The sequence below is a fragment of the Pyrgilauda ruficollis genome, unplaced genomic scaffold, assembly GCF_017590135.1.
Source record: "Pyrgilauda ruficollis isolate IOZ18807 unplaced genomic scaffold, ASM1759013v1 scaffold2, whole genome shotgun sequence".
Classification (NCBI taxonomy): Eukaryota; Metazoa; Chordata; class Aves; order Passeriformes; family Passeridae; genus Pyrgilauda; species Pyrgilauda ruficollis.
Genome location: NW_024519206.1, coordinates 52,699 through 122,394, shown reverse-complemented (window position 1 = coordinate 122,394; position 69,696 = coordinate 52,699). Strand labels below are relative to the sequence as shown.

Here is a 69,696-nt window from a genome sequence, read left to right as displayed (position 1 = left end):
CGGGGGTGGCGGGCGCTCCCCAGGGGCGCGCGCCTCGCGCCGGGGGCCGCGCCTGAGGCGGCCGCGGGGCCGGCGGGGCCGGCGTTCGGTCGGAGCCCCGAGAGAGCCCTGCGGCTCTCCCAGCGTCTGTAAAATTGTGGTCTTCCTTCAGTTGTTATCAGTTCTCACCCTTCATTAGCCCGTTGGCGTCTAGAATGCGAGAACTTCCCTGGCTGTAGCTTTTAGAGTTTGAAACGCTGTCAGTCGTTAATTAGGATCACAGAATCACAAAGCTGGAAAAAACCCCTCCGAGATCGCGGAGTCCGACCTTTGAGTGAACACCACCGTATCAACTAGATGCCACTAAGTGCCACATCGGTTCTTGAACTCCTCCAGGACGTGACTCCATCACCTCCCTGGGCAGTCTGTTACCGTGCTGGACAATGCTTTATGAAATATATCAGCTTTACCGGCCATGCTTGTGGGAATACGGGAATGAAGTGGGAATACACTTTGCCGCCAAACTACAGCTGGCCCAGCTCTGATCTAAGGCGTGCTCGGAAGAACTCTGGCAATAGAGCTTTGCCTTGGCATCAAGACGCAGAATTGCGTGAAGTTCGTGTCTCTGGAAGACAGGAAGACAAAGCACTGCAGAAAAAAGCCTAGCAGTAAACTAATTATGGTTTGTGGCTGTGAAGGAGTAGATTTGGCTGGTTAGTTGGGGATTGCTTCCTTTATGGGAGAAAGTTCCCTTTCAGCCTAAAAAAATAATTTTGTTTGATTTACAAACTTTATTTGTTTGCAATGAGGGTGAATGGTGAAATAATTTTGGCACAACTCTTCCTTCTACTGAGTTACATACATAATACTCATAAATATGTCTGTTAAATTCCAACCTACCCATTCCTATAAATGAAACATAAAAATTTCTTTTTACTGACATGCAAATCCTCATTGGATTTTAGTTTCTTTGGATAATATCCCTTGTGGATATGAAGCTATTTGTGACAGCTTCTGTCAAACTAGAAGTGTGTCCAGCACAATTGTGTTACATGAAGAGGAATTATGTTGACATAAGCAAGTTTGAAAAGTAGATTACCATATAGATGCCTATTTTTTTTTCAAATGTAGTAGCATATAACCTTTTTTTCATCAGAAGATATCTCATAAATTGATTCAAGTATTACTGCTTACCAAAACTTCCAAGGTCATAACATATTACTTGATATGCTATGTTCTCACCTCACTCAACATGTAACTGAGTAAATTTGACCTAATCTTTTTCTTCATTGAACTTGATAGGTAATGGTAAGTAAACTGTTCTGCCTTCTCTAAAGTAAAGCTTCTTCTTCACTTGAGTGTTTTTTTCCCCAAGCATATTACCATTCAAATTCATTGCAAGGTAATTCATAATTTTGTTTCTGCCTCTCTTCCTCTCTGCTCCAGAAACATAATAAAGAAGTAGAGGCACAGGTGAATCTGAAGGAGGATATCCTTTCTACATTGGAACAAAGAATAATACTTTTTTTTTAATTTTAAGTGGCTATACTAGTAAAAGATTGAAGCAAGCTGTTGTTCTTTACTTTTTCTTTCAAGCTCTCAAGGGGAAATGCTGCATGTGTTAATTGTTGCTTCTCAGAAATTAAAAGCCTGTCTTCTGGTTTCTTCTCAGACTTTTTTAAGGCCCATTGTTTCTGTAGCTTCTGTTAAGAGATTTATCTCTTCTGTTAAGAGATTTATGCAGATTGAATAAACTTTCAATTAAATTCAAGCTAAGGCTGAAGTAAATTTAGTCTCTGCAGATGAGCAACTTCAGCTGCCAGGTTTGTTGTTCTTGAACTAATGATAAACATACTGGATAGTTACTAATATTTAACCAAAAAAAACACAAAAAAACAAAAAAAAAACCAGGAGAACTTTGTACATATATCAAAACCAGAAGTATCTTCTCTCTTTACCCTTTTCCCAGAAACTGCAAGTTTTTATTTTTATACTTGAAATAGATTTAAGACTAAATCAGACTTATCTGCTTTACCAAGTCCTATGTTCTAATATTAATAAGTTTTAGTCCTCAAGTAAGTGGACTTCCTTAAAAATTGTTGCTTTCTTTCAAATATAGTTTGTCTTCAACTGCTGTCTTATCAAAGTAGACAATATAAAAAGGTTCTAGAAGACTTCAAAAGAATAAAAAATAGTAATTTGAATATCATCAGCTGCTTTGGAAAGCTCAATAAATTTATCAGGAAATGTGTAAGTCTGTGGTAAGTCTTGAATTTTTAAAGCCCCTCTGTAAGAAAAATAGACTAAGGGAAAATCTTACTGCCTTCGATTAGCCAGTGGGAGGAAGAGATTTTTCTGAGGAGTGCAGAGCAAACAGACAAGGGGCAATTGCCAGAAGCTGCAACAAATGACAGATATTGGAAAAAATTCCTGATGCAAAGATGTTTAAGCACTGGGGATGTGCAAGAAGATGTTAGGGGGCACATCCAGGACAACGGATTCCAACTGATAAAAAGAGCCATACCATATGGCATTGTGTCCAGTGGTAAAAACTCAGGAAGAGAAAGAAGAGGCAGGGACATTTGAGTTACACCATTTATGTTCCCAAGTAACTGTTCCCTGTTTTCCTGGAAATGGCTAAAGATTTTCCTGTTGATGGGAAGCAGTAAATGTATTCCTTATTTTACTTTGCTTGCATATACTGCTTTACTTCACTTATTAAACTGTCTTTAACTCAGCCCACAAGTTTTGCTCCTTTTCCAGTACAATTCTGTCCCTCCCATCCCACTAAGCAGACGTGAATAAGTGGCTGTGTGGGCCTTAGCTGCTGACCAGGATTAATCCACAAGTTGACACTATATTGTCATTTATAGTAGGAGAAAATTATCTCAAGCTATCACATAGGACTCCCTCAGTTAGGAGCAAAACACAAATTGATATGAGATGTGATATATTTTACTATTGCACTTAGGGTGATTTTGAGTATACTGGTAGTACAGAACACATCCCATGGATTCTAGTCAGCTACCTGGCTTTGCATATGAACCATAACTAAACCAAAAGATGTTTCACCTCAACATAAAGGAAGAACCTTCTCTATGTTGAGGGCAGCAGAGCACTGCCACAGGCTGCCCAGGGAGGTCAAGGAGTGTTCTCTCCAGAGACATTCAAAACTCACCTGGGCGTGTTCCTGTGTCTCTTGCTCCAGGTGACCCTTTCCTGGCAGGGGTCCGGACAAGATGATCTCCAGAGACCCTTTCCAATCCAAGCAATTCTCTGATTCTATATATGCAGGAGGCATACACACTTTACACACTTGCTCTTTTTAATTTCATGATTTGAAATCTTTTGGGCTCATTTTTTACTTTGCTCAGCTTTTTTTTTTTTTTTTTTTTTTTTTTTTTTTTTTTTTTTTTTTTTTTTTTTTTGTTTTTTTTTTTTATTATTGGCAGCATATCTGGGTATCTACAAATATCTGATTTACCACATCTTTGTAGTGAAACATGATAGGTATAATTTGAAGTTGTAGTTGTATTTTTCCAAATTGCTCTATCCTACAAGAATTCTCAGAATGGGTCAATTTTTCAGATTATTTGTAGATCTTGCACCTTTGAATTATTCCTTACCTTTATGTCTCAGAAAATCTGTACAGGAGCCTTTAAAAGAAAGGTTTGAGGGCATGTTAGAACACGGAATTCAACCCACCTTCTTTTTTTGGCATACTGCTGATACTTAGTTCTGTGGAAGGAGTGACAGGAATTGAGGAAAGCAGAGTACCATATGTCTTTTAGAGCATACTTGGGTGACAGTCATGAACAGAAGGAGAATAAGAGCAAACCTGAATTTTACAAAATTATATCATCATAGTAGAGATGGCCAAGGAAAAGTAATATGAAATATGAAATATGTTTGTGATTTAGGATTGGAAGGATGTAAATTTCAATCTGAGTTTTAAATCTTGTTGCAAGTTGGTTTACGGTTGCTTGCCTGAAATGAGTAAGACAGCAACATTTGAAGACATCATGACTTAAATATTGTAGCTTTTGAAAGTTATGCTTGGGAGATTACTTGTGAGATAAAAGAGATTACTGCTTTATGCTCTGGCACATAACGTTTGATCTGTGTTAATTTCTCTTGATTATTCTTTTTATATATTCTAAAGTTACGTTATTCAAAGTTATTACACTTTTCCTTTGTGACTTAAAATATTTACATTGCCACTTGGTGGCCTCATTTGATCAGTAATAGAAGATAAAAAATGTAAGTTAATTGCACACTTCACGAGTATGCAATTCAAACCTTGACATGATTTTCCTACACATCCAAGAGTAATATATCCCTTTTTGCAATGAATATATGGATGCTGTGGTGATTGCTGTTGTAGTTCTCAAGAGTCTGAATCACTGATGTTGGGGTGGTCAGATTTAAGAGCTCTTCAGTAAGAGTAGAACTTGAGTGAATGATTTTTCTCCCCATTCTTCCTCTCCCATCCTTGAAGTTTTAATGTTCCGTATCCCTTCTCAATCAAAACAAGCAGAGGATCGTGTCTGCTACCAATAATTTTGATTTTGCCAGGCTTCTTTCCTGCTTGTTCTGCATCCTTAGTTCTTATTTTTCAGATTTTATTACTTGAAAATGTTTTTCTGTATCACTTTTGTGAAACTGTACGCCAAGTCTCTGTCCCTCTATGGTTCCATATTATTTGTATTATTAGCTATGTCACAAAATACTAGTTTGTTGTTACTGGGTTTGCTGGTTTAGTGTACTCCTGTCTGAGTTCAAGGCAAGCAAATATTTATTATATCATGCTTAGGACACCTACTCATGAAAATCTTCTGCCTTGGCAAGATTCTTGCCAATTCCCCATGCCTTGCAAGCTCAGGAAGAGTGGGCTGGATGAGTGGATGGTGAGGTGGATTGAGAACTGGCTGGATGGCAGGTCTCAGAGGGTTTTGAGCAGTGGTACAGGGTATAGCTGGACTGTTACTAGTGATGTCCCCCAAGGTTCAGTACTGGAATTGTTTAACTTGTTCATCCTTGGATGAAGGACCAGATGCCTCCTCAGCAAGTTCACTGATGACACAAAGCTGAGAGGAGTGGCCGATGCCCTGGAGTGCTGTGCAGCCCTTCAGAGGGACCTCGACAGGCTGGAGGGATTGGCAGAGCAGAACTTTTGAAATTCAACAAAGACAAATGCAGGGACCTGTACGTGGGTAAGAATAACCCCACACACCAGTACAGGCCAGGAGCTGACCTGCTGGGAGGTAGCTCTGAGGAGAAGGACCTGGGGGTCCTGGTGGACAACAAGCTGTCCATGAGCCAGCAGTGCCCTTGTGGCCTTGCAGGCCAATGGTATCCTGAGGTGCATTAGGCAGGTCAAGGGAGGTGATTCTGCCCCTCTACTCAGCCCTGGTAAGGCCACATCTGGAGTGCTGTGTCCAGTTTTGAGATCATCAGTACATGGGAGAAATGGAGCTCCTGGGGTGGGTCTAGCAGAGGAGAATGAGGATGACTGGGGGACAGGAGCATCTCTTTTACAAGGAAAGGCTGGGAGAGCTCGGCCTGTTCAGCCTTGAAAAGAAGCAGCTGAGACAGGACCTCACCAATGTTTATGAGTATCTGAAGGGAGAAGGTCAAGAGGATGGACCAGGCTCTTTTGATGGCTCCAAGCAATAGGACAAGAGGCAATGGGGAGAAACCAATGCATGGGAAATTGCGCCTTAAATATGAGGAAGAACTTCTTTACTGTGGTGGTAAATGAGCATTGGAGCAACTTTCCCAGAATGGTTGTGGAGTCTCCTTCCCTGGTAGGGAAACGACCTATTCAGAAGCCATCTGGATGCAATACTGAGTAATAAATAGACTGTAGGGGACCCTCTGTAAGCAGAGAGGTTGGACCAAATGGCCTTCCAGCCTCAACCATTCTGTGATTCTGAACCCACAGTCTCACACTCTACTGGCTCAAGGCTAGGTACTGCCTCAGAGCAAGTAAGTGCACTGTCACCCTGCTTCAGTCTTGTGATTTTCTTGCAAAATCTATGTAGGTCTTTTTGCAATTGTATAGCTCCAGATAGCCCCAGGTCTTCTGTCACACGCTACAAGACATACTGCAAGCTGGAACAAAAAGACATCTAGTTAACACACAGGCAATGATTTATGGCTAAAATATTGGATTCTTTTAACAGTGCTTGACTGTCCTCTTAAATTACCATAGTAGATTCAAGGTTTCTTTATTCTTTCCTGATCTTAGTGGTTGTTGATTCTCTGAAGCAATATGTCCTTTCACTGCTTGGTGCTTATTTGTGACAGGGTTTTTTTAGCTATTTGCTCAGTTTTCCGTGATTCCATAATGTTTTTATTATAAAGATGCCAGCTATCCCCAGGGTGCTGATGTTCTGGATATTATAATTCTGCTGGTGTAAGTGAACATTGCAAACGTTTACCCAAAATTATATAGATGAGAAGCATGGCATACTTATTTCTCTACACAAAGCACAGTCTTCTGACAATTTCTACTGAAATACAAAGAAACAATTATGTTTATCTGTATCAGGTATCATAGGTCCTGGAATCATTAACTATTTGGGTCCACACTCAAGTAGCTACTGCTACTGTAGGAGTAATACTCTGTTTCCATTGTGGAGCCTTCTTCAGACTGCGTTTCTCTGGGACAGGAGCAGTGACTATAACCCTGTTTCTTACATTCCTTCCTGAATCTGTTAATAGCCCATCAGTAAAGCCCCTTACCTTCCACACAGTGACTGATAACACCTCTTCAGGCAATAGCAATGTGGGTTGTGCGTGCGCTGTTTTACAATCATCTCTATGCCTTCTTCAGTACGGGATCTGGCCTTCATCTCTCCTAAAATTACATCTCTATTCCATTTCAATAGTTGATGCTATTTGGTCATCCTACAGTCTGATTGCCCATAAGATGTGTGTTGGTGATTACTGCTTAAAGAGTCTACTGATGGTTTAATAATGTTAATAGCACTTTCTACTTTCAGTGCCTTTTTTTCTCTAAAACTATTATTTTTGCTACTTCTATCCATATTTTTATTCCTTTGTAACATTGTTACATCTCAGATAAATAATATTCAATTATTTACTTATATGTATTTTTATTTCCTGGGGTTTGAATGTTGCTTATAATATGCTTCAGTTTTGATAACTCACAAGTCAAAGTTTCTATATAATTGTGTTCAAAATTCCAGTCACCATTTCTGCTCCCTCTAAAATGGTATCCATAAAAACTCTTGGTTTGTTGTACTCAGTCACACAAAATTCATTTCTGGGTCAGTGACCCTTTAATAAAAGCAGTATATCTGTTCTGCCTTAGAAAAGTTGGAGTAAATGCTTTGTTCACAGCAACATGCACTCTAATTAATTCGTTGCAACTGTATAGTATTTGTATATATAAAATTTTGAATTTTCTCTCAACTGGAATCTTTAGTTAAAAAAGTTAACCACACCAAGAACAAAATGCTGTGAAGTAAGCATTTGACTTTTTTTTTTTTTTTTTTTTAATTTTGATTTCTATTTCACTTCTGGTTTTCACGCTTTCTTCACTTCTGGTTTTCTTAGTCTAACTGTCTCTGGTTATGAGTTTTCCACTCATATTTCAGGTTGTCCAGGTTCCATCACAATTGTTGTGCATTACTTTGATTTTTATCCAAGTAAATAGATATAAAATATGCAAGTTAAATTTGTATGCTGCTTCAAGTGCCCATAATACATTCCCTTAAAATCCGAGACATTCATTAAAATCACAATATAATTTTTGGCATCATGGAACATAGATGTTTCTGTTTAACCCTCACATTTTTTTCCCACAGTTTTAAAGTAGTGAGGACACGTATCTAATGTTTTCATTGTCTTTGGTCCAAAGAGTTTTCCACTGTCACTACAGATAAGGTCTATTATCAATAAAGAGCAGGGTTCTTACTACTTCCCTTGTTATGCAAGCAAATATTCACAATTTTGAACCTAACATAGTTAATAATAAAAATAAGAGCAGACAAACTTCACTCGGACAAAACTTAATAATTAATTTATGCTGCTTCTTTTAAAAGCCTTTCTGCTGTCTATAATTCTGGTGCGACTTCCCTTATGTACTCTTAAATTTTAATAGCAACATTTATAACATAACACTCTTGTTGTTGTTAGCTTATTTACCTTGTCATAATTAAAATTTAAACTGCAACTATTTAGGCTATTTTCCGCTTATGAGTTTATCTTGATCCTGCTTATGAGTTTATCTTATCCTACGTAAGATCCTGCTTTGTTTATAATTGGAGCTAGTTCATCCCATTTATGGTTTAGACTGTAAACTTGCGTGGAAAATATGCAACATTACTCACCACCCTGCTTACCATTCTGCAAAGTAGTAGTTCATTCTTGCTTGTTTATTAGTGCATTGAGCATTCCTTCCCATCTGAGTTGCTATAGCAACATTAATCTCTTTCCATGTGTTTAGATAGGGTCAGTAGCTATTCTTCAGTTAAAACATTGGGCAGACTTTTTTTCTCCTAGGCATAGCTCTAAATCACATGAAATTGGGAGAAGCTGTGGCTCACAGGTCATTACAATGACAAGATGATGCAATATCCCAAACCTTTCTGTAATTTTTCACTTTTTGGCTTAGTGCTATTTTTATAGTTCCATTGGACCGTTCAGTTTACCTTGAACTGCAAGTTCACAACAACACGGAGCCTTTCTTTTCTTCACAGGCTTCCACATAATTCCTTGATGATTTTCCCTGGAATATATGTTCCTTGTGTCAAATAAATTTATTGGTTTAAATTGCATCGGGAAAATGCCTGCATGGTGGTACACTTGCTATAGCTTTCTTTACTGAACTACCTCAACCACCTTTGTCAGTGATTCTAGAATTAGGAAACTGTGCTTAGTCCCACTTTGCACGGTATGTGGGACTAAGGTGGAACTGCACATATTCTGGTGCAGTCTGTTTGTATCCTAGCCCGTTGTCCTGGTTTGGCTAGGATAGAGTTCATTTTCTTCTGATGTTTCTCACTGATGTTTTGGCTCTTGCTAAGTAGTGCTTACCCTAAGTCAAGGACTTCTTAGTGTCTCATGTTCTGCCAGTGAAGAGCTGCACAAGAAGCTGGGAGCAGGGGGAGCACAGTCAGGATGGCTGACCTGAGATGGCCAAAGGAATATTTCCTACCACAGAACATCCTGTAAGGTGGGGGAGCTGCCTGGGAGGAGCCCATTGCAGCACAGGGACAGGCTGAACATCAGTTACCGAGTGGGGAGCAATTGTCTTGTGCATCACTTATTTCTCCCGGGTTTTACCTCCCTCTCTCTCTCTCTCTTTCATTATTGTTGCTACTACTATTATTATTGTTGTTGTTGTTGTTTTATTTTACTTTGCTCCAGTTATTAAACTTTTCCTACATTAACCCTCATTTCCATGTTGTAAAGTTGTTCTATCTTTGTATACCTTACTTTCTATGACTTTCTTCAGTTTGTTTGCCAGCTGGGTGTTTCTTCCAATGTCAAATCTACTGGGACTACCACAACCTTGGCAAAGGTGTGTGCTTGACTATAATTCCAATATTGCTACCTCTGTATGTTTCTTTTTGGTAGACTTTTACATGACCTGCTTTTTTTTTTTTTTTTTTTTCCACTCTGTGTTTATTATCCTATGTTCAGGATTTCCTTTCCATGATGGAGAGGCTACTAGATTTACATTCTGTGTTTGTAGGTGATTTTTATTCTACTTTGGTAGCCAAATAGTTAAAGCTTGATGTATCCGGTCTGAAACTAAGTATGAAGCTAGGTCATTTCCTTTGGGTTTCTCTTTTAAAATCATTAGCAGAGGTTGTGGCTCTGTTGCTTGCGCAAAGTGAAGGCAGACAGTCCTTTTTATTTTTCCCAGCATATCTAATAGAGGATTTTCCATACTTTTGATAAAAACTGGAGCCGTTTGTGAACCACACTGAATAACCTGTGGTACGAAGTCAATAACGGAGCTTATATGCGGTGAGAGACACATAAAAAGGTAAAGTGCACTTCTGTTCTTTCCAGTGGTTAAAAACCCTGTAGAGCTAGTGATAAAGTCTTGCCCTATTCTACAGAAAGCACTTATTTATAAAAGCCAGTGTGCATCAGCTGGCCTGGGTTTTTACTTTTCCACTGATTATGTACTTCAGTGAAGCTGTAATATGTACTTTATTGGAGCATGTGCGATATGGACTGCTGCAAAGCAGCCTCTAGTGATGTCTATCCAAAGCTAGTTACCTACACTAATGCTAAACATGTTTTTTAATAAGGAATACAGGGGTTTTTTTCCCACAAATCTTAAGAATCTCAAAGCAAAATAGTTTCATTTCTGTGTTCTTTAAATAGCACCATGTAGATCAGTAGTGGCTGCTGAACAGTAATGTGAAACAGCTTACAGTAATGTGCATCTAAAGGCCAGCATTTGAACGATTGCAGTTTTACTTCTTTTTATTCTTTCCATTCTTATTTGTGAGATTTCTTCACTAATTTGATTAGTGGTTTACTCATTTCTGCAAATATGATTCTCACAAAAATGTAAGCCGCTGCAAAAGTGAAACAAATACAATTTTTTCATGCATGGACTCTCATAGTCAGTTCTACCCTTTGCTGATGCCAGCATCACCATTCCTTTGACCTAAAACTGAGTATTTCACTTTAGATTGTATCTGAGTTTTGTCATTATTAGCTTTGAAGCCTATGTACTTGAGTTTTGTAATGATTAGCTTTGAAACCTATGTTTTCAGTAATGCTGGCTACTTCTTGAGTATATTCCCAAACTTTCATTGTTTATGTGTACTGGCATATCATTCATGCATGGTATGACATAACACATTCTGATGGTAATTCCATGCATATGTGTTGTATTTGATTGGAAAGTCTGAAGGAACATGGATAAAACAACCTTACTTTCTCTCACAGCTAAGTGTTTGTTGTTACCAGCTCTGCTCTGTCAGTGGAATTGCAAAGGAAGCACTGGCTAAATCAGTAACAAAATAGTCAAATAATCTGCTTAGTGTTACACAAATTTCATGCATACAAAGAACCTGAGAGATAGCTACATTATTTAAGTGTTAAAAATCTCACTTTTAGCTTTTTTTCTTTGCTTTTAACCCTGGACAAATAGGATGTTAAAATAATAGCTTTCTGTACTAAAATTTTGCCTACCAGTAAACTTGTTGATGGTGGATTGGAGTCCTTCCTTTGCCATTAAAACACAATTTCTATTTTTTCACATTTTAAATTACAGACACACAAAACTTGAGGAAATTCTGTTACCCAAATATCCACTGTTTTTGCTTCCTCCGGATTCTTGATAACAAAGCATCAATGACTTGCAGGAATCACTCCACCCTCACCTCCCACTGGCCAGGCCCAATTTCACAAACATCCGTAGCAAAATCTGCAGCTAATCCATTTTGTTTTTACAAGGCTGTGCCAATAATTCCCTGGTGTTCCTAAAAGGGATCCTCCCATTCCTGAAGAAACAGGAGAAGGAGACTCTTGAACTTGGCAGCTATTTAACTTCAGGCAGAGATCTTAATACAGGTACTTGAACATCCATTCATGCATATAATGCAGTAAGTTTTATCATTTTCCCTCTTTCTTGGGCTACAGCTGGAACAAATATTTGTTGAGGAGAGTGGTTATTGACACTACAGTATCAATTAACATCATGGCACTAGTGGTAGCAACATTCTTACCTTGACCACCCAGTACTGATATGGTTATTGGCCATTTCCATTGGTTATATTGTAATTTTACCACTTGACCAGGGGCAAATAGACAGCAGAGTCTCCCCAGTCTTTGTTACTGAGAGGAAGAGATGATGTCTGAGGGCTTCGTTGACAGGGACCTATTATTTTCTGTAGTTTTCATTCTTCATGATTTTTTATTTTCTTGACAAAATGAGCCAGCAAGGAATTTATGTATTCTATTCCATTTTCTAAAATCTATTCCTCTTTTTCTCAAATTTACCATGTTTTCTTCCTGCATTTTCATCGGTGTCTGCTAAAGGATGTTTTTACCATATTGTCCAATAATATTTTGCAGTTACCATTACCACCACTTTTTACATAAAGAGCTTAACCCACACTGAAGACTGTTTTTCCTTTTCTGTCCCTTTTTATTGTTATCTTAAATGGAGACTGTGGGTAATTTAAGGCTGTATTTCTGAAAATTACAGTCTGTAATGTCTACAGTTTGTAGACCTTTTAGGAGATCCACAGAACTGGGATTTCCTTGTATTTTTTCTTACCTATGTTACCTTGTCCATTTTCCTTGTCCATGCCTGCTGAAGCTCAATTTGCAGCTCTTTCCATTGTAGCTCTGCTTGATTCCCAGGTATGATAATTGATCTTGTCAGCTTAAGTCTTGTACCACTGCTACATGAAAGACAGTGGCTCTATTTGATCAGATACATTCCCAGTTGACAATACCAACAATTATCCCAGGATTCACAGTATTTTACAATCTCACAGCATTCTAAGTGGAATAACCTATTAGCCAAGTCTCCTGTCATTGTTTAGATAACTGTTCTGAGATAGCTACCTCCTGAATTTCTTACAGAAATTTAGATATTGTACCTGCAGTAGAGCTGATAATCATACTCCATTCTGAGGCTGTGCCATCTTTAGTAGTTAAGGAAAGCTTTAGTCCCAAAAGCCCCATTTTAAAAGTTTCTGAATTCAGTGGCCTCAAGTTTTAAGCAAATACTCTTGCTTGCTCTGCAGTCAGGTCAGCTGCTATTGTTATAATAATCTCTCACATTTTAGGAGCAGCACAACCCAAGCAGGAGTAACCAGCGAGGTGTATTCTTTTTGTACCACTGTTTTGGTTAGAACAACATAACTAGATCATAAAAGCCTATTTTGTTGCCACTTTAACCTGAATTTTCAGTATAGCTGTGGTCTGAGTTTCCCTTATATCTCTGTATGTATAGTTGACAGTTGTGTTCTGGGTGACTGGGGATGAAGTAGAATGGCTTTCTGAGTGTGCAAAAATCCATCTGTGCGGTAGAGGTTTCAGGGTGTGTCTTCAAGTTAGTAAATGGTTCACTGGAAAAACTATAAGGTAAACCTAGCAATCAGAGGCTGAGAATCTACTTTTAAACACCATTGGACTAGTATTATACACCCAGATCTGGAGAGAGACAAAAGCCTGAATATTCTGATTATCAGCTAGATCAAAACTGATGCACAACAGAGGTAAGATTTTTGTAAGATTTGCCATTTTTTCCACTCATATTTTGCTGATATAGAAGATATACATATATATTTCCCCTTTTCTGTTGTTCACCCCTCTTTTTTTATATATTCATCTAAATATTATGAAGAAGAAGGGGATTTTTCAGAGTTGAACAATGTAATTATTCTTTTCTTCTATTTCCTATCATGGTTTAACATTAATATGAGTCATCTGATATGGCATGACAATCAGGTCTTTATGTATCCATGTGATCTGTTGGGAGGAGATCAGTTTGCTTAGTTTACGATTATCAGAATAGCCACTACTATGAATATTGAGGTAGCACAAAGGATGTTTTAATGACAGCCATAGTGGTGGCACATAAAAAAGGAGCAAGATAACTTTTACTGTTCTTGGGGTTAAAATATTTATGGGGAATATCTTGCTATGAAATTTGATGTAAGCATTATTCTGCTTGCCCAACTTCACCCTTTTGTGAAACAGAGGAAATTGTCAGTTCTAGTGATAGATAATGGAGCAAGGTGAACTCTGGAAAAAATTTAATGCAATAACACAATCCAACCCCCAGTGCATGAAAAGACCATGCACTCACGATGACTTAGGCTTAGCTTCATTTTTAGGCCTTAAGAAAACATGTACACATGCTTTCCCTAAGACACCTACCACTCTTAAATAGTTCCATTTATTTGATATATGAATATAGGTGGACATCTATTAGGAAAGTAGGTCGTAAGTCTGTTCTGTGGAACAATGCATCACACCAGTATTCAGAAAGAGATTTTGTCATTTATATATTTGGAACAAAATAAAGTAGTGTATTTAAATAATTTTTGTTCTTGAAAACATACCATTTCATATACATGTTAGATTATGCCATTAGTGTGTGAGAAATTTTTCTAGTCCTGTCACATACAGTAATAAGCATCTTTCTTTGCTAATGTGTTGCTGAGGTGTTCCATAAATAACCTAGGCCAATACATTCTCCTCCCTCTTGTGCACCATACCATGGAATCATTTTCATTACAGGACTTGGCCTGGTTCTGCTCACACCTGCTTATAACTTCCAGCTCAGTGGATGTCTTCATGGACTGATTGTCAGCCATGCGTGATCACTGCAGAAATCATTTGTCTTCTTTATGGTGTGGGATAATTTAGCAATATATCCATCTTCAGACACCATGAAAAGTCCTATAATTTGTCTTTTGCAAATGGCCCATGACATGGAGTCACTGCCAGGCTTTTTCTTCTATTGGTTAGATAAAAAGATCTTTTTGCATGCCAAGTCCCATAGATACTCACGAGAGGTAGTGTAAAAAAGATCAGTTTTCTAAATTTGGTTCTGCTTCATAGTACTGACTATTCAGAGAACCCCAGAGGATGCTCCCATTGAGGAATCTCAGTAGCATTTAATAAGCATACCTTGCCCACAGGGAATCTCTGAATCCTTAGGATATTTGCCTTAGGTTCCCTAATTTCTGCTGGAACAGCATTCCTTGTGTGCGAGGTGCAGACGATGAATGCAAGGAGAGTAGATTTGTTCTTACAGTAGGGGGTATCTTTGTTTGACTAGGTGCTTGAATGAGATGCTGAGAGTTGTTTTCTTGGATGTTTTCCAGACTGACAAACTCATGTGCTCTCAGTGAGTGGCGTTATAGAAACAGGACTGCTCTGAACACCTTACTTAATCAGGGTGAGCTGTTAATCATTTGCTATTTATTGTTGACTATAAAAACAAATCAAGGAATTAAATTTACTATTGTGACACTCACACAGGGTCACGTGTCATTGCATGAAAGCAGAATGTAAACTGCACAGAGGTCATGACAGGGCTGAGTCAGAAAGGAGGATGTCTAGAGTGCAAAGAGAGAGGAGGTTGGAATATGAGCAGAGATCACTTTGTTCCTTCAATTATAATTTTGTGGTGCTGCAACACTGTCCAAAGACTTGTGATTCAAGGGTCCCCATGAATATCAACATCTGGGGAGCCACCTGCTAGTCTGTCTGGTTCTGACCTGCAGCCTTTATCTTCCATTCTGTCTGGGAAGTAGGAAGATATGTTGTGATTTCACTGTCCCCACAGGGAAGGGAAGGAACATTGAGGAAGACCTCTGAGGCTTGCTGATTAGTTAGATATCTTATATGGGTGCTTTCTTCTGTTTCTTGGGAGGAAGGTCTGAATTTCCTATTATTAATATGAGTTTGGCCATGATTAGCACTTCTTAAGTTTCATTGATTGCATTACTGTTTAATATGTTATGTCACTTTTATACAAAGTTTATACTTAGACATCAGTAAAAAATGAATAAGAAAAATGCCCTGAAATCTGGATTTGCTATGCAAAGTCTAATAAATTCAAGTTTCAGTGGGAAGCGTATGGGAAAATGTTGGTTTTCCCTTAAGAAGGGTAATATCTGCGGATAGAACTATAAACTTTGTTGCAATCAAAATACATTTTAATGATGTTATGATGAATTTATGGAAATTAAGATTAAAGATCCTGTATGGAATTAAGGAAATGGGGACTTAGAGAAGATGCAGGTAGATGAATCAGACATGAGAGTATCTAATCTGAGTCACTAGAAAGACTAATTGCCTTTTCAATTACTGTAGCCACAATGTAGCTGGTCACAAAAGAGAGAAATCTGATTTTGTAATTGCTGAAGTCCTGCATGGTGAAGAGCTATTACCTCCAGTCTCTTTAGGACTGGTTCTTGCAAAAGGATCACATGCAGACATATCTTGATGTCATAACTGGAATCTTCCTGGTGAGTCTCCCTGGATTGCTGTCAGGCATCATTGGTGTTGACATGTAAAGTAGAGGTGTGGCATGTGGAAGATGTTTCTGGAAGCAGAAATTATATGAGGGAGCATTACCTCTATTGTCTGTGGTTATGGCTGTTTGAAAGGTTTGGAGCCTGTGAATGTGTGTCTGTGTATCCAATTGCCTGTAGAAACACATTTACCATAGAGTGCACTATCATTTGTTTCACAGTAAACATCAAAAAGGAACAAGGTAATTTGATTGTGGTTAAAGATAGCATGCAGAATGTGGTCACAGTGACATAAGCAATGTCTTATGAGAGGATTATTTTTGGTCATTTCACCACAGCTACAAAATCCAATGTCTAAGATCAAATAAAATAGGTAAGTATACTTCCATGCTGCCACAGAAAATGGAAGTCAAATTACTTACAGAAATTAGAAATATTTACCCATTCTTGAAATAACCCCTAGTTTGGGGCTACTTTCCTGAAAAAAACCAAATCTTTGGCATAGTTTGTGTCCAGAGGATAGTAATGTCAAAGATCAATAGAACCAATTCTGCCCAGAGGGGTTATAGGAACTGGGGGATGGGGGGAGGGGAGATGAGGGCGCAGGGAGGTTTGTTTCTTTTGGTTTGGGCTTTGGTTTTCTTGTTTTTGTTGGTTTTTTTTTTTTTTTTTTTTTTGTTGAGAGACAACAGGCAACACTTGTGAAAGCGACATTAAAATTTTGAAAGTACTGTGAAGTGGAAGAAGTTTTTCCTATTTGTTGTGGACAGGGAAGGGGTAACAGGTCTAACTTGTCTCAAGGACAATTCATTTTTGACATCCAAAAAACCTCCAAGTAGTTCAGTGTAGGAGCGGCAGGGGGTAGGACAGTCGGGACAGACGGAGACGAGAGATCTCTGAAGCCAGGTCTTGGAACTTGCGGTTTATTGCAGAGGGCGTGGGCACAGGGGCCCTGCTTGGAGCTGCCAGCCACAGCTCGGAGCAGACCCAAGAGAGAGAGGTAAAGAGAGTGGTAGAGAGAGAGAATGAGAGAGGAGCAAGAGAAAAGAGAATGAATGCAAGAGCGTGGTAAAGAGAGAAAGAACAAATGGTTCCTGTTACAATACAGTAAGTCTTCTTCTGTGTTGAATATTCTAATTCTTATTAACCAATCTAATACAAGATACAAATCCTATAGCATTTACATACAGCCTATAAGAATTATTACATTGCCATACCGTGTTACATTTTAAACCCTAAAAACTACTCTTTGGACCCCTTCTGCCAAGCTAGTATGGTCTGCTCTGACCCTTGGACCTGTCTGCAAGCAGAGGGTATTGTTTCATCAAAAGGAGATTACCTTCAGCCAGCCATACCATTGTTTTCCAGTTGTTCAGTAACTAAGGTATCTCAAAGCTTGCTTTCATTTCAATCTTGCTTATAGTTTCCATATTCTCAAAATCTTTTGCCAGGCAATCATATTTATAAGGCTTTCCTGTTTCATCTTCTCCAACAGTTCAGATAGTCTGAAGTTTTTCCTCTTTGCTTTTGGAAACTAACAGTGGAGGTACAGAATTCAAACACCTGTTAAGAATTTAATATGTAATATTTGATGTGATCTGAAGGAGGGAGGATGGACAGGATGGCATTTTGACTTTATACGTCTTCCACATACAATGAACTGTAGCTATAGAAATAAAAACTTGAAATTCAGTATTACTGGGAAGAAGCTGAATGAGAGGTTTTTCAGTCTCATAAATTCCTGTGTGATCTAGACATTTCACAGATAGTATGGAATAGAATGCAAGCATTTAGCAAATATGGCTTTGAATAGTATTGTACAAGGGAATAAGTCAATAGCTTTGATTTCTGTATAAAATATAATATCAATGCTCTTATATATTTCATTTGTAGTGAGTTTGTAAACTCCTTTCCTTGTTTTTCAGGTGTTCAGCTGTCTGTGATCCAAGACAGAAGTGTAACCATCTTTCAGACTTTTGAGAAAATTTGGAGCAAGAGCTGCAAAGAAGTTGATAAAACCAGGGTTCTGCAAGGTAAGAAAGGTTGCAGACAGGGGTAAGTCTCTTGAAATGGGAGTTAAGCAGCAGTTTAGGGATTCAAGAGAAAAAAAATATCATCATGAAAAGAAATAAAATCCTAAGGGAAAAGAAGGGCTTTGGAAGTCAGTAATTCAGTCCCAATGAGGATCCATGCCAGGGGCAGTAGAAACCAGCTCTACCTTACCTCCTTGAGCACTTCTTAGCCCACAAAGATTTTCCCTGTTTCTTGCTTCAGAGCATTGGATATATATTGGATACCAACACTCAGTTTAATATTTCATTAATTCAAGTTATCAAAAAATGGTGAAGTATGGTAACTAATCAGTAACTGCTGAATACTTTTAAGCTGTGCGTATTCAGTTTACAAAGGGCTCTTTGTGCATGGCAAACAGTGGCTGTCCAATCAAAGCCACTCTGCGAGGGAAGGATTACTTGTACTGTTACAATGTCACCAGACATATCCTTGCCTAGAAAAGTTATATGGACAAAAAATTGGACATGTCATATTTATTATATATTTTATTCAGATTGAAGTGGGAAAAATGTTTTCCACCTGCACAAAAAGTAATTTTGTTTATTGTTTCCCATCAGTTTTCATTTGTAAAATAAAGTCCTGAATTTTTAAAGTCCTAATGTTCTGTATTATATTTCTTTAAATTCATTTTTTTAACTGTAGTAATAATATTACTTTAAATGCAGCTATCCAGCAAGTAATGATTATGTTTTCAGAAACAAGGCTGAGTTTGTAAAGCTGAAAACTAGCACATTAGTGGTAGAAATCCAGTGACATTGGTTTGTGGCAGTCCTCCTTATAAGAATAAAAAATTAACTCCAAATCAAATCACAGAGAGTAAGAGTGAAGTTTTGTAATTTTAAAACACGCTTTTCAGAGCAGAACATTTCCTTTTAAATACAAATAGAAGCTTAATGTTTACATTAACTTGATTTGTTCTCATGCTTCATCCAGGAAAAATAAAAGGTCCAGCAACTACAATAGGAATTATCCTGTAGCTGAGCATGCAGTATAGTTAAAGGAAAGCAAAATTGTCTGTTTCTGACAGTATAATAATTCCCTTCATATAGGACATTCTCACTGATAGAATGGTATTCAAGATGGCAAAATCCCTTTACAGATTATGATTATTTTCCAGCCCTGATTAACAGGCTGCTAAAATACAGCAGGAGTTCTAGTACCATAAATCAGAGGTTCTTCACTGGTATTCTGATTTATGCTAGGGTTGAGTGTCATTGTGGATCATTACAGAATTCCTGAAATTCTTTCTAGCATTTTGCCTACCTGACTCTTATTAGAAAATCCAACTTTCCATCTTTAAAGTAAATAGAAGAAAAAAAATAGTTTATGTGATTTTCTCTGGTCACAGTATATGCAGACATTGAAGCATTTGCTTCGGTTTCTTGTCTTGTTTGCTAGTTTTGTGAGTAAGTATATAAAAAAGGTTAGCTTTTCTTGATATTGTCTAGAAAATTTTGATGGTGTTGTGCCATCATTTCACAACAGTTTGTCTCTGATACAAAAGTTAGATTAATGTCTCTGTGTCAGTAGTTCCAATATCATCTGTCAATTTGTGATGTGCTGGCCTGCATAAGATAAAAAAAAAAGCATAGGTCTAATGTGTGATTTGTGGGATAAGATTTTCTCAACATAAATTATTTTTTAGAAGCATAAGTAGTTGAAACTTCACAACAAAACCTGATAACCCTATTTTTCAAATGCCTTTTTCTGCAGTATCAGAAACTCATAGCTCATGATCAGTTTGTTAATAACATAATGAGACATTTTGACACAAGAAGGACGTTGGATAAGTAAATTTAGATAATTAAATACATGGAAACAGTCTGAAATAATTAATAGTAAGTACGGTACATGATGATCTGTATATACCTAATTTAACTGCAGCCCAAAAAAATATGTTATGATCATGCAAACTGCAACTTAAGAGTTATACTGAAAAGTCTGGTGAATGGTCTTTAAGAGTGCTGACTCAAAGAATGATTTAAGGTGTAGTTTATTGTGCCAATACATTCTCTCATTATACTGGAGTGCCCAAGAGAGATTATGCATTTATAACATGTGAGAGAAAGGCATTAACTGTGCTTCAGTCTGCAGAATCAATGTTGACAAAACATTTCAACATATTTCACACACGTAAAAATTATTTATGCTTAAAATTCTAAAAAATATGCGTTAATGTAATGCAGAAACAATAAAAGTATGTTAGGCAAAGGGAAATTGACTACTATCATAATAAAGAGGGGATTGAGTAAACCTTATGAATATATATAAGTATTTTCGCATATAAAATATATCTGATGATGCAGAGCTTCACAGAAATTATAATATCTAAGAGGTATTCTATCTTCAACTAAACAATGTCTGTGAGGGGAAATGGAGCATAGAAGCAGTTAGCCAATAGGTGTAACAAACTTATGACCACTTGTAATTTTTAGTGTAAAATTAGAAGTTTTTCTCTTTTACAGGCATTGCTTTAGACAAGATCAACTTACCTGACCTCATGAGTCGTTTTAGTGAACTTTCAGCTGGCTAAAATCTCTTAAAACATTTACTCCATAACTCAATAAAGGTCGCTCTTTGAGCTGCAGTTGTCATTATCTTCATAAAATCCCACTCATCCACTGTTGGATGGGGCTGAAATGGACATGTAGCAGAGCTTTAGACAGTCCAGGTGGATGAAACTTATCAGCCATTCTTTATTTGCTTCTTCAACAAGGGATTTGAATTGTCCAACAGTTCCCATATTACCAGATCTCTGCTTTTAATCATAGTATAACAAACTGGGTTGAGAAGGAATTTTAAGTTGTTTATGAGCCTTAAATAGCTCAAAGGTCATAGATTGGTCATCTCTGTTTAAACCCCGCTTCTGTGAGAAATTTTGTGACTAATAAGTAGAAGTTAAAAAAAAAAACCAAACGTTTTCTTTCATCTTGAACTATTGAATGATCAGGACACTCTGCTTTCAAGACATCCTTACTTAGCTTCTTGATACACACAATGTCTATACAAGATTTCATGCTTCAAGTCTTTGGCCTATAGAATTAAAAATTCCTCCTTGATGACATCAATGATTGGGTAAAGCTGAGCATAAGCTGTTGATGTAACCAAATAACTGATCTGAGTTTTCAGACGCTGGCTTTATGAATCCTGCTAATGTATTTAGAGCAAAACCAGTCGCCAGACTTTGGATGAGAAAGTACTTCTCTTTGGATTAGACTGACTGGCACTTACATTGTTTCTAGGTGGTTTTGTACATTTTGGTTGTAAATCAGTTACTATGTTCACCCACACTAATTTTATATAGTCAGGTAATGTGCAGTGGTGATGCCTCAGATTCTACTGTTGTTGATTTATTTTACAGATTTAATCTCTTCAGGATGAAATTATATATTCTCACCCAAATTATCAGTTTTAAACAAGATATAAGAGATTAGAAGAGAGGTTTAATGGTCTTCTCTGATTTCAAATTCACTGCAATTGTGGAGCTATGTGACTGAACAAACTACAGAAGCTATGGAGAAGTTACAGAATTTTGTATCTTATTAAGTAGATGTGAAATACTGTACTTCCCCAATTTTCCCTCTTTTTAATATCAATTTAGTTGATTCAGCTCCTAGTGTGATAAAAGCACATGTCTTTCATTTTCTTTGTGTTACTGTATGCAGGCGAGAGAAACTCTGGTAAAAATTGCTCTTGTGTTTTATTTCTGTTTCCATTTCTTATCATGATTGCACTGTAATAGCATTGAGACATTGCAATGAGATAACAGAACATTCTGACAGATCTCGTAGTTCTCTCTATTTTCTGTTTAAGGCAAAACAGTTGTGAAAGAACTGCATATATTATTCCTTTTCTTTTTTTTTTTTTTTTATCAATTGACTTTTCTTTAAAGATTCTTACTTTAGTTTTTTTGGTTCCCACTGAAATAATTGGACCAGCCCATTAAGATGAAGTCCAGGAAAGCATTTAGGGACACAAGTTAAAACCCAATATTCCCATTAACTGCTGTGGATGGACTTCTATATAAATATATCACAATGACTTTTAATAAACATATAATACTTATTAACTCTTTATATTCTGCTCGACTGGCAATGATGAACGACCCTTTCTAAAGTAATCCTCAATCTGATAAGACTATCTTTATTCTAAAACGTTATAAAAATACTGTTTCACTAACATTTTGAGATTACAGGAATGTATGACAAAAAAGAACAAAAATAATTTCTTCTGGGTAATTATCAGATTAAGTAAATTTTGTGTAAGTAAAGTGATAGAAGACCTACAGAAAAATTCATATAAACCTACTTGTCTTCTAGGACAAGTATTTTTATTTAATTTTTCCTAAATTTGACTTCTGTAAAAGTTTTGAACATGTCTACTTTAATACATATATTGAAATAAGGGTTATGAAGTGCAAATTATTTATTTGTTTAAAATATTTGTTATTTTCATTGAAGTAATGCCTACAGATACTGATAAAAACAATGCATTCCACAATAAAACAAATGGCCCATTTCAAACAGTTTAGAATATAAACATACATTAAAAAAATCAGAATACTAGTTAAGGACATTTCTGCTGACCAGAGCTGTTTCCAAAACACTTCTAAACTGAGTCTGAAACTCATCTTGCTGTTCTGCAGTTACTCAAATGAGGAACTATATGCGCTATAGTAAAATCCTGTTTTCTTTCATACTAGATGGGTAATGTTCTCCTGGATTAGACTTAGAAGACGGGAAAGGAAGCAAAAGATTAAAACAATGTTTTGGTGTTACCTGGTTTCATTCTCACTGTGTATTCAAGAATGGATTCATCCTTAAGTGCAACAGTTACTTCGAGTGTTCAACAACATCTCTAATAAGGTAAAGAGGAGTTCCTTTCAGTTTTAGGGGCATAACTAATACAACAGTGCCTATAACAGGGAACTTTTTCTGGTGGAAGAATAAAGTATTCAGGCTTGTTTTCCCAGGTGACAATGAAATGTGCATGCATTCTAGGACCAGTGTTATTCCCTTTAAGAAAAGGGAGGTACAGTCCAAAGTGCATACACTTTACTATCCAAGATAAGCGAGGTTATTGGAGTGGGAAAAAATCCAAGAGAAAGCTATTTGTTATGTCTGTCTTACATAAGAGGAGCAAAGTCCAATCATGCTGCATGTCCTTACCCATATTAATTCTGCTCAGGTTTGAATAATTTTTCAGAGGAGTAGACACAAGCCAGGAACAACATTTCACGGTATGTCAGTGGTTTGGAGGGGTTTTTTTACACCTCTACTAAAGTGAATTTTATAAATTCACTGAAAACTAAAACAAATCTAATTAATTGCATATTCTTTTAAATACACATTTAATTTTTCATTTATTTTGTATATCTGTGCTTCATTGCAGAAAATATTATTCTTATATCATTCAAATGAAATTCAATAAACGACAGAGTTATCAAATGGGTAAATACAGAATATAAATGTTTGTAAGGAAACTCCATACTTCTGGACTTCTTTCGATATTCTTATATTTCTGCATTGTGAATTTTCACTTTGCAATGTATGATATTAATAACTTTACTGATTGTAATAAGTACCCATATTTTTCTTTCAAACAAATGATTGTTGAGATTACTGTCCTCAGCTTAAGATTGTGTATTTCTCAGTCAAATATTATTTTACAGGAAACTATCTTCAATAAATGTAAAATGCATTCTGAAGACGAGAAGAAGCATACTGCAGATGGAAATAGTCATGAGATTGCTGCATCCAGCCAGGATCATGAATCTGAAGACAAACAGTAAGTATTCTTAAATATAGTAAACATTATGCATTGAAGCTTATTAGACTCCATTACCTTGGTTTATATTTTATTGAAATTCGTATTTAAGTCTTATTTTAACTGATTTTGCTAGGAATACCTAGTAAGAGAAAGCTTTGTATCAACTTAAGATTAGCATTGATTGGCACATTCATTTAATGCAAAAGGACTATTTATTTTTTCCTTTAAAGCGTCCACAGTATTGACTAGAAAAACAATTCTAAAATATGACAGAAATTATGTTGGAATGGAAATATTGGATACATTTATGTCATCTACTAAAAATTATCTTAATATTTTTAGTACAGCAGTCAATCAACATTTTACATACCTTGAACATGTTATGTATTCCCTATCCACTATGTACAAAAGTTTTCCTCTCTTGTGTTTTCAAATCTATACAGTGCTTTAGTTCACAACTTCCCTGACCAGATAGTGGAACCACCACCCCACTGGTGTTGTTTCATCCTTGAAGGGATAAACTGGGAAGAACATGACTTAAATTTACAGAAGTTAGGAGGTGATGCTACTTATATTGCTGAAGATTTAAATAGAAACATCTCAAGAATGCCCAATAAATCATGTTCATTTTACACAATTGATTGCTGTAAAATGATTTCAAAATTATAATATAATTGAACTGTACTAATATGTTGAATTAGTATTTCTGCAAAATGAGGTCCATTTTAAAATTCACTAAAACTACCACACTTTTTTTAGCAGGGCAAAGAAGAAGCAGAAGAAAGGGGAAAAACCTAAGGTGGTGAGCCCATTTGCACTGGTAAGGTTTATTCTCTATATATGTGTCTACATATACATACACACAGGCACATTTCAAAGTGTAATCAAAAATGGTTACAGTTATGTTAGTATCCTGCATATATGATGCTGTCTCTACCAAATATTTTCATATACAGAATATTTGCTATAGTATAGAAATCAAGCAGTTCTTTTTGTGAATGTAGTTGTACTAAAGAAGCTGCCTTTTACAGATAAGTATTCTTAGAGTGTTCCCTTGGTAAATTATTATCTTAAACACACCCATACCAGATATTTGTTTGTGAAAGATAGGAATTTCCATGTTCACAGCGAGAGGCATGACCATATACCTACACTGAGTGTGTTCTTGTCCTCTAAATTACAAGAGTCAGGTACTAATCACACTAATTATCCCCATGAGTCATTATTCAATCACCTGAGTCAGCAATAAAGGGAAATTCCATGCCACTGATGAAAATTAAAATTAAGAATTATATGATAAAAGGTTCCAGATTCTTTAAAATTTTCTGTATGTTTTTAAAAAGACAACCTTTTAATATTTAGTCAAGTAAATCCGAGGTCCTCTTTTAGTCATACTGAAATATTTTATATTTTGTATGTTTAGTGTGTGTAATACACAGCAATGACACTGCAAATAACAAACATAAAACTATAGTACATGATGGCGGCCAGTGCTCAATTTCTTTGCTTTGCTATATCAGTTTACACTAGTACAATTACATCATACAACTATAATTTACATCAGTAAACTCAGTAGTTTACAGTAGAGAATAAACCAAATCATTTTGTAATAGATGAGCTCAAGCTTTATTAAGTTCAAAGGCAAGAGGATGTGAGATTTCAATACCTTTTTATGATGTCTACAATACATTAGGAACAGTTTTTCTGGCTGCATAATAATGAATTTACAGTAAAAGCAATTATTGCCTTAGTTATCATAACACCATTAAAAGTCATTGTAATTTGAACTTTAAATGGCAAATTTAAAAAGCATACATTTTTTATGCCTTGTTTTCCTATGGTCTTTATTACCCAGGTGCAGATACTAGTGTATTAAAATGCCACATCTCTCTGGTTTTGAGAGTTTATAGTATAAAAGTGCTTATACAGAAAGTATTTATTCCTGTACATTTAAACTGTTTTTAAACTGTATTCCTAAAAAGATAAAGTTGTAGGTTTGGAACAGCAGGTGTACAATTTATAGCTTTTTCTTTACTTTCTTGACTTTGTAGACATAGCATTGTGTTAGCACTCTAATACAACAGTTAGAATGAATTTCTCTTCTCACTCACAGTTTCGATACTCCAGCTGGTCAGATAAATTATTAATGATACTGGGCACTCTGCTGGCAATAGCCCATGGAAGCAGTCTGCCTTTTGCGATGATAATTTTTGGTGATATGACTGATAGCTTTGTTGCATCTGGAGACACAAATTTTACAGGTAAGAATATATCTGTTATGACAAGAACAATGTCTCCTATTTAAAAAAGAAACAGGAAGATTCACGCATCTTGGCACGAGATACAGATGTCAGAAACCACAATGCTATACTATGATGCAAATTAGTAGCTCATGTTCATCGTAATAGAGATACACTGTGGTTGGGGTGACATTGTAGTGGGAGTCCCCTGTAGTCTGCCTGAGCAGAAAGACCAAGCAGATGAGATCCTCTGTAGACAGATTGGAACAACCTTGCCTTCACAAGCCTGGTCCTCATGGGGGTCTGCAACCCCCCCAATAACTGCTGGAGGAACAACACCACCAGGCATAAGCAGTACAGGAGCTTCCTGGATTGTGTTGATAATAACTGCAAATGATAGAGGAGGCAGTGAGGAGAGGTGCTATGCTGGACCTTGCTCTTGCTAAAGAGGAGGGACTGGTGGGGAATGTGAACCTGAAGGGCAGCCTGGGCTGCAGTGACCATGAAATGGTGGAGTTTCAGGGCAGCGAGGAGGGAGGACAGCAAGCTCACTATCTAGAACCTCAGTAGAGCAGGCCTGGACCTCCTCAAGGACCTGCTTGGTAGAGCACCATGGGATAAAGCCTTGGAGGGAAGAGGGGCCCAAGAAAGCTGGTTGATATTCAAGGATGACCTTCTCCAAGCTCAGGAGCGATGCGGTCCAACAAAGAAGTCAGGCAGAAACACCAGAAGGCCTGCATGGATGAATAAGGAGGCAAAATCAAACAAAAAAAGCGATCCTTGAGAGGGTGGAAGCAAGGAAAGGGAGCTTGGGAGGAATACAGAATACCTGTCAAATAAGACAGGGATTCAGTTAGGAAAGCTAAAGCCCTGATAGAATTAAATCTGGCCAGGGATGGCAAGGGCAACAAGTAAAGCTTCCATAGGTAGGTCAGTGGCCAAAGGGAGATGAGAGGAAATATGGGCCCTCTCCAGAAGGAAATGGTTACTTGAGATATGGAAAAGTTTGAGTGACTCAAAGGTTGCCTCAGTCTTCACTGGCAGATATTCCAGGCACACTGACCAAATCACAGGGAAAGGCAGGGACTGGGAGAATGAAGAACTGCCTGCTGTAGGAGGTCAGGTTTGAGAATATCTAAGGCTTCTGAAGGTGCACAAGTCCATGACACCTGATGAGATGCATCTGTAGGGCCTGAGGGAGCTGATGGAGGAAGTTGCTAAGCCCCTATCCATTATATTTGAGATGTAATGGCAGTCTGATGAAGTTCCGACTGACTGAAAAAGGCAGAAACATAACACTCATTTTTAAAAAGGAGAAAGGAAGACCCAGGGAACTCCAGGCCAGTCAATCTCACCTCTGTGCCCAGCAAGATCATGAAGCAGATCCTCCTGGAAACTGTGCTAAGGCACATGGAATATAAGGAGATGATTGATGATGGCCAACATTACTTTTTTAAGGGCAAATAATGCCTGACAAATTTGATGGCATTTTAAGACTGGGTTACAGATTTGGTGTGTAGGGAAGAGCTTGGACATCATCTAGCTGGACTATCTGCAAAGCATTTGACACTGTCCCAATCAACATCATTCTCACTAAATTGGAGAGGCATGAGTTTGATGGATGGATCACTTGGTGGATAACAAATTGGCTAGAGGGTCACACTCAAGGAGTTTTCCAAGTGGAGACCAGTGATGAATGGGTTCTTCAGGGGTCAGTATTGGGACTGACACTGTTCAACAGCTTTGTCAATTACATGGACAGTGGGATCAAGCGCACCCTCAGCAATTTTGCCAATGACACCAAGCTGTGCAGTGCAGTTGACGTGCTCGAGGGAAGGGGTGCATCCAGAGGGAACTTGACAGGCTGGAGAGGTGAGTCTCTGGGAATCTCATGAAGTTCAACAAGGCAAAGTGCAAGTCCTGCATGTGGGTTGGGGCAATCCCAAGTGCAAATACAGTCTGGGAGAAAAATGGTTTGAGAGCAGCCCTGAGGAGAATGATTCGAAGATGGCTCAACATGAGCCAGCACTGTAGGCTTGCACTTCAGGAAGTAATATCATGGGCTGCATCAAAAGAACTGTGACTAGCACAAGGAGGGAGGTGGTTATACCCTCTCTACATCTCTCTGGAGTGCTGCATCCAGCTCTGGAACCCTCCACCATAAGAAGGATACCTGTTGGAGTAAGTCCAAAGGAGGGCCATGAACATGAGCAGAGGATCCCTTATGAGGACAGACTGAGCAACCTGGGGCTGTTCATCCTAGAGAAGATTCCTGGGAGACCTTATATCAGCCTTTCAGTACCTGAAACAGGGCCACAAGAGAACTGGAGAGTGACTTTTTACAGCAACCTGTAGTAATCAGATGAGGGGTAATGGCTTTAAACAGAAAGAGGGGCAATTTAGATGAGATATCAGGAAGAATTTCCTCACTATGAGTGCGATGAGAGACTGGAAAAAGTTTACCAGAGATGTGGATGCCTGATCCCTGGAAATGTTCAAGGCCAGTTGGATGGGGCCCTGAGCAACCTGGTCTAGTGGAAGGTGTCCCTGTTCATGGTAGGGGGGTTAGAACTGGGTGGATTCCTTAAGGCTCTTTCCAACCCAAATCATTTTGTTCTTCTATGTGTGTATGCTCAGTAAGACTTTTTAATCTCAAATTACAGTGATGTAGTTTTGTAGTCAGTGGAGTTATGACTAACCCTGTATTAGTGATGTTCATTCATATGCATTAAAATTTCCTCCTTTCTTCCAAATCATGTTGATTCAAAAGGAGATGTAGCAACTCCAGATATACTGAACAGCATGCAGGAAAAATAATTTGTTAAATCTTGCTCTATTAAAAGTATTTACTCTTCTCTTCTTTTCTAAGGAAACATTTCAATGAATTTCACTTCAGAAATGCTTCACAAGCTGGAAGAAGATATGACAAGGTAATTAAAAATTTATATTTCCTCTTCTTTTTTTAATGCAGCCACACATTTCTAGTCAAGCCATTCCTCTCTCAAGGATGTTTTGCATATTTAAACAACATAAAAGCAATTGTGTAACTAAAGATTGGTACAAGGGATTATTTGAGACCCTGGTAAGATTCTTGAACATTCCCAGCTATTCCCAACAATTTCCCTGTAATCTCTTGCTCTGACCCATCCTGACATATTTCAGGGGTGTTCTGTATCCCAGTGAAATCTGCATTACCTTCCTTCTTTCTTCTCTTCCTCTGAATTCATAAAGAGTAATTGTTATGATAAAAAATTATATTGATTATAATCTGTTGATAAACTGAGCTGTGGTGATTCACTTGCAAAAAAAAATTGAATTGTCAGGTAGTACCTACTTTACTGCCAGAGCATCAAGTTCAGCTAAATCACTCTCTACAAGTACGTGAAAGGAGATTATAGCAACGTGGGGTTCAGTCTCTTCTCCCAGCTCATAAGCAACACGACAAAAGGAAAAGGCCTCAAATTGTGCCAGGGAGGTTGGATGTTAGAAAAAATATCTTTGCGGTAAGGGCTGCCAAACGTGGGAACAGGATGCCCAGGGATGCATTTTAGTGACCGTCCCTGGATGCATTTAAAAGATTTGTGGCTGTGAGACTGAGAGACATGTTTTAGTGATGGACTTGGCAATGCTGAGTTAATGGTTGGATTCAAATATTTTAGAGATCTCTACCAACCTAACAATTCTATAATTATCTAGACTTGCAGACTGTAGAAAATGCAGATTCAGATTATAAACTACCTTAAATCTAATATTCCATAGCTGGAAACAGCAGAAGACAACAGCCAGTAGGTGCTTCTGCTACAAAAATCCATAAAGAAAAGATTGAATAAGAAGAAACATAAGCTGCTAATAGATGTGTTTTGTTAAGAGTCTTTATTAACCATTGTCCATACACTTGGTTTATGCAGGAAGTCTAAAGCTTGTGTGTTTCTTGTACCACTTCAGGTTCTTTTCTTCAGGTTGAACTCTCTTCCTGATTAGATATTGAAAGATGTCTGATGTACTCTTCAAGGCAATTGTCTTTTTTGAAGACAAGGAGATAAGGCATTGTCTGTAGTAACTCTTGCTGTTTTATATCAAAATGCATTATAATTTTGAGTAACAGTGGACTGTAAACTTATGTAGCTTCAGTAGTTAATTTTTGCAATTAAAAAACCTATGACTATTTACAAAAAAACCCCAAACCAAAACATACCCAAACAACTCTTTACTGTAAAAAAAATGAACAAGTTAGGAGAAGGCTGTTTCTTAGAAATGAAGAACATTAATGTAATGAGAATGAATCAAGAGGGAATTGGCAATTATGCTTTATAGGAGAGTTTCTTGCTCCTGCAATATTTCTGTCAGTCTCTGACATGAATGTAAGTAATGCCTACAAATGTTCAGTGGAATATACTTGTTCCCAGTGATTTAAAAACAAATTTGAAGGCAGAATTGCAAATAAAATAATGTGTGGGTGGGTGAAGTTACCCTAACTGTTCTGTGTTTGGTAAACACCTGATGCCTAGCTGCACATTTTCAAACTCCGTCTCAAGTTTATTCTAAAAGAACTTTAAAAATAATTACTAGAAAATTGCTACATATGAAATTTTAGAATTTGTTTTGCCCATTATTTATTTGGTGAATGATCTCTCCCTGCTCTTATCTTGACCTACAAGGTTTGAATTAAGTTTTTCTCTTCTGAGTCTAGCTGAGGAAGAGAAGTGGTAGTGTCCTCAGTGGGCACCTGGAATCCAGCCAGGGTCAAACCACCACAAATTAATTCTGAAAGTACAAGCAAGAATAAAAGGCAGCCCTAGTTTCCCTTTAGAAACAAACTGTTCACTGATAAATATATTAATAGCAGCACAAGAATGGGTGCTGTTTTCCAAAGTTTCTAGATAGAGCCTTGAGTTGGCATTTTCACTGGTGTGACGAAGCTCTTTGCTCCAACTCCTTGTTTCTCTAGAACGCCTGCCAGCAGGTCAAATAATGATAGAAACTGTTTGCAAGGACAGAGTTCTCACACAGGTGTGCTCAAGTACTGAACTATACACATGGACTTAGTCAAGTTTGTTACTCAAACAGTTTGCCTCAACTATAACTATTTCTCAAAAGAAAAAGAACTATTATTTTTCAATGCAACATGCATTTACTCTCTGATAAGTTCCAGCAGTGAATTTACAGAAAATATTCCATCAGCATGGAATCTGGCAAAGACATGAATCCCTTTGGATATGATTTGTCAGTAAACAAAGTCCAAGCACAAATCAACTATTTGAAGGATGTAGCATCATAAAGTAATTGTCTAAAGTAATTATTGCTGAATTTAGAATCTGTGTTCTTGGTTTAGTTTGAGAGGGGTTTTTTTTGTTTGTTTGTTTGTGGAGTTTTAATGCAGCTGAATGTGACTGAGGTCAATATTCAACAAACCAGCTTTCTGTTAGGCATTAACCTGATTTTATGAAACAGTTTTGATTAAATGAATTTCATGAGTGTAGTTTCGAAGTCCCTAACTGAACTGTATGATATTATAGCCACAAGACAGATTGGAATAAAATTTGAGAAGTTTAATTCTTAAAGCCATTCTCTCTTACAGCAGAGCATTTGCACACAGATTCCTGAAATTTCTCCTGCCAAGGAGAAAATTCTCATTTCATTTCAAAGTTCTATAAAATCAGTATGCATAACTTAGTAAAAAGAGTGAAGGTCACGAGAGTTCACAAAAAGTCATGAGTCAAGTTTTTTGGTAATGGTTTACTTTTATGTAGATACATTATTCTTATAATTGCAGGTAATATACATCATAAATATTTAATCATTGATTTTGGTTGTGTTTTGCAAATGAAATCCATTAAGTTACATTTTTTTGATTCAGTTCTGGTGTAAGTTCAATTATAACTGATTCTGATGTAATTTTTCATCAAATCAAAATCTATTTTATTATTTTTAAACAGTTCAAAGCTGTGACTCATATTTACTTCCAGTTTGAGAAATATCGTGGTTCACGTACTCCTGGTTTGGATTTGACACCCTGCTCATAGCACAGGGCTGAATTAATGTAAAAATAAAATATCAGTTATGAATAAGAGATCCAAAGAATTTTTGATCTAATGGCATTTGTTTTCAGTAGCTGTAAATATAGTAATGCTGTATTCTCAAATCAGGAAATATTTACTGCATCCATGCACTTATTTATTTATTTATTTATTTACGTAGACAGGTATGTTTGTGATTTAAATGTGTGTATAATATACATATAAGTGATTTGGTCTATTTATGTGTGTTAAAAATGCTAGACAGTTTTTGGACATGACAGATTTAAGTGAAAAGGGTGTTGTATCAGAAATACAGTTCTAAAAGAATCTTATGAGAGAATACCTACTAAATTTTAAAAAAAGGTAATTTTGACGTTAAATGCTAACCATGGAAAACTCAGCAAGTTTTACAGTGAAGTGTAAGTAAGTTTTAGAGTAAGCATATAAACCCTAATTCAAATCAAACAAGAAAAGTAAGCATCATGCTAAATTCACACTTTCAAGGTAATTAAAACAATTTTAACCTGATTTCAGAGAATCTTGCCCTTTTTATTTTCTTACAGATATGCATACTACTATTCTGGAATAGCAGCTGGTGTTCTTCTTGCTGCTTATATTCAGACTTCATTCTGGACCTTAGCAGCAGGTCGGCAAATAAAAAAAATTAGAGAAAATTTTTTTCATGCAATTATGAGACAGGAAATTGGATGGTTTGATGTAAATGATGTGGGAGAACTTAACACTCGTCTTCTAGAGTAAGTACACTCTACCTTTCCCAATATTATTTTATCTTGTTAGACATGAAGGACTTGGAAATTTTTATTTTTAAATTAAATTATTTCACTGAGAAACGAAGTTTTCATATTTCCTAAAGGAGAATCTTAGCGATTGAATTTGTAATACTTCTGATACAGGACTGTCACAAAGATGTCAGAAGAACATTTTGTTAAGTTCCCTTGAACTCCAAGGATGACTAAAGGATGACTAAAACCCAGCCTATGTTATTACCCCATTAAGAGTTCATTTCTGGGCACAAGGAGGACTGAAAAAAGTGCTGGCTCAGCCCAGGAATATGAATATGAATAGCTTTAACTGCATAACATTGCAGTTGCTAGATGAAATCCTTTACCTTTTATTTCCAAATAGCACACAAGTACCAAACTGATCAAAACTTTGGAATTAAGAAAGTGAGAGTAGTTTTACACTACTCTACACTACACAGAAAGAATTTCAACTTTCCAGACAAAAGCAGGTTTATAGCATTACAGTTTCACAAGAAATACAAAATTTTCCTTGGCCACACTACATAATGCTTTACCTTGAAGAAAACTGTTATTGGAAGCAGTAATTGAATAATAGAGATTGTCTTCCACACAACAAAACTGGAAAGCTTCCTTGTTCTTTATGCATTTTTCTTCCTCTCTGTATGTAATTTGTTTTTCAGTGATGTCTCCAAGATTAATGAAGGAATAGGTGACAAGATTGGATTGCTTGTTCAAGCACTAACAACATTTGTGACAGGATTTATTGTTGGTCTCATAAGAGGATGGAAATTAACCCTTGTAATACTAGCAGTTAGCCCCGTCCTGGGACTTTCAGCAGCCCTCTGGGCAAAGGTAAGTTAACATATGTACAGTATCAGCTTTTATATTAATGACAGATAATGAAATAAATCTACATATCTGTAAGTCGTAGTATTAGAATGTGTTGCTTAGAGCAATTGTAGCTTTAGATAACACTTAGGTACATAAGCTCTTAGATGAACTGTGTATCAGTACCCTCTCATTCAAGACCAGGTCAGATGGGGCTCTGAGCAACCTGGTCTAGTAGAAGGTGTCTCTGCCCATGGCAGAGCAGCTGGAACTATCTTTAAGATCCCTTCCCAGGTCATTCTACTATTCAGTAATTCTATTTAATTTGAATATTATAATTCCCATAGATCGGGCAGACTTTTTTGGTTTGAAGCTGTTTCTGCTAATATAGCACATACAGAGAAAGAAGCAAGGTATATGTGTAGAATCCACACCTGTAGCTCTTTAATTTACATCTGTATAAGTACTTTTTCTCTTGAAAGAAATAATTGCACCTCCTGGAAAATAAGAAAATAATTTAGAAAAAACCTTTGTCTCAGACACAGTTTTTTCGTAGTAGTTAACAAATTTGGCAAGAAATTCTATACAGACATAGATGAGAAAAGGTCCAAATTTCCATAGGACCAGAGTGCCTTATATTTTTAAAGTCTTCAGCTTTTTATAGTATTTTATTTCCCTTATATTTCGAAGATCATTAAAGCTTTCACTGTCTTGAGTGAGTATATTGCAGAAAAGGTAGGATTAGAGATGTACGTGCCAAATTTGTCAGCTGGCTGAGTCTTCACAGACTGTGGCCACTTCTTCACAGTCTAAGCTACAGGGTCCTCTGGCTAAGGCAGCCAGAGATGAGAATGAGCTAAGGAGGTCTGCCAGGGAGAACCACACCAGCTCACTATGAGTACCCCTCTTATCTCTTGCACTGGGTGAAAGCAGAAGGGAAAGTCCAGGCCTTAGTTGTGTAGCGTGGAATTATTTGATTGAATTCACAGCATACTTAGGAATTTGGATATTGGACATTCTGCACCCATGCCTAATATAGTCAAAAGCCTTCATACTGGAAAATACTAATTGTGATAAAAGCCATTTTGAGTGCTTGAGCTTATTCTGGTTTTCATATGTCAAAATACTTGATTCTGTATTAGGTTCTCTCTGCTTTCACGGACAAAGAACAGGCTGCATATGCAAAAGCAGGTGCTGTTGCAGAAGAAGTTCTGGCAGCAATCCGTACTGTAATAGCTTTTGGAGGACAGGAAAAAGAAATTAAAAGGTAAGAGCAATATTTGCTTTCATCGGTGGATTTTAAAATACTCACTTCAAGTGGTTTGAGATTTTCTTGTACATTTTCTGTTGAAAGTCTTGTGCTTTCTGCAATTTTAGTTAATGAGAGATTGTTAGAGGCTGTTACAAGGTTTGCTACATGTTGAAAAACAATTTGTTATTTTTCTAGAGTTGATATCTTGTCTCTGCATTAAAAGGTATGCAGGCTACTTCAAATATCTTACCATGAGAGCTTTAGACAAGAGAGGACACTGTTCTGTGAAGAGATGATGATATCCTTGGTAATCTAATCTGATTACTCAGTAGTTGTGAAGATGCTGATGAACAGTGTCTCTATTTCCGCTGTACTGTAAAATATAGATCTGCTGATATATTTTGACCTTTAATCTTGAGTGGTTCACAATCAAAGTTCACTGATCTGCAGAAGTAACTGAAATGCCAGTCCCTGGCCTGCAATGCCCTTTTATTTCTATATACCAAGTTGACTAATGTTGGCATTTTTAGGAGTTACCTTAGAAAGTTCATGCCTGACTAGCAGGTTTGCCTTTATACAGTCTTAGGGTTAGAAATTTTATGTACCTAACTGCTGTACTTTGTAAACATTCTTTTTCTGATCCATCCACAGAGTTTTTGTGGTGTCTGCCGTGGTACAAGTGTGAGTCTATTTTGAACTTCTATCTTTCTTCCAGATACCATAAAAATTTAGAAGATGCTAAACGGATTGGAATAAGAAAGGCTATTACAGCTAATATTTCTATGGGTGCTGCTTTCTTACTGATATATGCATCATATGCACTGGCATTCTGGTATGGGACTACTTTGATCTTAAGTGATGATTACACTATTGGCAAAGTTCTTACAGTAAGTATCAATGAGTAAATTCTCAATTACAGTGAGAAATAATAAAGAACAAACATTAAAGTGTGTATTTGTAATAAGAATTATGTTACAAAATTGGCAAAGTAGCATCCCTTCTTAACAAAAAGATTCTCACCACAAAAGCCTACATGTTGTTTCTATAGGATCTCAAAATCTATATGAACCCAATTAAAACATATATGATTTTCAACTGTTCCTATATATTTTCTGACTTTCGTAAGATCAGACTGATATAGAAACAGTTCAAGCAAAAACTGAAGTACAATACCCTTTCTGGTTGCTATTTGCTTTCAGAGGGCTGAATATATTTTCAGGGTGCAGAAACAAATACTTTTTTTTTAGCTGTTGTGCAGTCTAAGTAGATAATTTTATTAATATTTATGTTTTGCACCATGAGAGGTTGGAATCACTTCTCAGTATTTTTAGAAATTGAGGGGGATAAAAATAGACTTGTGACTAGGGTATATGTCACCATCTAACTGAAGGAAGGAACCATAACACTTTGGTCATAACTTCAATTCTTCTCTTGGTGAGGAAACCATTCTAATTTTGCATGAAATATGAAGTAAACAGGGTAAAAAGAATAACTTTGTTAACCATGATGAAACTCAGCCAGTTGAACAGATGCATATATTTTTATATTTTTTAAACGGTTTCGTTTATGAATCACTGAAGTTTGTGGAAAATATCTCTGAATATGTGGTTTTGGCTCTTTTGAATCTTTTGTACAGGTTGGCATATGGAACCTCTCAGTGAAGTTCATGACCTTATGTGTAATTTATTCTGTTCAAAGTATTTGCAAATTCTATTGCAAATTGTCTTTGTTGTAGTTCAAACAATGTTTTTATGATGCATTATCTTGTGTAAAATCTGTGAATAACCCCTGTTCAAGAGGATGGGTATGACAGACTTTGCTCTGACTGCTATTGCTGTTGTGATCTCTGAGCAGGGTGGTTTAACTGCTTTTGTTTTGATACTAACTGAAAGCAATTAACTGCTATTCTGAGAAAATTATTAATTTTTTCTCTTCTGCTGCTGTTCTTGTTTGTTCGCACTTCACTCTTTCATTGAAGCAGGGGATCCTTTATTACTTTTTGGTGAAGAACTTGGGTTTCTATACTTCTATTTCACTGTCTCTTTGAAAGCAGAATGATAGTGTTTTGCATATATGTTGTTGTTCTGTTGGCAGATATGTAATACACTTTCCGGTCTTTGGCCAATGAATGCATTAGTACAATAAATCCTGAGGCATGAAGTGCAATTCTAAATTTTTTGTCATAGGTTTTACAAGTCTGAGTCACTTTTTCTCAATGTATTTGCAAAATTAATGTACAGCTTCTCTGTTCTGATCTGAACCTTAAAAAGCCCTTCTCTTGATGTTTTTCTCTGCCTAAGAGAGACCTTTTAAATTTTGCTTTAATTCTGGATTCCTTAAACTTCCCTTAACAGGCATGGAACCTCCTTACCCAAAAATACCTAGTGGAAATAAATAAATAAATAAATATAATTTTCTGCTTAAATCAGAATGAATACATGCCTCTGTAAACATTTCTTTCAGGTCTTTTTCTCTGTATTGATTGGAGCTTTCAGTATTGGACAGACTGCTCCAAGCATAGAGGCATTTGCAAGTGCAAGAGGAGCTGCCTATGCCATCTTTAATATAATAGACAATGTGAGTATCATTGCCCTCACTATCATTTCAAAACTTCTTTTGAAGGTAAGACAGCCTTCTTTTTAAAGACAGGAAGTAAATTCACACAGAAGCTTAATGGAAAAATTTTATAAGTATTCTTGCACGAGCATATCATCAAGGTAGCAGTGAGGAAGCAAAACATTGTGCAATTTAGATCTTTCAGAAATCTCGCCTAAATTACTTTAAAAACATGTTAACGTTTCTGCAGAATAATGGTGCACTTGAGGACTTCTTTATGAAAAAAAAATGGTGGGGTTTTTTTTGTATTTTATTTTGCACAGGAGCCTCAAATTGACAGTTATTCAGAGACAGGTTACAAACCAGACCACATAAAAGGGAACTTGGAATTAAAAAATGTTTACTTCAATTATCCATCCAGACCAGATGTTGAGGTACAGTAATTGAAACTTTATATATATATTACAGTTGAACATATGGATCATGTGTCCGGAAAAAATCATTAAAAAGTCACATAAATTAATTTTTGTTGAAAATCTAATAAGTTCAGAATGATTCTCTAATGTATATAAAACTACCTCATCATTACAGTGATTTTAGTTATTTTATTTCCACCTTAGATAAGCATGTTAAATTTCCTGAATAATTTTTTTACCTAATGCCCTAGTTAGTGTGGCTATGTAAAAAACTCTAAATATATATTTCTATCAGAATAAATTTACAATCCCAACTCAAATGTTTGTGTATAGTAATAATAATGAGCTAGTAAGTTTTAAAATAATTGCAATGCAGCTCTATTATGACTGTGTCTGAACCAGGAAAAAAAGAAAGCAGGTCCAGCAAGGACTTGCTGTTTATGGAATACAGATCAGAATCTGTATTTGTCTAGACAGAGAATAAGTTTCCTTTTTAAAGCACTGTCATATATTTGGAATCTTAATACAGTGATGATAGACAACATATGAATGATTCCTGAAAATATTTACACGGAGTGTCTTTGCATTATGTAACTGTTCCCTTCCTTACCTTGAAGGAAAATCACTGACCTTGACAAAGTGGCTTTTGATAGGCAGAAAGGAAATACACTCATCTTTTAACCATGACTTTTACATAGCTTCCCTGTAGTCAGCATGATGAATTAAAGAAAAAGGTGAGCCAACATAATACAGAAATTTTGCATTGTATTGTTTCTGTATTATATTTTAGTTATGAATAGTGTATTATTATTATTTTGCCATATGAACTGGTTCATGAGACAGGTAATTGAGAAATGCATTGGATAATACATTGATAATGAGTCAATTGTGATGTAATTATAAGGAAAATTAAGCTGAAGTAATCAGTAATACAAAATTTAAATCCACATGTTTATAAATGTTTTTTACCAAATTCTGCTAGAAATATAAAGGTTATTGCATTCTAGTCTTTCAAATTTACCTTGACATTTGTAAATACTGCTACGTTTTTGACCAACCTTATTATATGGACAGATACTGAAGGGCTTGAATCTCAAGATTAATTCTGGCCAGACAGTGGCCCTGGTTGGTGGCAGTGGCTGTGGGAAAAGCACAACAGTTCAGCTCATCCAGAGATTTTATGATCCCAAGGAAGGCACGGTAAGACACCTCAAGTGAGATGACTGCTCTGCATGTCACACGTGCTGAAAGCCTAGTTCCAGCCCGACTGCTCTTGTCAACTTTCCAGTGACATGGTGAAGTCTCCCCTAAAATGGCACATGTTGGCATGGAGAGAGAGGTTCCTTGATCAAAACAAGCAGTAAACAGTTTTTGTCTGCTCTCTTTTGTTTAGGTTACCATTGATGGGCAGGATATTAAGACCTTAAACGTACGGTATCTGCGCGAGGTTATTGGTGTGGTGAATCAGGAGCCCGTGCTCTTTGCCACTACTATTGCAGAAAACATTCGTTATGGCCGTGAGGATGTCACCATGGAGGAGATTGAAAAAGCCACCAAGGAGGCAAATGCTTATGACTTCATCATGAAGCTACCCAATGTAAGCAGATCAGGCGTCCTGCTGCAATAATTTCTTCTAAACCTTCTTGTGCCAAACAGTTCCTCAGAAGGAATGCTTGTTAAGACAGGAAGCTATCCCTGGACCTGTGAATATGCAGATCTTCCTCATAACTTTTGAGATGAATGTTGATTTTATATCTTCAGGCAATGATTTGGCTGTCATTTGAAGAACTACTAGAATTCCAGGAACACAGATAATTGATCAGGTTTATCTAAGTAGGTGTTCATTCCTGTAGAGAAAGGAGAAGGCATTACCAGCATCTCTGGCATTACTGACATCTTTAGTGGAAGGATTGTGCCACTGAGTGTTTTCAATACATGTGTTTGTCTTGTAGAAGTTTGAAACTGTGGTTGGAGAAAGAGGGGCACAGCTCAGTGGAGGCCAGAAGCAAAGAATAGCAATTGCCAGAGCTTTGGTTCGCAATCCTAAAATTCTTCTGCTTGATGAGGCAACATCAGCTTTGGATACTGAGAGTGAATCAGTTGTGCAAGCAGCACTGGACAAGGTCAGTAGTGTTTTAAAATGAAGCATTTAAGTAGGAGCCTAATATCTACTTCTTTCCTGGACTTTTGTTGAAAATAGAGACACATAAAAACACAAAATGTAAACTTTAATCTGGCAAATATTCTTTGTACTGAGAATTTTTGAGTTCCTGCAGGTATTACAGAGAGAAATCTTATTTCAAATTAGAAGACGGAATTATATTTTCTGCATTATTAAGCTTAAATCAACATTTTCTTGGTGTAAATACCATCCTCATCCATTATCTGTCATACTGCCGTTCATATTGTTGTCAGTCACCTGTCCTTGCTGAGCCTCATGAGGTTCTCCTGGGCCTGCTCCTCAGGCCTGTCAGAGATCTCCTGAATGCCACCCCTTCACTCAGGTGAATAAACTGCCCTGCTCAGCCCGATGTGACCCTCCCTGAACTTGCTGAGTGTGCACTCAGTCCCTTCTACCAGTATCAGTGATGAAGATACTGAATAGTATGTGTCCCAGTATGGACTTCTTGAGGGACATCACTGAAGATGAACTCCAGCCAGTTTCCAATAGAATTCCACTGCTTGGGATCATTACATTCATTATTTAAACTAAAATTTGCTTGATCACTTTAAAAGAGCCTCATAATTAAAATGACAAGCTGTGATGTTTGGAACATTAAATGTATCATGCTTATAAATATTCAAAGAGAGGTACTTACTTGAAATACAATTCATATGAACTTGTAGAGAAATTTATTTTTATTGTAGTCACTTGAGTTAGCAATGACTTAGAGCTTAAAACACTGATATCTTTAAAAGTGTAAAATATTTTCTAATGTTTCTAAGTATAAATTCTCCATGGGTTTTAAGGTTTAAGTGGGCAACTATGAACCTAAATATAAAAAATTATAGCATTAAAAAAAATGTATGGCTTGTAACATGCTAAAATTTTAGATATTGAGATTTTTATTTAGATATTTTTGATCAAATTTGATGTATTTATGTGCCACAATGAAAGATGATCTTTAATACTAAATTTCAATATTTAAATCATATTCCTGTTTTAAGGAACTCATTGAAATATGTTTTAAATTTTTTTTGAAGTTTTATTTTTCTGTGAACCATTTTAATGTTTCTTTTAGATCCTATTCAACTCTGCTATGAAGATGAAGAGTTTTTGCATTTACTTATACATACTCACACTAAATATTGCTGTTTTCAGGCAAGGGAAGGACGCACCACGGTTGTGGTAGCTCATCGACTGTCAACAGTCCGAAATGCAGATGTGATTGCTGTGTTTGAAGGTGGAGTTATCACAGAGATAGGGAATCATGCTGAATTGCTTGAGAGAAAGGGAATCTACTACAAACTTGTTAACATGCAGGTACTTCTGTCTCTAGCTGTTGCCTCATGTCCTTTTTTTCCCCACACCCATTCTGCAGAAGTATGAGAAATTCTGCAGCGTATTTTGATAACAGCAAAAGACTCATGTACTTTGAAAGGAGAGTAATAATTTGAGAGGGACCACTAGTTTGGCTACAAGACCTGTTTAAACCCAGGACAGTACATTTTTAATCCTCTAGGTATTTAAACTTCAAAGATGATTTTATGTTTTCCTTTTATGCAGTTAGTGTAGAGCAGATAAGTACAGTCATTTGGTATTCCATTGCTTGTTCTTAGTCTGATAAAAGGTAAACTACAGTAGCTGACTCTGGAGGAATACAGCATGCATATTTTAAGCTGTTTAGTTACAATCCTTCATACTGAATTCCTTTCTAAAGAAAAAAAAAAGTGTTGGAATAGAAGAAAAAGAAAAATAATTCAGCTATGCCAAGAGAAAAATGTGTTCTTAACTTATACAGATAGAAAAAAAGAGATTGAAAATTATAATAAATTTCTGAAATGTGTTAGTTATTAAATGAAGACCAAGATACTTTGATACTTACATCCCAATGTCCCATGTGAACATTTATAGCAGATTTTCATTGTAGCCTTTGTTTTACTTCATAACCTCTATGTCCATTAAAGAAACTGACACTGCTATCTCAGTATGTCACACTGATGAGGTTAACCAGACCAATTAAAATATTCATAGGAGAATGCATTTGGTTACCTTAGATTCAAAGTAATTTTGTATCCAAGCAAATGCAAATATGGGGAAAATGAGGAAATATAAAATAAAAAGAAAATTTTAAAAACAATAAAAAAGGAAAATAAATAAATTGAAAGCTAGTAAAAAGAGATATTTTTGTTAGCAATTCAAAAAGCAGTAAGAAATAAAAAAAATCTGGAAAAACAAAACACAAGTTGAAGGGAACTTTGAATACAGCTGCTATCAAATACCTCAGGGTGGGTAGACATTTATTTATTCTCTCAAAGAGACTAGCAAAAGTATCACCAAGGGTAAGGCTCCTTTCCAGGCTACTCTAATTTTTCCGTCAAAATCTTTTTGACTTGTTTCCTCCTGGACTTCCTTATTCCATTTAAAGCCAGGAACTGTTCAGTGTGTTTTCCAGTAAAGGCAGTAATGTTTTATCACTTCATAAATAAACTGTACATCCCCCAAGAACTCATTCTAAAAGATCCCAAGAGGTGTGCAAAGGGTTTACTTTCAATTTAAAACTTTTGGTTTAATTTATTAAAAAATAGAGCAGCTACTCTCAGTCCTCATCTTCCATTTATTATAAGAATTTTCATAAGAGATGCAAAACTCATATATGACTAAATCTCTGGAGATAGAGCTCTAATAAATATTATACAGATTTTTATACCTCCTTAATGCATTATATGTTATTCCTCAATATCTCTTTTAACTGAAACAAAGTTACTTTTACTTTGATTACCTCATAACTTTGGAAGTTTGAAGTAATATGCGCATGTTTAATCTTAGCTAAATGTTCTTCCCACTTTTAGGCAATAGAAGCAGAAGTTCCATCATCAGAAAATCATGAGAATGTACTTCCATCATCAGAAAATTATGAGACTGTACTTCCATTATCAGAAAATTATGAGAATGTACGTAGTGTCAAAAACAGGGAATCTGAACCAGACTCTGAAGAATCCTTAACTAGAGGATTGAGAAGACGATCAACTCGGAGAAGCATGAAGAAGCCAGGAGAGCAAAATGATAGTCCTGATGAGGAAAAAACTTCACCTGTAAGTATCTTTGCAGAGCTGTTAGTGAACTTAATTCCTTTAAACAAAGTTTGTTAAATTCATTCTCCTGCTGAAAAAAAGTACAGGAAGTCATGAGAATTTTTAAATACTAAGTAGCCTTTGACTGATAATATTCATAACTTTTTTTTTTAGTTTCAACATAAATTATAATACAAATAAAATAGTAATATAACAAAGATGATTAATTTGTTATTGAAAGTAAATTTCCTTTAAATGAAACATACTTCATACATGGTGCATATATTTACGTACCATACCAACATAACCTATACTGGTTAAACATTCATTTTTGGATAAGAAACAAAATATTTAGCCCAACATAACAACTTACAACAAAAATTGCAAACCCACCCCCCAAATATGATTACATTCATATTTACAGCAATTATTTTACTGTTATAAATTGCTTCATGAGCAATTACTTGAATTAATCCAGGCATGGATTTCTCACAGTAATATGCCCAGAATGAGTAGTTCAGTCATCGCTGACCTATCCAAAGTATTCACCAACAAAAATTTCATGGATAAACTAATATAAAAAGAAAAGTGCTGTAGATGTAGTGTACAGATCTCCCTTGTGTTAGAACAACAAAAAAAATGCACAATCATTTATTCATGTTATTAAAAACTATGCAGTTTTGCTTCCCCTGAATAGATTCTGGGAATAAGAAATTGATTATTAATCTCTCCTTTTCTCTGTATTTCTCCAAATACATTCATGTTTGTGCTAATGCAATTCACATTTTTTAGGCTGAAGAAATACCTCCAGCTTCATTTCTGAAAATTATGAAGTTAAACAAAACTGAATGGCCATACTTTGTGGCTGGAACCTTGTGTGCAATTATCAATGGAGCTTTACAACCTGCATTTGCAGTTATATTTTCTGAAATTATTGGGGTAAGTTGGAATAAAATAAGCAAAAAACTATAAGCCCACAATATTCATTTCTAATAAAATTAGGTTAAAAACAATCACTAAAAACAATCACTGAGGCTGAAGAGTGGATGAAGCATTCTTACAAAAATCTGAAAAATTGTATGACACAAAATGCTAAAAATCTTGCTACAACCTGAAATACGCTTGTTATACATTAAATATTGTGTAATATATTATCAAATTTCATATTAATGCAATTGACTACCAAAAAAATTTACTGAGAAAGATGAGAGTATTTTACATTGCTAGTTAATTTTATAAAAACTTTGTTTCAAATTTTATATTATAGATTTTTTCAGAGACTGACAAGGACATCTTAAGAAAACAGAGCAACTTATATTCACTGCTGTTTTTAGTACTTGGGATCATTTCCTTTTTTACTTTCTTTTTTCAGGTATGTTTTAATATTTTAACCTTATTTTAATTGTTCATCATGTTTTAGAAACCTGAAATATTCTAAAAATTTGCATCTTCACAAAATGTCTCCAACTCAAACCAGAACCTGTATTTATGGTTCTAGGTATGTCTTGTGCAGAAACTTTTTTGACCTAGAGCTGCTTGTGTTTAAGTGTTTTGAATCTATTCAGACCTCTTAACTTTAGAAATTCCCATCTTGTTCATCAGTCAGACACTTCTCAGCACGAAACTCTGGATTTTCTCGCTCATATTCCACTGCCAGCTAACAGGCAACCTCTCCAGTCCTCACATTCTACCACCCCCCTCTCACCTCAAGCCTTCCTGTTTGAATCTGTTAGTAACTGAAAATCTATCAATCTCATGCCTTTGTTCTCCAATTTGTTACTTCCCTAACCCTTTCCTTGTCCAAGAGAATGTCCCATATTTCTCCTGTGGGAGACTCCCAGGCCCAGTTTGTCAGGTAACACTCATCACACTGATATTTACTTCCTCCTGCTGAAATACTAAGGGTTGTACCTGCTACAACAGCGCCACTTAAAAAGAAAAAAAGGTAGTAATCATATTAAATATTTTCATATATAGTCCATTTTATAATTTAGGAACATATTGGTATAATTTTATCTGTTAAGTGAGCCCATGGAGTGAAATAATAACATGCTTGGGACAGCAGCATAAACAGCCTCTTGCAGAAACCTGGTTTGTTTGTGGAATTGTCTTGTTGCACAAGCGAAAAAGGGCCTTGAGTATGCAGGGCTGTGATAGGTTTGCTCAGTTCAGAAATGTTCAGGTAATGTTTTTAAATTTGACTGATGCATTTTACTGAACCCAGGTTGCCTTGAAAAGCCTTTAATCTAAAATGAATGACCTAAATGTTACTTGTTTAAATCTGACTTACATTGACTCAGACAAATGAAGTCAAAGGGCTGACTAGTAACCTTCTCCTTAAAGCATGCTGGTGAAGCAGTGCTAGGAAATATTGCTATGCTCCCTATATTTTTTTCATTAACAGTGTTTGAATGTCAGTACTGTGAACCTAATGGAATTTATGTATATTAAACCTGGTTTTACTTTCTGCAAACAGGACTGCAATATTTTTTACTTTGACATTGTTGAGGCAATTTATCTAAAATATTATTGAATAAACACAAACAGTGTATTACTATACTAAGCATTGTACTTTTTCTCAAACAGGGTTTCACATTTGGCAAAGCTGGAGAAATTCTGACAATGAGGCTTCGATTCATGGCATTTAAAGCAATGCTTAGACAGGTAAAGATAATAAATATTTTGATTTCCAAGGTTCTCAAAATAATTGATGGTATTGATATAAAATAACTGTATTTTACATCACTCTATCATACAGAGAAGATTTTTTTAAAATTTGACTAGAAACCCATTTGATTAATTACATGTGGTTATGCAAAGTGTCCTTAGGGAGAGTCTTAAATCAATACAAGAGTTTGTTATGTACTCCTTGCAAAGACTCAGTTTTACAGCCAAGTTACAAGGGCATGACAAGTGGATGCGCACCAGCAGTATCCCATTATCTGTTCATTTACCTGCTTTGCTTTCTTTGGGCCCTATCTCCCCTAAAGAAATGCCACACATCTTACACTGTAACTCTTACTTCAAATGTCTGATTTGAATTGTGATATGTACAGATATGTGGTTTTTTAAATTTATTTGAAGTCTCTGTACAAGCCTCTAAATCTCTAATTGTTGTTTATTAATGCAACAACAAGATTGTGTATTGAAAAGTAAAACCGCTTTCATAAGGTTAAAATATAAATAGAATGTAATGTTGTTAAGTAATTCTAAATTGGCCTCAGTTTTGCATCATTTCAGGATCAGTATTTTTGATTTTGAAATACAAAATATGATAGTTATGATGTTTTAAGTCTTGCACATAAAGCTACATGTAGACACAGAATTTGATTCATGTGAACATGACTATTTTCAATGTGACAGAAAACAACTATAGTCTGAAAAATCACGATTTATAGATCAGCCATACTAAAAATCTAATGAAAAGGCAATCTGACAATTGAGTCTTGAGGTCACAAATGCCTGTAATATCTTACCAGGACCTCATTCAATGCATACTACACGTGACAGTTTAAATCAGATATTTGGTCACATGGTGAATAAATCATAAACTGTGTACCTTACCCCAGCAATTAGCTTTCATCAGGTAGCATAGTTTGATTTTTTGACTGGGTTTTTTTGTTGTTGTTGTTGGTTTGTTGGTGCCTCATAGCTTCCAAATAAGCCTCTTCAACATGGGAAGAAACAAAGCAAGAAATATGTTGTTTTTAACCTGAAAATGCTTTACATTTAACCCCTCCCCAACAGCTTTGCAACCACGAGGGAGTGTGACCAAAGAGTCCTCTCCTCCAAGCAGATTCAGTGAAGGAGCAGCAGTGAGGGAGGGTAAATGCTGCTTTTGGGAATCTCTCAGCTGCTCCCCTTCCTTCTCAGCAGTGACAATGAATACATCAATAATTCACAAGATTACACTTCTTTCTAAATATATTCTATGTGCAATGATGGAATTAAACTTATTTAAATTTGTAGAACTGAGGCAGATTTACTTAGATTCACATACCAGATTTACTTAGCAGTTTATTTGAAATGCCCAAAATCTGGTCTTAAAAATAATTTTTCTTATTGTAGGATATGGCCTGGTTTGATAATCCTAAAAATAGCACTGGAGCATTAACTACAAGACTTGCTAATGATGCCTCTCAAGTGAAAGGAGTAAGTAAAATTTTGGGTTGGAAGTTTTCCTATTTGGTTTAGCATGTAATGAAGTTGCAGCTTGGGTTTGACTAGCTGGATAACAGTCTTGATTTTGACAACTAAAATATAATATAAAATAGTATATTTTATATATAAATTATTATAACAGCTACTGATATATATAATAATAGTTATATATATACACCAATAGCTGATAGAGATTGCACTGATGCACTTTATGAGAATTATGATAATATGTATTTACAGACTAATTTCCAAATAAATTTTTCTAAAAAAACCTATTGTGCTGTGTTGTCATCTTTATTATTAAACAAATTTATTGGGAATCTCTTACCTAAATAGTCTTTTTAAAGAGATCTTATTCACCTAAAGACACACAACTAAAAGTATCCAGTTTATGATCTCCTGCTATTTTTTTGGTAGGACAGATTTCTTATTTAAAAAAAAAGAACTTTCAGCAATTGGCTTCCTTTTCTCTGTTACCTTATGAAGATTCTTTATAAGTAAATTCTGTGCTTTCAGGTGTCTGCAATAGCAAGCTAAAGTACACTGAATGTAATCATTTGGGTATGCTGAGGTAAATTTTTACTGCTACATGAAGTTATATGCTTGGGTTTTTTTGTAAACAGATGGATACTGAAGTATCTTTGGCTTTATTTCCATAGGAAAAGTTAAATATTTAATTTTCTTCCTCATTGGACTCTGTGTGATGACTTGTAAAGGTAGCTCTGTGATGTAGAAAATATGACAGATTTTAATGTTTAGATGTAAATGTGAGTATGTGATGAGGGTGAAGCTTGTTCTGTTTCAAGAGCAGAATTTAGAAATTGCAGAGTAAATTGAAGTAATCAGAATATAGGGAAAGAAGAAATAAATATGATCTAGACAATTTTTTACAAAAGCATTTAAGAAACTACCATTTTGAAAAATAGCAAAACTGAGTTGAGCTTTTCTAAGCAGTGCTTTGAGAATCAGGAATTTTGTGCATGAAAATGCTTTCCTTATTTAAAATGCAGTTATGTTGGTAAGAAATGCTTTTTTTCTTTGTCCAGGCAACTGGTGTCAGACTAGCATTAATTGCCCAAAACGTAGCCAACCTGGGGACTGGAATTCTTATATCATTAATTTATGGCTGGCAGCTGACCCTGCTGCTTTTAGCTGTTGTGCCCATCATTGCGGTGGCAGGAATGATTGAAATGAAGATGTTGGCTGGGCATGCTAAGAAAGATAAACAAGAGCTGGAAGCTGCAGGAAAGGTGGGTCTAGAGAAATTAATCTGTTTCTGTATAATGTATACGGTCATGTTTACCAAAGCATTGTTAATGGATGTATGACTTCTGGGTCCAGAGCATTTCACAATATGTGAGTTCCAAAGACAGCCAGGTACACTAGAAGACCTACAGAGCATCACACCTCTTCAATAGCAATTGAAGACTTATGGTATTAACCAATGAATATTTTTGCAGTTAAATGTTGAAATGTGCTAAGGACAATTCAGGCATGTTCTTTTCTCATTCATTTTCTAGACATCTTTCTTTTCCTTATTTTGCAACTGCCTTCATTTTGACATTCTTTTTTTTTTTTTTTTCCTGTCATCCCTTTTTGGCATGCCATCTATCTTACATTTATTACACTGCTCTTTTTTTCTCTCCCCTTCTTCATCTTATTAATGTTTGCAGTGATAATGTGTATATATCCACTGGTTTCTGTTTGCCATTCCTTTGTTTCTTGAGTGGAAGAGAAAGATGAGAACTGAAAAGCAAGAAGGCTAGACTCTTGTTTAACAAATTAAATGAAGGTATTTCATGTCACTTCATTCCAAAAATCCTTTTGGGACAGAGCAACTATTTCATCACTTCCCAGATACTGCTTTCTTCAAGGTAAAACTTTTCTAAGATCTCTTCCTGTGTCCTACTCTTTTTAAAAGTTGCTGAAAAGAAAATAATTTTCTAAGGTCATGGAATTCCATTCCTTTCCTTTCAACTCCTACATTTCTTCTGCTTCTCTCTGAGGGATGAGCATTTATTTTGTTTTGTTGTAAGATGTGATAGAAAATAGTTGACAATTCTTGGAATAAACACGAAAGCCTTTCTTAATGGAGCATATTGTGAAGAATTAACACAGGTGTTTCAAATATTTATGATTTTTTTTTGAAACTTAAAAAAAATATTTTCTTTTCATAGTAATGTGAGTTTCCCTTCTCAAGGCCACCTAAGCAAGCACTGGACTATAGGCATTTTATTCAATTCAATTCACATTTTTTAAAAAATGGGAGATTTTTTTCAGTTAAAATAATGTTCCACCTGGAAAATTCATTTTCTCTAAAGAGTTGCTGCATTTGGGTTACTAAAAAACCTTACTTTATGGTCTTAATTAAAGTAAAATTACATGAAATGTATACGATAGCAAAATGCATTGAAGCCTTGGGAGTCTTTTGAGAGAATCACCAAGGCTGGAAGAGACCTTCAAGGTCATCAAGTCCAACCATCAAGGCAGCACCACCATAATGACCCCTAAAACATACCCCAAGTGCCACATCCATCTCTTGAGCTCTTGCAGAGACAGTGACTCTACCACCTACCTGGGCAATTTATTTGAATCTATTCTAATCTGAATCTCCCCTGGAACATTTATGTATACAAGTGACTCAAGTCTAAAGAATCTGCAAGCTAAAAGAAGGTGTCAGAGGAAATATTTACTGCTGAGATCTCAGTTAGGCTCTAAGGCACCTAAATAACCTGGACATTTTGATTATAGCCCAAACTCTGTGGACTCAAAGTTGAATGCTAATATGCCATTTTTCATGTTGAGTATCTCCTCTATATTTGTTATTGCTGTTTAATGGTTTTTCACAATTTATTTGTAGAACATTAAAGAATTCTTATTAGAAAATTCTGATCATTTTAAGAAAATCTCATTGTCCTAAAAAGAAAAATATAAAATGCTTATTTTTATATCAGCAGTCGATGATTTTAATAACCAGTATAAAATATAAAATTGTATTCCAACAGAATCTTCTACTAATTTAAAATAAGGAATTGCAGCATACTTAACTTTGATTAAAGCATTTGTTTTTCTATTGCAGATTGCCACAGAAGCAATAGAAAATATTAGAACTGTTGTTAGCTTGACCCGAGAAAGAAAATTTGAGTCGATGTATGGAGAACATCTGATTGTACCATACAGGTATAATAAAAATAACTAAGCTAAAAAATGTCTGTAATAAATTGCGAACATTTACTTTAACAATAATAGTTTTTTTAATAGTGTGTATGATTTAATGTATAATTTAATTATCTCAGAATTAATGTCAATGTTTTGTATATTTGTATTGACAAATGCAACCACCACCACTCAACATTTTTTAAAATTTGATTTAATTAATTTTCTGTTATAATATTGGTATCCCCTATTACAATGTTACTTAGTTTGGAAAAAATGTTGGTTTTAAGTGAGCTTTCAAAGTGGTCTACCACTGATTTGTTGGATATTTAATTAAAACTATTTTAATGTAAATTGATTATTATGCTTTTTAAAGTGTTAATAAGATTTAAAACATTTGAATAAATACTTACTTGTTTGGGGGTCAAAATAAAGTAATATAAGTCTGTCTAGATTAAATCAAAATTAAAAAATTTAAAAGTCTTAAACAACTAAATAGATTCTACCAATTAAAGTTTTATTTGTTCCAGACTGGACTGTTTCATTTTCAGACATCTATGAGAAATGTAAAGAAAATGAAAGTATATGTACACAGATATAATGGGAAAGAAGCAGGGGTGCCACTAACACATCCACCATAATATATGAGTGGTTAGAGCACAGTGCAGGACATAAAAGGCATTACTTAGCTTTTTTTTCCCAGACTGCTGGCTTTTGAGTTAATATCTCATGATTTTCAGAACAGTTCCTAACCATTCTCAGGGTTGACATTGATGGGATAGCTCCAAGACTTTCATCTTGCTGTTGTTCTAGTATAAATAAGAACTTACTGCCCTACGAGAGAGAAGAAGTGTTTTAGTTAATGTTTCCGTGCATGTAAACTTTCCATTCCTAACAGTATCAATTGAAGTCAATTGTTTTTTGTGTACTAGGATTTCAGTATGACTACACACTTTGATGAAAATATGCATTCTTTCTGTGCAGAAATTCTGTGAAGAAGGCACATATATTTGGCTTTTGTTTTGCCCTTTCACAAGCAATGATGTTCTTTACCTACGCCGGCTGTTTCCGCTTTGGTGCCTATCTAGTGGTAAATGGACACATGGAGTATAAAAGTGTATTTTTGTAAGTATCTCTTTTACAATCCCTTTTCTGTCTGTTCAGAAAAAATATTTATAATTTAAGAGCAACAGTTCAATACAGGGCTATGAAAACAAGTATGATAGACTGAGATCCTACCAGTGTGGTTATCAGTGACCTGAATACCCAGGAAGGTCAACCATACTGATTTTTTGTCGCTAACATAATTAAAGACAGTTAACTCAGCTCATCATGTTAGAAAGTGCCTGCATTCCATCTGCTAGCTGAACATGTCTAGCCAGGGAGTGAATTTTTGGTTAGATTTGAAAGGCAGGGTTTGAGCAAAATCTCTGTGAGGCCTTCTATGCTGTTCAAAGACAGAATAAAACAGATGACTGTATGTAGCTCTGAAGAATAAAGACAAAATTAGTAAAAATTTATCTATTTACTTTGCCTTAAAACAGGCTAAGAGGTGTCGTATGCCAAATAGCTGTTCTTGGTGATGATTTTGTTTCTATGATGTGTGGCAGTAAGTAATAGCTGAAGACAACAGGTTTTTAAACTATTCTAATGTGGCCTATAAATTACATAAAATTCTATAAAATTACACAAAAGTCATCAAAACCCAACAAAAGCATAGTTTTTAACCTTTATTGTCATTGTAAATCCTGCAATTTTTTCCGCAGAGATGTGGTAGAAAATTAAATCTTTACTGTCACCTTGTTACAGGCTTGATTTCTTATTTTCATTGATGCCTTAAAAAGTGATCACTAATTCCCAAAGGTCATTGAAACCTAGGGAGGAAACGACAGTGAGGATGGAACAGCATTAGAGTAACAGTGATGCCATCCCTTGATCTCTTTCCTCATAGCCCCAGCTGAGACTTAATCATACTAACCAGAATAAAAGAAACTAAAGAAATTACTGCTAATAAGTAATGATAACACTGAATTTGGAATGCAGGCCTGTTTATCTCATTTCATTAAAAGAAGGTAAAAAGAAATTTCTGGAACTAAATAATTAAAGAAACAATAGTTGATTACTACTTCATTCTTTGTAAATTGAGCTCTCTGAGTAAAAGCTGACTGCAGCCAGATTTTCACTGTTCTTTTCTTCATGATATTTTTCTTCTTGATTTCTTTATAGAGTGTTTTCAGCGGTTGTATTTGGTGCAATGGCACTAGGACAAACCAGTTCTTTTGCTCCAGACTATGCCAAAGCCAAGATATCAGCAGCCCACTTGTTTCTGCTGTTTGAAAGAGTGCCCTCAATAGACAGTTACAGTGAGGAAGGAGACAAGCCTGTGAGTAAGCCACGAGTGCTGGGTGACACTATTTACTGGTGATATGGACAGCACTCTCCTCACTCTCTTCAAACTGATTCTTCCTCTCCTTCTGATTACATCCTTAGCACAATGCATCTTTGACATTATCTAAACACAACATGGACCAAGTTCTCTATTGTGAGTTCAGCTTTTGCACATAGAGTCAAAAGGGTATTTGTTTTGAAAATCTCTATTGATTTCTGGGGGGGTGGGGATACTTCTGCAATTCTATCATAATCATCTGTGAAATTGTCTTAAAGATGTAACAGTGATAATATTTTCATTATAGGAAACATTTGAGGGAAACATAACAATCAAAGATGTGGCATTTAACTACCCAAACCGTCCAGAGGTCAAAATCCTCCAAGGGTTGAATCTAAAAGTAGAAAAGGGACAAACTTTGGCTCTTGTTGGCAGCAGTGGCTGTGGAAAGAGCACAGTTGTTCAGCTGCTGGAGAGATTTTACGACCCACTCGATGGAGAAATGGTAAGTATTTTTGCAAGAGCATGTCAACAGGTTAAGTGAAGGTGTTCTATATTAGTTTTCTGTGATGTTGTAAGTACAACAGGTATTTCTAGTTTTATTTTTTAAGTATTTTTAATGTAAAAATCAGCAGTGACTCATGGGATGTCCTTAATTAAACTAGATGTATGTAAGTCCCAGTTTCCCACATTACAATTACTGATCCACAGTCTCATGATGGCTTTAAATTCAGGACAAATTTCCTGAGGATTTTATAATAAGAACAGTTTAAATTCTATAAATATATGTATCTACTTCTGTATGATCTAGTAATAGAATTTTCCATCTATGATCTTTCAAAAAAAAAGGTGAATATTGACAAAAGTAATTATTTTCATAATTTTTACTTGTCAGAAATATCTTTAAGAGTATGACTGCTTATTAAGTGATAGATTGTAAATAATTTCAGTAATTTCAGTTTAAAATGTAGGGTTTCCTATACTACTCATTCAGCAACTTTACAATTTTTTTCACATAGTGGTACTGTTAATTGTTGATCTTTGGTGTAAATATGCTCAGAGGTTTTGTCTGAAACAGAGCACACATTTTGGCCTTTATGAGGTGAGAATAAGAAGGATTTTAGAACTTGTCTCTGCAGAGATACTCACAAAACATAAAACTGTAATTAAATAAAGACTACATACAATGGAAAAGATTTCTTGAGGTTAAAAGTGCCAAAAAGGTTCAGTGTAGCAAAGTGATCTGTAGAAAGAGGCAGCATAGGTGCCCCAAAAGTGAGTTTAACAAAATGCAACTTCCTTCCCAGTGTTTCTGGCCTTGTGTCCATAAATAACCAACAACAGTTTACTGAAGGTTGAAGCACAGACCTGTGCCATAGAAACCACAAAAGTGTTGGACTAATTCTCAATCTGAGTTGCATTGTGAACTGAGTGAAAGGGGTTTTAGCTTAAAGCAGAAACTGTCAGAGCAGCTGTTCACAAAAGTTCCCTCACTTCACTGGATTTTGAATCAGGTTCATTATGAAACCTTTTCCATTGAAGAAAAAGTTATATTGGCTGAAAGTAGACTGTTCTAGCACCAGCTGTGGAGTTGGTGGAATAATCTCCTCCAACAGCCACGCTATAAAGGGGGCAATTCTTCAACTATCCAGCTGATCATGTCACCCAACACAGAGCCTAAGTGCTGCACTGGGATACTCTAGTGGAGATTCAACAGCCCTTTTAATGTCCTGGTATATTTGTGTCCAAATTAAGGTGACTGGTGTAATTATGATACATTAAAAATAAATTAAAATTCTGTTTTTATTTATCTAATAGAAAATGATAGCTATTCAGCAGGCATATTTAACAGAAGTATGAGAGAGTTTCCAATAGAGAAAACTGGCTGCAAATGACATCTTAAGGAAGGAAATTTCTTCTTTATAGATGCAAAATAGAGGAAAATTTTCCTGCTGAAGAAACAATTGAAAGAACTTTACCCAAAGTTCTTCGAAGTTGCTTCAGCATATTCTATCTTCCACTGTCTTCAAAATCCTAATTAAATATTGAAGTAAAGAAAAGGACCAAGGCAGCATTCACTTCTATGAATTAGAAAATTTTGGAACATAGACAAGAAGGAGAGGAAGGGATTATGTGGGCTTGCAATTGGTAAGAAAGAGCTAAGGGAAAGAGCTGCAATTGCACAATTTCTTTGTATGAATTTACAGTAAGTCTCAAATTCATATATACTCATGTGACTAAAATTTTAAATGTTTGCTTTCTCAGCTTTTTGATGGCAAAACTGCAAAGGCACTGAATATCCAGTGGTTGAGAGCTCAGATTGGTATCGTCTCACAAGAACCAATCCTGTTTGACTTCACTATTGCCGAAAACATCGCCTATGGAGATAACAGTCGGCAGGTGTCCCATGAGGAAATTGTTAGTGCAGCAAAACAGGCCAATATTCATTCCTTCATTGACTCACTGCCAGATGTAAGTTATTCCCTTTCTTTCCTTCTCAGAACTGGATGTGAACTTAAGTGGCCAGGAAAAACTGTCTGCTTATAATTACCTGGGGTACAATAATTCTCTGAGATGAAAATAAATCTGAAACATTTTAAAAAATATTTCCCTTACTTAACTGTGTTTAGAATACTTATTTTCACTCTGGGAGATTCCACTGTCAGGTGGAGAGTGGCACTTTTAAGATCTCAGGGAAGAAGACACACAATTATAACTAACTGAGAGCTGGAGATACTAGGAGGTGGAGTTTTTAAAATTGAACTTTTTTTTTTTAAACTTTCTTCCAGTTATACCTAGAATTTGAATTTCAAGTATTCCTGTGGTCTGAAAATTACTAAGAATTTTTCACCTATATGCATGAGACAAACACATAATAATATAAGACAGAGCATCTTGGGTCAGAGGAAAGGTCTGCCATGCACAAAATCTTGTCCTTATGCAGTGACCAGGAAGATGTAATTACAAGTATTTGGAAAGGCTAAAACTTTAATCACATTTCCCTTAAATACTCATCTCACTTTGAATGATTTTTCAGAATTTGAACCCCAGTGTTGTCACAGACTTTCACTGACCTTTGGTGTTGTGTCATCTGATTGAGAATAACATTGTCATTTCAACCTTAGAGTGGCTTGTTGCTTTGAATTCATTAAACACTTGATGTTACAAAGAAGTCTACTAGTAAGAGATCTATAGATCTATGGCAGATAGAAATTATGGTCAATTTTCAGAAAGCTGCTGGTGTGGAATATGCATATTATGGGAGGCTGGTATCAGAATTTATATGCTTCAATATACATCCAAACTGATTTTCATTCACAGCCTGAACTTAATACATTTTTTGCAGAAATACAATACCCGTGTAGGGGACAAGGGAACGCAGCTTTCTGGCGGCCAGAAGCAGCGCATTGCCATTGCCCGAGCTCTCGTACGCAAGCCCCAAATTCTGCTTCTGGATGAAGCTACTTCTGCCTTAGACACAGAAAGTGAAAAGGTAACTTAAGTCTGAGCCAGGAATCTGGAATCTAAACTCTTTTTTTTGGATTATGATTACTGTTTTTACTCCCACAGTTTAAAGCCAAAAGCTGGAAATATGTGTCTTATGCAAATTACATATTTAGGCAAATAATAGGCAAATACAAATGTCTTACCCCTCCTTGGGGGGAAAAAAAGTATTTTTTATATCTGTATGGCAGTAGGTAGATTGAAGTTGTAATAAAGAATGCATTTCTTAGCCTAGAAGTCTTCAGGCTTCAGCTGAGAAAGTGCTATCAAAATTGAATCAGGACACACAAACTACAGAAACAAAAAAGATTGAGGATACTGCCAGAGAACATTGGAGTTTTTTTTCTTTGAAATTATGATATGTGGCTTTCTTAAGTTTTCTTCCTTCTCCCATTGCTCTCTGGTCCTTGCTACATGTTCATGGCTAAAACGAAAATTTTAGATAAAAATTGCTAGAACATTTACCTATTTTTTAAGCCCAAAGCTGTAATCTTGATACCACAGAAGTACAATCCAGCTGTAGAAAATTAACAGACAGTCTACAAAAATACTTGCTATTAATGAGGCAAATATTGTATCATGTATTATAATCTGGAAAGTTAACATTTTCCACTAAGTTTTGATCAATTGTAGGCATGAAAAAATGAGGTTTAAGGGGAAAATGCCATTAAATAATCCCATTATCTATTTTTTTCTTGATTATATGCCAGTTAGGTATTTAAATTTAACCTCTTACTTTATTCTGTGTTAATAAGCATAAGGAATAAATACAAGAAAGCAGAGATTGTTTTTAATGTCTTTCTGCCAGTGATTGCTTTAAGAAAATGTGATTCATGGGAGTCCCTCTGAAATCATGAGAACTAGTATGATAGCAGCTGGCCCAAGAATATTGACTTCCATATATAATTAATCAGGCATGAAAGGAAGCTCTGGAGGTCCCCAATTAAACCTCCTCTTCACACAAAGGCCAATACTGAACTCAAATTTAGATTACTTTATGCTGTGTCTGGTAGGGTACTTGAAAATCTAAAGGAGATTCAGTAGAGGTGTTTTTGTCCCTGTTCCAATGCCTAATTATCCTTTTTATATCCAGTGAATCCTTTTTATATCCAGTCAGAACATCTCCTACAATTTAAAACCATTTTCTTTTTTTCTCCTGCCATGCATCTCAGCAATGAGCCTGCTTCCTTCTAATTCTCCTAACTGTCACAGCATTATCCACTCTAACAGTCTGGACTCCGCCAACACAGGCTAATTCTAAATTAAGAAGCTTGAGCAACATATATTCCCTTTCCTTCACTGTCATATTAGAGCTTACAGATGGCAGTTTAGGTATAAGTCACAGCAGCTGCCAGAGTAGCTCACCTTTTGGTCTGCTCCTTGTGCAGATTGTCCAGGAAGCGCTGGATAAGGCTCAAGAAGGTCGAACATGCATCGTGATAGCTCACCGCCTGTCCACCATCCAAAACGCTGACAAGATCGCCGTGGTCCAGAACGGCAGGGTCATAGAGCAGGGCACCCACCAGCAGCTGCTGGCTGAAAAGGGTGTCTACTATTCCCTGGTCAATGTTCAAAGTGGGTAATGCAATATCTCAGTTCAAGGCAGTATTTATCTCTGAATTGTCACTGTGGCTACTTTTGTCATTGTAATTATTTCAGTATCAACAGTCAGTCTTGATACCTTTGGTTTTCTTCATTCCTTTCATAAGGTATACAAACCCAAGAAATACTAAGTAAATGTGTACCGGTTTCTCACTACTAGTTTTCATTATTCAAACCTCTTTTCTATGTGGCCAAAGCAGATGCCCATGGCATTCATGAAAGTAGAAGCATGCTAAGCCATATGTAATTATTATCAGCTTGCTTTGAACTCTTTCAAAAATCACACTGATTAGGTGTAAGCAACTTGGAAATATTTTCATGCTCATTAAAAACAGTTTTGCTCCTGTCAGAAATAAACCTCAAGCCTTATCATCTCTGTGCCTGTGTAAGACAATCAGTCCTGGCCTATTAGGCTTGTTACCATATGTTATGAGAACCTGCAGGTCAGCTGAAGCTTGATGCCAAGTGTCTCTTGTTATGATGTGGAGTTTTAGCTTGGGATGTCAGTAAAGGCCTTGAAAATACGGGCACAGGCTGAAAACAAAGGTTCCAGAACTGTAAGTACCTTACTGATGGTTAGTTACTGGTCATTGAAGAGTGCAACCTTAAGAGATGGAAAAAGGCTGCTTGAAACGAAACAGAAATTAAACAACAGATAAGGAAAAAACCCAAGACCATAACTGATGAGCAAGACAAGGCATCTGCTGCAGCCTGGGAAAGTACTCTCTGCAAGTCTCTCAAAGTCCAAGGAGTCAGATGTCAAGGACTAAGAGCTCTCTAAAGACTGCAATATTTTATACAAGGCGAAAATCCTGGATTTGCACTTGGAGGAGGGGGAAGGAAGGCATCTTTTCAGTGTTGACGTCCTTGGTTGAAGAGCTCTTGAATCTGAGCACTGCCATGACTGAGACTCTCAAGGACTATAAACCATCGGTGCTAAATTCCTGGCATGGGCTCTGGGATATTGTATATTATTTACAAATATAGGATGGCTGCTAAGGGCTAACTGCTTCGAACTTGAAGTAATATTGACTAAAAATTATTAATTACTAAGCAGTAGAAATGTATTTTGTTGGAGAGTATTTATGCAGTAAAGTTTTGTTTTTAAGTTTAAAACTGCCTTGATTAATCAATCGTCCGCACTTCTGTCATAGCAATTTCTCGTTCCCTGAGATTTATACAATGGTCTGTCATACCTACACCTAGATATTTACTCACACAGAACCAGTCTGTAGGCAGATAGGCAAGTCAGTTAGGTTCAACCATGTACTAATTACACTCTACAGAATGTTGATTGATGCAGTCTCACTGTATTCCTCTTGAATCACTCATCTATTTTATTTTGTTTCTGTCTTAGATGGAAAACCAGTTTGACTGGAAAATTTGCTTGTTTCCTATTTATACATTGCTTGATACAATCAGGTTCTTGTCCGTCCATAAGGATATTACTCTGCATAATAATATAAATAAGTTATACTTTCAACTGTAAGAATGAAATAGGTACTCTTCAAATTATAGTCTGAAGATTTAAGTAAGAACATACTTAGAGTGATTTTTTAAAATTAAATTCTGGATGTTAGTATTTTGTTTTTAAACTTGTATTTCTAATTGTTGATGATACATTTTCTAATTATTGGATTAGGAATGACTGAGATATTTCCCCAACTCATTTCAAAGATGCTTGATTTACCAGAACAATTTAGCTCTTCATGAAAATCAAGGTAACACTGTAAATATTTTACCAGAAACATCTGAAAATATTTTTTTTTTTAAATTTTGGTCATATAGCTTAAAATAGATATCAGAAATTCACATCAAATGCAGAAACTTTCCAAAACAATCTATTTTCCCCTATTCTTTTTTTCTACATTTTTAAAGAAGTATTTGTTGAGACTTATGCAAAAGTTTGTATAATAATTCAAAATCCACCATAAGTGCTTGAACAGCTATGCTGCTGCTTACAGTTACATCCTTTTCAGAATTTTTGTTTCAGAAGACCATGACAGCCGTATTGCTACAATTGAACAAACATTCAATACCTCATCATACAGTTTATAGGCACAAAGCCAAAAGGACAGACAAAAGCTCCTCAAAAAATATCTTCTTCATCATATTCTAGTCATACACCTTTAAATTGCAATAGTTTAGCCAAAGCAAGGGTTGACTGAACTAGGACACTTCTGCTTTAAGGACCATTATTCTACCACATCTTTCCAGGGAGCTTAAGAAGTCATACACTTTAGCTCTGCCTTTTCATAGGCTGTAACCATTCTGGTTCCCCTTGATGTCACAAGACACTTTTCTGAGCTCTAAGTCCCCCTTGTTGGAGCAGTCAGCTCTTGTCTTTGCCCATGAGCAGGATGATATGTATATGTTGTTATTCTGAAATAATAGGCCCTTTTTCTTCTGTCTCTGAGAGCCTGCAGCAGTTTCGAGCAGCACTCACTATTTTGAGGGGAGGTAATTTCATGTTTTCCACACATTCTTGTGCCTCTAGACCCATTATATTTGGAGCAAGTCTTTAGAGAGATGTTAGCATGGACACCACCCTGGCAATCCTAACCACTTTGCAAGCAAATGCCACTGACTGTGGGGAAACAGAAAGCAAGGACTTACATTCAGCAGTCTGATACCCCTTCTGCTGAAACAATTAATCAAAATAGAGATCTCAGGAGAAAAGGAGGATGTAGGTGTAAAAAGGCATTCTTACTGCAGATTCTTATCTGGCTGTTAAATACCAATGTCCTATGGCCTGCTTTCTCCAGCATATTGATTCCTGGAAGGATAATTGGCTGTTCCTTATGCAACAAGTATCTCATTTCTAAACCCTTCTATAATTTCTGACATAGAAGGAGAGCATGAGGATGCTCCTCGCCTCAAGAGTTTCTGAAGGAGTATTTCTCACCAGTACTGCAAACCATATACCATGTCCAAAGGAAGACTATACATCAGTTCTGGATTTCCACTAATCTCTTCTTCAGGCATTCCTTCAATGTTCTTCCTGAACTATCCCACATATTTGGAGAAGTTCAATGGTCTTCTTCCCTAAAACTGACTCCCCATCAATCAAGGTTTAGTGGAACCAGTTCTCCTTTCTTGCAAGTAAATCCTTTGATTCTGGTGTCTCTTTCCCATTGCTATATTCATCTATAAAATCAACCTTCCCGATATCTTAATTTCTGAAAGACACTAAATACTTCCTTTAAGCATTTGTTAATGAGCAATCCTTGTAATTATTCATAGCACAAATAGACATAAACATCTTCCTCAAGGTGTATAGTCTATTTGTACCTTTATAACTCTTTGTCATAGTCCTCTCCCTGAAAATCCAGTCTAACTTGTAGATTTGGTCATTGAAAGGAAACAAGACAACTTGGAGGAAAGAAGAAACTTGATACACTGCTTATGAATACAGGGAAAAACCATTCCATTCTTGTGCAATTGAAAGGAAACAAGACAACTGGGAGGAAAGAAGATACACTGCTTATGAATACAGGGAAAAACCATTCCATTCTTGTGCAGAAAAAGCTATATTGCAATTGTATCTATGGACAGCCTAAATGACTGTTATTGTCAAGAACTCAGTCTTCCAGACAAATTGTCTAGAACAATATATTTAATCATAAATTCATTCTGTATTTCCAAGACAGTATGGTATCATTATTCTATCATTATTATTATTACCTTGTGGCTGAAAGCTGAAAGTAAGAAACAGGACTGGCAGCAGCTTCAAGTTCTTTGCTGTGAATTTCATGTACTATACAGCTACCAAAAGTAGAGAACAGGAAGGAAAAGAGCAGAACACACAAGGGCAACCATCTCTGGCAATTCCTGTTATTGAAAGGTGAGTACATTTCATTTTGTCTTTGCTTATTCCTGTATACATTTCATTCCATTAAAGATGGAGATCAGTACCATCACACTGTTGCTGTAGAAATCTAGCACAGGACTGCACATAACTCACAGTGAGTATTCAAACCTAAGTAATTTCTCTAAGCAAGTCTGTCTTCTGCAGGATTAAAAGAGGTCTGGCCAATGAAGACTGGGGCACATTTCATCCTCTTCTAGAGTTGCTGTCACTAGCACATCAGATTAGCAACAACCTTGTATTGTATCTCTTCATAAAAGGTGTGAGATGATTATCATAAATACCTACGTTGTTAATGCCTTGGCATAGAGTAAATGAATCACATCTTGAATGAGTGCTCTACTAAAATTAGCATCTTAGATCCTCCATTACACAATGTTTTATAAAAGTAGATCCATAAACACTGGCTGCAGCCTTACATTCACTAAGCCAAAGACATTTTTAATGGAAATACTAGAAATTGTATGGGGCTGTTTTAAAATGTCCCGACATTTAAAGTCACTGATGTTTTAGGTTACTTAAATGTAAACATCATGCTTACATATATAATCTCTGAGTAGAAATGGTATCATTCATTTGCTTATTAAAGGAGACAAATATGTTAAGAATCTTTTTTGAATACACAAACACTTGTTCTAAGATAAAAAAGTGTGGTCCTTACATCACCTAACAAACAGAAATTGTTTTATTTCCATGTTAATTCTGATTTCTATGTTAATTCTGATTTCATTCTCAAATCATAGATGAAAAAGGCTAAGTAAATCAAGTAAATAACTTGATTAATCCAGGAAAAAAAATCAGTTCATTATATACAAGACGTTAAAATGAAGCAATGTTGAGGGGAGAAGGAAAGCATATCTATATGATACAGGAACTGTGGGTTCCCACTTACACTTCAAATGCCCATAATTAGGACAGCTTTCATTACAGCAATATATTAAAAAGCCAGGACAGAACTTAGAAAGAATGAAGCTACTACAGAATCGTAGAATGACTTGGATTGGAGGGGACTTTAAAGAATATCTGGTTCCAACCCCTCTGTTGTGGGCAGGGACACCTTCCACCAGACCAGGTTGTTCAGAGCACCCTCCAGCCTAGCTTTGAACGCTTCCAGGGATGGGGCATCCACAACTTTTTTGGGCAACCTTCTCCAGTGCCTCACCACACTCAGAGTAAGGGTTTTTTCCTAGTACCTGCCCTAAGCCTGCTTCCTTTCAGTTTGAAGCCCTTTCCCCTTGTCCTGTCCCTGCATGCCCTTGTGTGGGTGCACCGTGACCAGCACTATTTACTCTCTTTACTGCTGGGGCTATGACAAGCTGTTTGGTTAACACTGGCACCACACTTCTTTCTTTCTAGGCACTCTTCTCTTTCCCCGGGATTAACTTCTTCTTACCTTCCCTTTTACATATATGACATTTTGTACAGCTTTCATTTTGGATGTGCTTGCTTGTTGTAGAAACTCTTCAGTCATTCTTTGATATACATATATTTAAAAATGTTGTAAAGCAATGCATCATTCCCATGTTGTTCAACAAACAAACAAAAAAAAACCAAATAAAATTTTTGCATACATTCCAAGGGAAGAGTAGGAAAAGGCACTATGGAATTATGATGAATTTCTCCATCCATCAGATGAATTCCTAATCTAAATTAAGTTTTCCCAGGATTTTATTTTGGATAGCTCTACAGAAGACTTATCTATATGTATCTGCCTATTTTTCACTGTAAAAGAAGATGAGTTATTAAAGATCAGAGTTATTTACATATCTGCTGAATCAAAACCAACTTGTGCATATTATAGTTGTGAATTACAGTTCTGGATGCTAATACTTCCCTGTTCAGCTTGTTAATGGTACATTCAATGAAGCATACAGCAATCTAGTTTTGCAGATGTTTATAATTTCATTTCCTGCAATTTCCTGAGGAGCTTGATAAATAATCTGAAGCTTGGTTGCTCACTTGGTGCTTGTATGTAGACATTTGAAGTCTTTCCTCTGAAGATATGATTATTCCTCCTAGCTCTCATTTCCACACTGCTACCCATGAGACTCTAGCGGTAGAAAAAAATGTATGTGATTTCCATCTAAGAATATTTCATTTCAAAATGAAAATAAATTTCAAAATATCTTTCAAAATTTCTCTATAAGCACTTGGGAAAATTTGAAATGCTAGAAGTAATTTCTGTGATTGAACTTTAGCACCAGTTTCCTTTGGGTTCATGATGAAAGGTGTGTATTTTCTTCTTTATTACTCTATTCTGTAAATCAACAATTTTTCTTCCTATGGCCATGTCTTTAATTTGCCACATGATGGCCACATTTGTTCAGAAAATGTCTACACTGATTTGCGTTATCTTTTTTTCTTTTTACTTCTTCATGGACGTCTTGTTCGACTCAGTATACGCAGTATTCTTCTAACCTAAACAGCAATGTTCTCTTCCCTGCCTAAGGGATTAGCACATCAAATTTGATGTGCATGACATTCATTAGTGCCATGTCCTTTAAGGTCAGAATTCCTAAGACCTAGACTAAGGCAGTAGACACTAACTGCTCTTCCCAGCTTCTACTATGTCAAGCAGACCTGCTGGAGGCAATCCAGGATGGTAGATAATGTTTATCTCCACATTCAAATCAAAGGCCTTTCATTTATTCTTCCTAATTTAATCTAATTTGTCACAAAACCTATTAAGATAAAGGAGGAGGATAAAGAAGAATCTTCCCATGTAAAAAGTATTTCAGAGTATTACAAGAACAAAGAGGTTTTCATTTAGTCTGGATAATTTGATTCCAGATACAGAGTTTGAGTTCCTCTTTTTTTTTTTTTTTTTTTGAGTGATTTGCTTCTTTAAGAGAAATTTCATTCCACACCACTATCATCCTACATTGAATTTCATGTGACTTCTAAATTTTACAGAACAGATATAGGAATTTACAAAATAGGGTATTAAAATGCCTCATTTATATTGAAGTGAAACTGTTCACCTGTGAGACAACAGGCATTTTACCACCAGCATCGATAATTTATACTAGATGAATTTAGTACTGCCTGTTAATAAAAGATATAAGCATTTCACAGTAGCTTGATTTTGCAGCTGTGGACTGGAAATTCAATATTTGGTTCAATTTAATATTGAACATTAAAACAGATGTTCAATACACTTTCATATGACCTAAATGAAAATAATTTTTACGTCATTTAACTGTCTAATTGGTTAAACTGGCTGCAGTGAGGACACAGAGATGGTTTATTGCTTTACACTGAGAAAATTCTGTTTCTAGGATGAGATTGCTTCACAAGAAGAAATTAATTCTCAATTACACACCAGTGACACACATTGTGGGTGAATATGTGTATGTGTCCAGTAGCAGAAGAAGCAGCGATGGGTCCAATTTCATCTGAACACGAGAAAACAGTTTATTATTGTGAGGGGGGATGAGCACTGGCACATGTTGCTTAGAGAGGTAGTGGAGTTTACATTCAGATATCCAAAACTAAAATAGTTATGGCCCCAAACTACTTGTTCTACTTGGCCCTGCTTTTTCGAGGCTTTGAACTAGACAGTCTCCAGAGGTTCCTGTCAACTTCAGCCATTCTGTTTTTCTGTGCAGAAAAAATCATGGTCAACCATGTGGCTCCAACCAATTAAATATATCCATTCCATATGGTGGCTTTCAGTATGTCAACACCATTCAATTTATCACAAATGTATTAAGAAGTAAATAATTATGAAAAAACACTTGAACAGAACTTCATAGACTTCTGTACAAAGAGTACATAAAAGCCTCCCATGCCTCAAAAATGATGATAATACAACAAAAGGAATGTTATAGAAATACTTCATGCCTCTACTGACAGCCTGAAGCAAACAATCAGATTTGGGTTGTGTCTGCCAAAGGAGAAAGAGGGTTGTTTTCTCACTCTTACCAACGAGCCATCATTTCTAACAGAACATTGTTTTGACAGTAAGCCATTTTGTTTGACATCATGACAGTAAGCCATTACTTTATTCAGTGTAAGCCAGGGACTGGCAAATCTTTGTTGTAAGGAATTGCAAATAATTAATTACAGGACAGCCACAGGCAGCTGGAGAGTGGATGCTCAGGTACTGCCGTGGCTGCTTCTCTCTGCTCTTCTGAGAGCAGCTTTGCCCTTCCCCTCTGCCTCCTCATTCTACTGCATTGCTGTAAGACCCTCAAAGGCCACCCTGAGAACTCACAATGAAAGGAAAACACTGAGTTCATCCAAGTGTTAATGTTCCTCACATTATCAAACCTCATTCTGATCAATTATTTTTTTTTTTTGTTTAATTTTTTAAGCTTTTGTCCCTTCTCAATCAATGCTCTCAAACTCGAAAAGACAGCACTGATTTTCTAGATATAAATACAGCCATCCATTAAACTAATTCTAGAGAGAAAATACAGCATAATTTAAAGCTTATTGTAAAACTCTGTGGCAAATTTTTCTTTATTGGTACATCAGTGAATAATTATTCTAAGATACTTTCCTTACACTCTGATGGCAAAGCTGGAGGAAGAAATGACCAAGTAATAGGAAAGTTTTCAGTCGAGTCATGGCTGGTTTTTTTGTAATAGAGATCTCAAGTGAATGTTCTCTAAAGATTATTCTAATATTTTGTTAATCTTACAAATATTTCACAGAACAGTAGGAATTCAAGTTTGGTTATGTCTTTGAGCTAACATCATTTTATGAATGAGGGAGCACCTTGCATTTTCCCACCCTAATACCTGTCTGTGCCAGATCACTTGTACTCTTCCTCCATGCCCACATCTTTCCCTCCTCACTGTCCCCTTGCACTCCCCAGCTCCCATTTTGCCACCAGCCCTGCCTGATTTGTAACCTGGCTTCTCTTCTTCCTGCCACACCTTTCCAGTTCATCCTTTTTCCTCTGATCTTTCCCTCCTCTCTCAGTGGCTCAGGACCACAGGAGGGTGAGGCATAGTCCAATGCACAAATCACTGCTGCACATCTCACTCTGAGGGGGCCCTGGGGAAGGGATCTCTCACAGCTGCCTTGTTTCAGTGCCATCTCCAAGATTAAAGAAAGAATAGGGAAAAAAGTGCAATGTTCTTTCAGGTGGTGGCTACCTTTTTCACGGCATTTAGAGTTGGTTTTACACAAGGCTGGAAATTGACACTTGTGATTTTGGCCTTCAGTCCTGTTATGGAATTGTCATCAGGTCTCCATTCAAAGATATGAAATACATATGAGTTTTCAATAAAATGGTGAGCCATATCTTCTATAATCCCATTTGGTGTCTGTAAGATTTAAAAATACAATCTGTCTCTTAGTGCATTTAGATCTTGTGATATAGGTGTGAATAGCTGCATAATGACACTGATGCAACTGAAGAACAGCAGTGCCTCCAGCATGGAGTCAGATATAGTGCTGCAAAGTTTCCACATGTCAGCTGTTTTTGTAACAGTGGCTAAAGAGATTTTTCATTTTTCTAATATATTTTTGCTGTTGATATTTTTCTTTTCTTTTTAGTAGTTTAAAAAAGCATCACAAAGCATGTACAGATGAAGTCCCTTTCTTAAAAGAATATGGTCTTACAGACCTCATAAACCCAGTGAGAATTACAAACTAAAAGGACAGGCACATGGCAAAAGATCCCCGAGTATAACACTAAAATACCAAGGTCATGCACATGTGTTTATTTGTATTACATTATGAAGTACCAGTCTTGCCATATTTTTGATCTTTTATCTAAATATAAACAGCATAACCACAAAACCCAGCAAGTTTTGAAACTCAGAATTCAATAACAACTGTCACCCACAGAAAATATGTTCCATCCCTTTTTGCTCCAGCTGCCACTGTTACCTATCTCTGCTAAGGAACAGCTTTGGGTACCTTCACCTGGCTTCCTCTTTGGTCCCCCAGTGCTGTTCACTACTCCCATAAGTGATTATCCCTTCTACCTGCTCATCCTCAAGGCACTGCTTGCCAGCCACTTCCTGCCACGGGTGCACTAAACCTGATGTAAGTTTTTCCTCATGGCTCAGAAGGAGAAAGACCTTCCCTGTTATTGAGACCAGGACTTGTTTTTGTAGAAAACAAGTGTATGACCTGAACTTTTTAACTCCATTGCTTCAGGAAGTGTATCCTACTTGTTTGAAGATTGAACATGTCATTCCAACAAAACAGAAGCACAGTTTCTGTGTATTAACTTATTCCTGGACCAGCAGTGAGCCTTTGCTTTAGTAGCTCCCTCCTATGGGTTTACTTCCCTATGCTGTTTATAGAAATAATCCCAGATTCTCTCAGATGGTATTTTGCTAGGGAACCAAATTAAGTCGTTTTGGTTTTCTCCTATGGTATAGGTTTTCACTGATCATGTTTTTTTTTCATTTTCTCATATTGTATTTCACATAATTATGGTTCATCTGCTTCTCTTTTTACTACTCTCCAATATAATTTACTTAATTCTGTAAGATATTCTGGTATTCTTTTGTCCTGGTCTTCTCAATGGTTTTCTGTACTGATTCTCTCAGTTTTGTACCATCAGAAAATTTCATAATCACGAGTATTGTTTGCATGCCCAAGTCATTAATTTAAGTAAGAGCAATAAATCCCAAGATTGAGTGAAGAATTAATTGTTGTCAGTTCCCTTGGGTATTATTACATCTCCATGCTGAACGCCTCTGTCTCTGTTTTTACCCTACTGTTCTTTTATTATGTCACAACTATTGTTTAATAATTTATCTCATGGCTTTAGGATAAATTGGCATTAATGAAGTCCCAATGGATTATTTTTACTGGGTCTAGCCTCTCTAGAAAAAAAAAAAGAGTATCAAAGAAAAATAATTAGTTTAATTCTTTGCTTCCCTAACTCATTACATAATTTATTTCCATTTATTTCAGACTGTTATTTTCTTTAGGATTTGTTTGCAAGCTTCCTGAGCTGTTTTTGTAGAGATATAAGTGCAATTTCTCAGGTTACTGTTTCTGTTGTAACTCTTCAGCCCCATGTCTCTATCCACAATTTGAAAATAATCACTAAAAATCTTCGATACTGAACCAGTATTATGTTGGCCAGGTTATTCAATACTCTGGAATAAAGAGTTCATGATCACCATGAGAAACGCATTCCTTCCTTACCATTTTCCCTTTCAGGTTAGATGTGGTAATTAAGATGCCCCAAATCACATTTGTCACCCTGCTTTTGGCACCATGCACTTTTGTGGGGTTTTTTTTTTACTGAAAGTAAAAGCTGAATGACAGTTTCAAGGCCATCCCTGGTGCAATTATAATCTCAATGCTCTTTCATTTCCAAGACACGTTAAAGGAAAACCCATTGCTGCAGACCTTTTCTCTGTGTGTTCATCTGTAATTACAGGAAGATAAAATTGCTCAGTATATCACAAGTATAGAGAAGCAGTCAATACATTTTCTTCTACTCTTATCAAGATCTTTCTTGGTCTTGGATTACTGTGTACAAAAATATTTTATACATCTTCAATATATTTCAAGGGAAATTTGTGCATATACACAATGAAAGAAAGGGTAATTTCTTGTATGTTCTGGGGGGGTTTTGTAGGTTTTTTTTTTCCTTTCAGGTACCAAAAAATAGAAGATGTCAAACATACTGCTGTCAAACAGACTGCTATCGAACAGGCTGTATCAGCCAACATCTCTATGGGTATTGCTTTCTTTTTGATACATATATCACAGGTCTTGGCCTTCTGGTATGGAATCATTGTGATACTTCCTAATTTTAGTAGAGTTCATAATCCCAAGATTCTTCTGCTTGATGAGGCAATATCAGCTTTGGATACTGAGAGTGAATCAGCAGTGAAGGCAGCACCGGACCAGGTCAGCATTGGTCAGTGTTGAAGTGCTTTTGCAGCGCCCACGGAATTCAATTA

The 69,696-nt window shown here is 36.2% G+C and overlaps 1 protein-coding gene across 2 annotated transcripts; it reads left to right on the top strand.

Annotated features, from left to right (window-relative positions):
- The first annotated feature begins 9,832 nt into the window (after window positions 1-9,832).
- ABCB1 (ATP binding cassette subfamily B member 1) lies at window positions 9,833-59,055 on the top strand. Of its 2 annotated transcripts, none has more exons than XM_041466408.1 (30): window positions 9,833-10,003; window positions 17,906-18,013; window positions 22,756-22,918; window positions 23,725-23,840; window positions 24,585-24,642; window positions 25,936-26,083; window positions 28,932-28,992; window positions 32,643-32,834; window positions 33,524-33,695; window positions 34,814-34,938; window positions 35,639-35,810; window positions 37,387-37,500; window positions 37,803-37,913; window positions 38,970-39,095; window positions 39,289-39,492; window positions 39,848-40,018; window positions 41,218-41,379; window positions 42,909-43,151; window positions 43,923-44,069; window positions 44,398-44,502; window positions 45,717-45,794; window positions 47,199-47,282; window positions 48,338-48,541; window positions 50,371-50,471; window positions 51,432-51,572; window positions 52,674-52,830; window positions 53,141-53,338; window positions 55,099-55,305; window positions 56,180-56,326; window positions 57,726-59,055. In XM_041466408.1, the coding sequence occupies exons 4-30, from the start codon at window positions 23,749-23,751 to the stop codon at window positions 57,918-57,920; spliced, it is 3,915 nt and encodes a 1,304-aa protein (XP_041322342.1). In that variant the 5' UTR covers window positions 9,833-10,003; window positions 17,906-18,013; window positions 22,756-22,918; window positions 23,725-23,748; the 3' UTR covers window positions 57,921-59,055. The 2 variants fall into 2 exon arrangements, with proteins under 2 accessions (XP_041322342.1, XP_041322341.1); XM_041466407.1 differs by having other exon boundaries at window positions 24,582-24,642.
- Window positions 59,056-69,696: the final 10,641 nt, after the last annotated feature.

Bases quoted from the DNA above. Each gene is read 5' to 3' on its own strand.
- ABCB1 (XM_041466407.1), top strand. From the start codon at position 23,749: ATGCATTCTGAAGACGAGAAGAAGCATACTGCAGATGGAAATAGTCAT. The intron at 26,084-28,931 runs GTAAGAATATAT...TTCTTTTCTAAG, and splicing joins TGGAGACACAAATTTTACAG to GAAACATTTCAATGAATTTC. The intron at 47,283-48,337 runs GTAAGTAAAATT...TTCTTTGTCCAG, and splicing joins ATGCCTCTCAAGTGAAAGGA to GCAACTGGTGTCAGACTAGC.